The following is a 72,089-nucleotide window of genomic DNA, read 5'->3' on the forward strand; positions in this document are numbered from 1 at the left end:
CCATCATTTCAGCACACCCCAAAAGGTGGCATTACCCACAATGGGAATCACTGCAAGCAGGGGAATTTGAGGCTTGGCAGTCTGTTTGAAATGGTAGTTTAGTGCTCTAGTCCAAGGATGACAGATAGCTCAGGCCCATCATTGTCCACGGTTACTCAAGCAATGCTTGGGACTTTAGGATTGGACCCAGTGATGCTCAGTTTGGATCATGTGATGCCAGTATTGAATCAAATTTAATTTATGTATCTCTCTAGCCCTAAAGTTGGGTCTCTGGGGTCACTCCTGACTGCTCAGAAATAGCTCCTGGCTTGGGGGACCATATGGGATGCCGGGGGATGGAACTATGGTTCATCCTAGGTTAGTGCGTACAAGGCCAATGCCCTATCACTTGCACCACTGCTCAGGCCCCTCACCTGAGAAAACTTTATACAACCTGGGTACTAAGGAATCTAAAATAGCTTTTAAAAATCAAAAATTTACCAATAATAAATAATATAGTTGTTTTACAACAAACTTTGAAAAACATTTTGTGAGTTCTAACTTTCTTTAATTGAATTTTTTTTGGTCATTGCATTTAACGGTCTGGCCTTCCCTACATCATGTCTGTTGGTCCAATTCTAAGAAATCCTTATCAAACAACATATCATATTCCTGACTTAATATGCTCCCAAGATTTAATCATCACAGACTCTAAATTCTACCCCAGCCCCACTGAAATTCTGAAGATGACTTTTAAATTATCCCAAGTTAGATTTAAGATGAATTTGGGTCAACTAAGTCACACTAGATGAAGAGCCAAATAATAGTTGGCATTCTGGCTATCACTTACAGTTGAGCTTGTTGAGGCCCTCGTTTTTTTTCTACCTCAAGCACAGAATCCATTGTTGTGTGAATTAAGTAAATATTTGAGTACGTTAGGGCAGTGCTTGGGAAAGAGTAATTGAAAAAAAATAGCTGACTATCAGCATGCTCGTCAGAAAATAATCAGCCTGTGGCTCAGATGAATGTTCAAAAAAATATTTATTTATAAAAAATACAATGGGATAAGTTTATGCTGAGAAATGCAGCAATAAATACAGTTGAAGGAAAACAGCGACTCTACATCGATAACATTGGCACAAACAGAAGAGCAAATGGACCACCCCGACCCAAATGTCAGCAGGCATTCTGTATATGCTCTCGGAGATATACCACTCCACATAGGTCTTGTCTTGTCAATTTACTAAGAGAATGAGTACACGTATAATCACAAATGCACACCGATCATGACTTTATTTAAAAATTAGCAAACAATACTGTAAGAAACATCGATATGTCAATTTCTAAAATGCTGCATTTGAAAATTTAGTTGGCAAAGACCCCTATTTTATCTCTAAGCATGAGTTTTAGTCTTCCAGGTAGAAACCAGATCATAAAACTGTAAAAAAACAAAAAATAGGTTCCTATGGTTGGAAAATAGCAGTTTAAGTAGAAGAGTGTAAAAAAATGCATAGATCTGGAATAAAAAAGAACCAGCTGTACAAGAGATCTCCCCATTCACAGTATCCCTTTTGACTTCTGATGCAAGTTCTCCATGTTGCTGTAAGATTTCATGGTTACAGCCCTAAAAGGCAACTATTTAGGGAAGAGGCTGAAAAATAGGCTAAAGGAATGTATGTAAGGCCATATTTTTTTTAAGTACAATAAGCATAATAGTGTTTTAGGAAGACGAGATAGAAATTACTCAAGGCTAGCTTGGCTCTCACTGAATAAAATCAATGGGCTAATAAAATACTGAGCTCCTCTGCCTGCCTAGTAATCAATGCCTTGGTCGCCATATGGGTAATCTCTGGGGTAGTCTTCTTGGTACTCGCCATGATATTCGTCAGGGTACTCTGCCTGGTAGTCGCTATCACTGATTTCCGACCCATTTGTTCCCGTTCCTTGGCTTCCATTGTGAATGACGGGTTCAGTGGGAGCGGCACAGTATTTGGGGTCATATACCTGCCGCCCAAGCCCATACACGCTCATTCCTTTCTGGGAAGCCACTTTGTTAGTACCCATCTGTAAAGAAATTGTCGAGTTGTCCACTGGTTGTAATGTCAACTTCTGGTCATAGATGTCTCTTCGGGTGCCCGGCGCTAACATTCCCGCCTAGGATGAACACATCACATAAAAGTCAAGATGGCAATGGGAATAGGTTCTGGTGGTTACTTTACAAATCATAAATTAATCATGGATTAATAGTTTATTATTATTATTTGCATAATAGAAAAACATTATTAACTTTCCATCAAAAGTAAAGCTAATAACTTGCCATTCAGGCATTGAATCTCCCCTAATTTCTCCAAAATTTCTTTCTTTCTTTCTTTCTTTTTTTTTTTTTTTTGGTTTTGGGTTTTTGGGCCACACCCCGTGACACTCAGGGGTTACTCCTGGCTTGGGGAACCATATGGGATGCTGGGGATCGAACTGTGGTCCATCCTAGTCAACTGCATGAAAGGCAAACGCCCTACCGCTGCAACATCGCTCCAGCCCCTTCTTTCTTGTTTTTTTTGTTTTTTCGTGGCATTCAGGGGTTATTTCCAGCTCAGAGCTCAGAAGTCACTCCTGGCTATTTTCAATGCCAACGACTGAACACAGACATCCTAGCCTATATACAACATGTCTGCACTCCAATCTTCTGAGCTAGTTCTCTACCATGACAAGTTATTGTTTCTTTTGAAGCAGATATTCACTGATTTTCAAAGGAATCCAGCCCTCCTCAAGTCTTTGTGTGCCATACAGTGATTATTTCGTCACAAACAAGTTAACTTACTTTATTTTTAGGTTTCTTATCTGCCAAATGGAGATGCTACCTACTTGAGAGCTAGGAGAGGTTTAGATGTACAAAATAAAAAATAAAACATAAGACTGGCACTCTTGGCATGTACCTGACCCCATATGCACTCACATAACCAGTTGAAAATGTCTCTAATACAATTCAACAAAAAGTATGCTGAGAAGCTGAGAAATTGTTAAGGACTTAACTACATAACTCTTACAAAAGTCCTTGAGATATCAAAGAACCAGCTGGCCTGGGACTATTTCCTGCTCTTTGTAGCACAGTTCCCTGTCTATGCCAACCATAAACATGTACCTTAGAAATTGGGTTTTTTTGTTTGTTTGTTTTTGGGCCACACCTATTTGACGCTCAGGGGTTACTCCTGGCTATGCGCTCAGAAATCGCGCCTGGGTTGGGGTGACCATATGGGACGCTGGGGGATCAAACCGCAGTCCGTCCTATGCTAGCTCTTGCAAGGCAGACACCTTACCTCTAGCACCACCTTCCCGGCCCTGGAAATTGGTTTAAAAAAAAAATAACAGGGGGGACCGGAGAGATAGCATGGAGGTAAGGCGTTACCTTTCATGCAGGAGGTCATCGGTTCGAATCCCGGCGTCCCATATGGTCCCCCGTGCCTGCCAGGAGCAATTTCTGAGCACAGAGCCAGGAAAAACCCCTGAGCACTGCTGGGTGTGACCCAAAAATCACACACACACACAAAACAGGGGCCAGAGTAGTGGTGCAAGTGGTAGGGCATTCGCTTTGCGGTTTGATCCCCCATAGTCCCATATGGTCCTAAGCCAGGAGCAATTTCTGAGCACATAGCCAGGAGTAGCCCCTGAGCGTCACTGGGTGGGACCCAAAAGGAAAAAAAAAAAAATGAATGACAGCCAGGACAGACAATGCTGGATATGTTCCATGAAGAGAAAACCACTACAAAAATCTCAGTAAGAACAAAAATGGACCTGTTACAACAGCAGTCCAGAGGGCTAAGGATGGAGGTATGGGAGGCATGCTGGGAACATGAATTTGGAAATGGCCCTAATTCACGGTCACAATGTACCTGAAATACAACTGTGAAAGACTTGTAATTCATATTAGTCTCAATAAAGAATTAAAAAAAAAATCTCAGTAAAAAAAAGCTTTTGAAACTTCAGTGTTAATATTGTCTTGGCGTTTTGTTTGTTTTCTCCTCTTTTAAGTAAAGAATAAATCATTTTCATCTGACAATCAATCTCTTCTTTTTTTCCTATTTTTTGCAAGAGTGCTTTTGGAGCTATAAAGATAGGACAGATAGGGCAAATGCCTTACATGCAGCCAAATCAGATTTGATCTCTGGCTTCCCATATGGTTCCCCTGAACCGTCCAGGAGTAATTTCTGAATGTACAGTTAGCAAAAATCCCTAAGTATTGCTGGGCGTGGCTTCTAAACAAAAATAAGAAAAGGATAATTATGCTTTTTAAATCATTGGTGGGATTGAGTAAAAAGTGAAGGTTCAGGGCTGGAGCAGTGGCACAGCAGTAGCGTGTTTGCCTTGTACGAGGATGACCCAGAATGGACCTTGGTTGGATCCCCTGACATCTCATATGGTCCCCAAGCCAGGAGCATTTTCTGAGCACATAGGCAGGAGTAACCCCTCAGCATCACCAGGTGTGGCCCAAAAACAAAAACAAAACAAAAAAAAAAGGTGGAGGTTAAAATAAAAATTATTGACAGAGGTGGAGGCTTTTTTCAAATCTCTCCCATTTTGGCTAAGAGACCCCTCTACATGCAGATGGTTAGAAAAACCTCTATGTGGGGCCGGAGAGATAGCATGGAGGTAAGGCATTTGCCTTTCATACAGAAGGTCATTGGTTCGAATCCCAGCATCCCATATGGTCCCCCAAGTCTGCCACGAGCGATTTTGAGTGTAGAGCCAGGAGTAATCCCTGAGCGCTGCTGGGTGTGACCCAAAAACAAAAACCAAAAACCAAAAAAAAAAAAAAAAACCAAAAAAACTCAAAAAACCTTCCATGTAGCTGCCAGTGGTCTCTCCCCATGAAGAAATAATCTCAGCTGAGGATGATGTCAGAGTGTGAGAATGCTCAGTCTCACATTTAAACAGCAATGTGTGTGGAACAGATCTCACAACAGGCTACCTTATCTACCAAATAAATTACAGGCTCCTTGAGGAGTAAAGAAAAAGCATTATTAGAATGAGCTATTTACTAGGAACTGAAACAGTCAGAAACAGCATTTTACTTTTGACTGGGTAGAAAGGCCAGCTACTCTTATACCTGTGTTATGACATAAAACATACTTTGATTCTCAACCTACATCTTTTTTGAAGGAGCATACGGTTTTAATAGCATACCAAAATTATATGCTTTGAACTTAGCTACTAAACATAAGTTGAACAGTAACTAACTGCTCTTGAGCTCTGTTGCAGGGGGAAGAACATTTTGCTTACCTGGCTAGCGCCTTTGTTGGTGCCCATCTGCAGACTAATCGTAGTCTGGTCAAAAGGCTTGTCAGTTTGCATTTTGGGATCATAAAGATGCCTTCGAGTCCCGTAGGCGGTCATACCTGCCTGGCTGGCACATTTGTTGGTGCCCATCTTTTAAATCGAAAACAAAATAAGCAGTGATTAGCAACAATACATACAACATACTCAAAACATACAATCAGCACTTCTCTTCTAATGTTGATGCTGCATTTAGTGAGAAAAACCCTTTTGTATGGCTGGAGCAATAACATAACCAAAAGAAGGTATTTGCTTTGCAAAACCCATGACCTGGTCCCCAAGCCCTGCCTGGAGTGTAATTTCCCTCAGAGAAACATAAAGCCAGGAAGGAGTAAGCGCTGAATACCTCCAGGTATGGTTCAATCACGCCCCCCCCCCCCAAATTAATCCTTTTCCTGGACCCAGAGCACTAGCACAATGGGTAGGGCATTTTCCTTGCATGCAGCCAACCTGGATTCGATTCCAGGCATCCCATATGGTCCCCCAAGCCTGCCAGAAATGATTTCTAAGTGCAGAGCCAGGAGTAACCCCTGAGTGTAACCCCCCCCAAAAAAAAAACCTAAAAAATTATTTTCCATGTTTTGACAAATCTCAAAATGCTCACTTTAAAAGGATTCCTCCACCCCAATTTACTGGATATAAACATCCACAACAAAATTCCCTGTATATAAATGTGCACAGAGAGGGTTGGAGCAACAGCACAGTGGTAAGGCGTTTGCCTTGCATGTAGCTGACCTAGGACGAGCCTGGGTTCGGTTCCTGGCATCTTATATGGTTTCCTGAGCCTGCCAGGGGAAATTTCTGAATGTAGAGCCAGGAGTAAACCCTGAGTGCTGCTGGGTGTGGTCCCAAAACAAAACAAAAAAAAAAAACAAAAAATGTGCATAGAGGTGCCAGAGAGGTAGGTGACAGAGCATTTGCGAGAGAGAGAGAGAGAGAGAGAGAGAGAGAGAGAGAGAGAGAGAGAGGAGAGAGAGGAGAGAGAGGAGAGAGAGGAGAGAGAGGAGAGAGAGGAGAGAGAGGAGAGAGAGAAGAGAGAGAGAGAGAGAGAGAGAGAGAGAGAGAGAGAGAGAGAGAGAGAGAGAGAGAGAGAGATGTGGAGATCTTGGTTAGACTCCTGGAATAAGAAACAAAAATAATCCTCAAAAGGATATGACAATAAGAGTAATGGAAAATGAATTTCCTCTAGTCATCTTTCTTCCTCTCCAGAGTCCAGATAATTAGAGGAAATAGTAACTGTGGCAATCATTTAAAGGGACAGAAATGGTCTTTGTGCTGACAATGTACTTGTCTCCTCCAGGTGAATTCTGCATAAAATGTGATAGTAAATGCCAGGTGTCTCCTCTGGCTGCTCAACAGGGACTTTTTTTTATTCCATCAACATCATAGACATTTCCATGGGAAAAGAGCCACATTTTATTTTTCATTCTCTCGTGTCACCACCGAGTTGGAGTAGCAGAATGATGAACGGAAACTCAACCAAGTTTAGAGGAATAATAATTTACTCCCCCCCACTGAGAAGAATATAGCTGTAACAACCATCAGTACACTCTGTTCTAGTTAGAAAGACAATTATGTGATCTTAAAAACAAGATTCAAGCACAATTTGTTTATATGAGAAGATACAGAAAGTCTGTTTATACAAAAATAGGGGAGACAGGAGGAAAATTACTATAATTCTGCAACCCAAACACTGAGTATATAATTCACCTAACTTTTTAACCTATATGTTTTTATATATATACTTATTCATACAAACATAAATACACATACAGTACAAAATAGGCATGTGAATTTTTTGTATTGTTGTGGGAGGTATTGAGTGCTACTCAAGGGGTCCTGCAGTTTTAGGGATCAAATCCAGGGCCTCACACAACCAAAGCATTTGTCTACCACTTGAGTCATATCTCCCAGCATATGGAGAGAAAACTGTGATCACACTATTGTTGTTCATAATCTAATTTGTTTTCCTTAGTTTTTTGTTGTGTTGTTGTTGTTGTTGTCACACCCAACAGCACTCAGGGGTTACTCCTGGCTCTATGTTCAGAAATAGCTGCTGGCAATGGGATGTCAGGATTTGAACCACTGTCTTTCTGCATACAAGGCAAATACCCTACCTCCATGCTATCTCTCCGGCCCAGTCTTTGAACTCTTATGTATTGATTTTAGTTCCTTTCATGACTTTATAATTTAACCAGCTGATTGCCATATAGAATTTAGGTTTCTAACTTCTTGCCACTGATATAATTTTGTACTATACAAAAATAATTTAGGGGCTGGAGTGAAAGTACAGCAAGTAGGGTGTTTGCTTTGCACGTGGCTGACCTGAACTTGATCTGCAGATTTTTATATGGTTCCCTGAGCCTGCCAGGAGTAATTTCTGAGAGCAAAGCCAGGAATAACCCCTGAATGTCACTAGGTGTGGCCCACCCCACCCCCAAAATTATCTCACAAAGACTCAGCCAAGAGTGGGGCACTATGGGCCTGGAGAGATAGCACAGTGGCGTTTGCCTTGCAAGCAGCCGATCCAGGACCAAAGGTGGTTGGTTTGAATCCCAGTGTCCCATATGATCCCCCGTGCCTGCCAGGAGCTATTTCTGAGCAAACAGCCAGGAGTAACCCCTGAGCACCGCTGGGTGTGGCCCCCCCCCCAAAAAAAAAAAAAAAAAAAGAGTGGGGCACTAGATTAGACAAATTTCAGGGGTTATGGTACATGCCTTGTCTGCTGTCAACCCTTCATTGATTCCCAGCATCACATGGTCCCTGAGAATTCCTGATAAAGCACTTGAGGTCCCTGAAAGCCTACAGTATGGCCCAAGAAAATCCTTTGTACTGTGGAGCCCAAGCAACACATAATTGGGCCTTTACATTCTACTATTAGTCTGGTTGGCCAAGAATTGCTTGGATTGGTTCGTAGGCCCTCAGAAAACTTGAGAAGCTCCCCAGAAAAAAACAAACCAAGCAAAACAGGTATCTCATTGGAAAGCCTAAAGTATTAAGAACATTAAGTAATGAAGTACTTGAGCCAGAGCAATTCTTTGCATCAATCTATTTCCAAAGCATCTCTAGGAATGACTCAAAAAAAAACAAAAAATAAGGGGCTGGAGAGATAGCATGGAGGGAAGGCATTTGCCTTTCATGCAGAAGGTCAGTGATTCGAATCCTGGCATCCCATATGGCCCCCCGAGACTGCCAGGAGCGATTTCTGAGCATAGAGCCAGGAGTAACCCCTGAGCGCTGCCAGGTGTGACCCCAAAAACAAAAACAAACAAACAAACAAACAACAAAAAATAAAAATGTAAAATTAAATAAATAAATAAACATTTCCTGGAGAAAAACAATCAAATCATATAACATTCTTTCTTCTAATATCATCATCATCATCTCATGGGCCTTAAATGGACATAAATTCATAAGAGACACTTGGCAAGGTGAGAATTAATGATAGGGAAGGAGTGACTGATGAAGTAATATTCCATCACTTACCTGCAAACCAATAACACTTTGTCCAGCTTTTAATTTTCCTTCATCAAAACGTCTCGTTTGTTTTTCTGCATACTTCACGCCAATGTCAATGGTTGTATGGAATCCTTTTGTTTTTGCCTAGACAGAAACATGGATACTAACTGAAAAGAACACTTTATTATTTTTTAGATGTCAAGGTTTATTAAAATGAATTAGCAAACATATGCAAAAACAAACGTTCTTAAGAGTTATTATGGCTTTGACAAGCATAACAGTAAAACCTAACACATTTTATAGGTTAAAAAAAATGGTAAACACTGAGGCATGTGGCTAGAATTTCATTTTCTAAAACACTAACAGAAGAAGCAGCACTACTACAAATAAGGAGGCCTACAGTGCAGCCTTCGGTTTGGTCTGTCTCATCTTGCATTTGAAGTATGTTTTAACAGGTAAATAAAAACATCAAGTTTTCATAATTGTATTGCTCTCCAATTTGAAAGTAAGTGATTTTTCCCAAAAAACAAAAAAAAAAAAAAAAAACAAAAAAAAAAGAAAGTAAGTGATTTTTCAAAAAAGAGACTCACCAGTTACTAACCAGGTACATCAAAATGAAAATCAGTTGCCAGACTATCATCTTTAAGAAGTGCTCAAGTTTAAATCCCTCCATAAATAATTCAAAGCAACATCATCTCTAGCAGCTTTAGAAAAGAAAAATTGAATTCTAAAAAAATTTTCTCCTTTCACAAAGAACTTGATGGCCTCACTGGAGTATTGTTACAATACAAGCCAGTTTTATACAACATACAATAAAAAAAATGATATTAATAGAGGATGGCTTCATCGGATAAAACCCAAACTAAGGATGCAAATGAGAGCTGAAGCCATTCCTAGCAAGGAAAGTGGGCAGAGTTCTAACAAAACTATAAGGTACCACGCAGCTGATGACCACCACCATCCCACAAAGCTACTGACTATATAAGATTCCTTGACACATCTCACCTCCCATGGGGGAAGCAAAGATGCAATTCTTCTCTAATTCAGTGGAGATTGACCTTTCAAGACATACGTACCAGACCTGCGAGAGCTACCAGCGTAGTCTGTACTTGGGTCATGTTTCCATTCTCAAAAAGATCATTTGCTTCAAATATGTCATGCGGCTTCATGCCATAAGCTTGGATAGCCTTAATGAAGTTGCCAATATTCTCCAACTATGAAGAGAAAGTTGTGTGATTGTGGGAGCTAAATATTTTTTTTCAAACATTATTGATTGATTGGTTGTTGGGGCCACACCCAGTGGTGCTCAAAGGTTACTCCTGGCTCTGCAGTCAGAAATTGTCCCTGGCAGGCTGCAGGAACATATGAGATGCTGGGAATCGAACCAGGTCCCTTCTCAGTCAGCGGCATGCAAGGCAAATGCCCTACCACTGTGCTAGCTCTCCGATTCCAGGAGCTACATATTGACATTTATATATTACATAAAAATTCTAAGTCAGATTTTTAAGCAAAGTCTGAACTTAAATTCCTAAGCAAAGTTCTCTGTGGATGTTGTGTATGTAAATATTTTAGGGGATTATTATGTTACTGACCCTACCCTGATTGGTGATTGTGGCCTAACCTAGGGTGTGACCTGGCATTCTGCCCCCACCCTAGGGTGGTACCTGATTCTGCTTCCACCATTGGGTAGTATCTGATCCCACCATTGGGTGGTACCTGATTCTGGGGGATAAAAACAAGGGTCTGTGGAAGGCGGGGGTGCTTTTTGGCAGGAACTGATGCTGAGGCTTTGGACTTCAGTCTTGTCCACCGAATAAAGCTAATATTTCCACAAGCCTGACTGTCTGCGAGCTGTTTACCCGCTGTTTCACCTCAGAACCGTCGGCTGGACAGGGTGGCAGACGCGTGCTCGATCCGAGCTGGAGGGGAAAGACCTCATCTTCCATCCCTCCATCAGTCAACCTCTTCAGGGGCTGACTTGCAACAGTGGAAAAGTGATCCACTGTTACTATCTTTTTTCATGTTTTTAAGCAATCAATTTTTTTTTTTCAGTTCTTTACAGGCAAACTTTTGCTCACATGTTTGTAAGAATTCTGTGTCAGCAATTTGAAGCTCACGACAAAGAGTGGTGAAGTCTGTTAGGGAAATAAGTACACTAACAACTAACATGACAATGTTAAAGAATGAGAGAAATAGAATGCCTGTCGTGAATACAGGCAGGAGTGGCGGAGGAGGGGGCACTGGTGTGGGAATGTTGCACTGGTGATGGGGGTGTTCTGTTTATGACTGAAACCCAACTCCAAGCATGCTTGTAATCATGGTGCTTAAATAAAGATTTATATTAAAACAATTTAAAAAAAAAAGAATTCTCTCAGGGCAGGAAAAACAAAAAGAAAAGAATTTTGAGGTGAGCTCAAGCTCACCACAAAGAGTGATGAGTTTAGTTAGAGAAATAACTACATTTTGAACTGTCCTAATAATGAGAATGTATGAGGGAAATGGAGAGCCTGTTTAGAGTACAGGCGGGGGTCGGGTGGGGAGGAGGGAGACTTGGGACATTGGTGATGGGAATGTTGCACTGGTGATGGGTGGTGTTCTTTACATGACTGAAACCCAAACACAATCATGTATGTAATCAAGGTGTTTAAATAGAATTAAAAAAAAAAAAAAAAAAAGAAAAGAAAAGAAAAGAATTTTGTATCAAAGCTACCCAGACCTGATATTTTCTTTGGGAAAAAAAAATATCATAGTTGGGATGCCAAAGGGATAGTACAGCAGACAGGGCATTTATCTTGAATACAGCAGAGATGGGTTCGATCCCCAGCATCCCATATGCTTCCTTGAGCCTGTCAGAGTGATTCCTGGGCCCAGAGTCAGGAATAACCCCTGAGTACTGACTGCCACATGAGTCACAAAAACCAAAACCAAAAAAAAAAAAAAAAAAAATCAGGGTTACTTGCAAATTAAGAACATTTTAATTTAAATATGGGGTGAAGGGCAGAAAGATAGTATAGTTGGTAAGTGGCTTGTCTTATATAAAACTGTCGTAGGTTTTATTCCCAGACACTTTGACTATGATTCCCAAGTCCCACTAGACACGATCTCTGAACACAGAGCCAAAAGTCAATCCCGAAAACAACTGGGCATAGTTCAAATACAAACAAACAAAAATCTGTGGTTACTAAATACTTAATTTTCTCGTACCTCTAAACTTATACTCAAGATCGGATAACCAATTTTACTTAATCACACATTCGTGATTAAAACTGTTCAGCACACTTTTTATTTTATATTGCTGATTCCTGGCTTTTCTCTATGTTTATTTTCATGGTCCAGATTGTAATTCTTGTCTAAATTGGGTAAAATCCTCTTTGAGAGTAGAAAGATTAAATATAAGAACACTTGAGCCAGGTGTGACCACCCCCCCGAAAAAAAGAAAAAAAAACTTGAAATAAAATACCTAATAACCATAGAATTAATTCTAATTATAAAATTATTTAAAAATTACATGAATAGGGGCCGGAGAGATAGCATGGAGGTAAGGCGTTTGCCTCTTATGCAGAAGGTCATCGGTTCGAATCCCGGCGTCCCATATGGTCCCCCATGCTTGCCAGGAGCGACTTCTGAGCGTGGAGCCAGGAGTAACCCCTGAGCACTGCCGGGTGAGACCCAAAAACCAAAAAAAAAAAAAAAAAAAAAAAAAAAAAATTACATGAATAACAGATGCTCAAATTTTTGCTTGTTGTGTGTGTGTGTGTGTGTGTGTGTGTGTGTGTGTGTGTGTGTGTGTGTGCGTGCGTGCATGCTTAGGGGACCATATGGGACACCAGGATTCGAACCACCCTGTCCTGGATCGGCTGCATGCAAGGCAAATGCCCTACCCACCCCTGTTCTATCTCTCCAGCTCCAGATGTTCAAATTTTTCCACTCTGCTTTTCCATTCCCTTGTTCTCTGTTGAACATTTATGTGTCTTTCTCTCCCTTTATATTTCTCTAAGTAAAATTCTTTCAATAAAAACTATTTTGCCTTTAGGCCAGAGAAAGAACAGAGTGGGTAGGTAGGGTGCTTGTCTGGTACTCAGGAAAAACCCCAAAACCTAGGTTTGATCACTGATACCTCATATGGTTCTCCTCCAGGAGTAATCTCTGAGCACAAGAGCCAGGAGTAAGCCCTGAGCACTGCTAAATGTAGCCCCCCCCACCCCAAATTTAACAACTCCCCCCACCCCAAGCACATATGTTGGCTAATATGCTGGTTGTAGCAGTTTTAAAACCTCAAGCACATTTCCACAGCATAAAAAAGCACCAAGGAGGGGCCGGGCGGTGGCGCTGGAGGTAAGGTGCCTGCCTTACCTGCGCTAGCCTAGGAGACGGACCGCGGTTCGATCCCCCGGCGTCCCATATGGTCCCCCAAGCCAGGAGCGACTTCTGAGCGCATAGCCAGGAGTAACCCCTGAGCGTTACCGGGTGTGGCCCAAAAACCAAAAAAAAAAAAAAAAAAAAAAAAAAAAAAAAAAAAAAGCACCAAGGAAAACAAGAGAAGCTGCTGGTTGAGCTGTTACCTGGGGCCAGTTTAAGGAAGATTCGTTGACCTTCTTCACTGAACCTGGCTGTAACTTGTTTATGAGCCTGCAAAGAAACACGTTAAGCGACACCTTATTTATTGCTCCTACAAAAACAAGAGCTGGAATGTAAAGTTGTTACTTTAACATCAATAAAAGTCAAACATTTACAGAAATGAAGGTTTGATGCCCCGGCCAGGCTGGGAGGGCAAGCCAGGGGCCTATGGGGAAAGGTTGGCAGAACAAGAATGGCCACACACAAGGAATCAAACTTACTCGCAGAGGATGATCCCATCTTTCAAACCCAGCTGAAAGTTGGTGCCAATGCTCATGCCTGTCACCTCTTCTATCCAGTTGCGCAGATCTTCTTCTGCTTGATGATCATATTTGGAAGCAATCTGAAAGACAAATTCACTGACATTAGAGGCATTTTTCACTAAAGCAGCAGAAACTGCTTACGTTGTGCTCTGCTTTGATCAGCCATTGAGACCACAGCTGTGATGTGCAATAAATCTCCCTCATCAGGGCCCATTGGCAAACCTACCCAACCATCACAGTTTTAGCAAATAAGAAAAACAGGGAACAGTAGGTCAGCAAAACTAGTTCAGGCTAAGTGCAAGATGTGCATGGAAGAGACCTGGGGTTTGACAGTTGGTACTGAAAGGCCCTTGAGCATTCAGGAGAGATCCCTGAGCACTAACAGGTATGCTTTAAATTTAAAAAAAAAAATTATTTTTTTAATTTGAACAACACTGAAAAAAGCTGATATAGAAAAGGAGAAAATATTAGCCAAGGTAACATTTTTTTAACAGCCTACAGGAAATGACATGTTTGGTACTTCTGTATCTTCTACTTGCAAATAGACATAATTTCCTCAGAACTATTGTAGTTAGAGTAAATTACTCTGTGTAACCTGCATCTCTGTATTCTCTTTACAGGAAAAAAAAGCATTCAATTTACTTTAAACCCAGCACTATACCTTATACCCAAACATTTTATAAAACTAAAAAAATACTGTTAATTCTTTACTTTCTGAAATCTACAAAAAAAAAAGCTGAAGTGTTCATTGTATATGCTAAAAATTCTTGCTAAGAAACAGACTTTGAATGATCTCTTCAGAATAATAAATTTCAATTTAAAAACATAGAAAAATCTAAAATGGCTGGAGCGACAGCACAGTGGCAGGGCATTTGCCTTGCATGCGGCTGACCTACGACAGACCTGGGTTTGGCTCCCGGTATCCCATATAGACCCCTGAGCCAACCAGAAGCAATTTCTGAGCACAAAGCCAAGAGTAACTCCTGAACACCACCAGGTGTGACCAGAAAATAAACAAACAAACAAAAGGAATAAAAGTCAACCCCATACATTTAAAAAATAAGTAAATAAAATAACATAAAATACTGTTAAAAGGCATATGTTCAAAGGCTAGAGCAATAGTATAGCAAGTAATATGCTTGCCTTGCATGTCACTGACCCAGTTCAATCCCCAATATCACATATAGTCCCCCAATTCAGAGTCAGACATCAACCCTGATTACTGCCAGTGTGCCCAAAGAACAAAACAAAAAACACATGTTCAGAATCCAGAAATGTGGCTCAGTGATAGAACTTTCATTCTGCATGTGTGATTCCTAGCAAAGCCCCCTCTCAAAACAAAACAAAACAAAAATCTTATGTTCAAATTCTTAAACTATTCCTTTTCCTTTGAGTTCCTAATGAGTTATTCAATCAGAAGCATTGAGCAGAAAAACACAGGTGAGAAGAAGACAGATTAGGTATCATATTTTTTTAATCAGCACAGGAAAGATAAAGTGATATATTATCAACAAGGTAGACGTGGTCATAGGAGGAACTCATGAGAATCAAGGGTCATTGTTGGAAACGGAAATGAAGGGCAGAAATATTTCCTTTCTGGGGCTGGAGCAATAGTACAGAGGGTAGGGAAGGATATATTCATTGCACATGGCTGACCTATGTCCCATCCCAGGCAACCCATATTGTTCCAAGAGATCCACCAAACGTAATTCCTGAGTACAGAGCCAAGAATAAGTCCTGAGCACAGCCAGGTGTGCCCTTAAAAAAAACAAAGATAAAAAATGCCTGTCAAAAAGAAAAAGAAATGCCTTCCTTTATAAAACATAATTAGATCAGTTGTCAAAAGAACCAAATTAGGTCTAAGGCCATACACCCTAAACATGCCTGATCTTGTCAAAAGGATCACAATAGGCAGCAAGACACTGCAGTTACACAGAATTGTGGATCATGACCTTACATGGGTACTGTCATTTTTATAAAAAAATGTTTTTAAAACTTTTTAAATGTATCTATCAGTAACTGATTTGCATAACTACTTTACATACCTAAATACCTGAGGTCACATAAAAGTTTCTCAAGTGAAAAGCAGTCCTTATTTGTAAAAGTGTTGAAAGCCCTGCTCTAGGTCAGAGGTTTTCGGCTGCTGGGGCATACCAGTTCACAGGCACAAACAGGTTGAAAGTCACCACTCCAGGTCCCTAGCCTGTAGTGTAGATTCTCCTTCTTTCCAAGAAAGAAATAATACACCAGGGACTGGAGTGGTGGTGCAAGCAGTAGGGTGTTTGCCTTGCACGGGCTAACCTAGGACGAACCTCAGTGCGATCCCCCAGTGACCCTTATGGTCCCCTAAGCCAGGAGTGATTTCTGAGCACATAGCCAGAAGTAACCTCTGAGCGTCACTGGGTGTGGCCCAAAAATCAAAAATAAAAAGAAAGAATATAGCAGGTCATAGGGTCAGGATGGACAGGCTATCTGGACTGGACAGCTGACTTTAACATCACCCAGCAGTGGCCAAAGACAATGTATAGAAGAAAGACACTGGTCTGGCAACAGCATCACAAATGGTCCCTTAAACACTTCCAGGAGTCATCCCTGAGCTCAGAACCAAGAGAAAGCCCTGATCTCAGATCCAGGACTAAGGCCTGAGCAAGAAGCTAGGCGGGGCCTCAAAACATTAAACTAAAATCACCCAACTGTGAAAACCAGCGATAAATATTAAAACAGACTTGTGTAAGATCTTGTTTTTTTTTTCCATGTCCATGAACAACCATGACAAACTTTTCTACTTGTTAAAGTGGAAACAAGTTTCTATTGTCCAGGAAGTTGGTATAAAACTCTATATTCCAGGGGCCAGAGAGATAGCATAGTGGTGGGGTGTTTGCCAGGACAGATGGTGATTCAAATTCAGGCATCCCATATGGTCCCCGTGCCTGCCAGGAGCGATTTCTGAGCACAGAGTCAGGAGTAACCCCTCAGCACCGCCGGGTGTGACCCCCCACAAGAAAAAACACAACTCTATATTCCAATTCATCCAATTGGAGCTAAACCAGAGGGTCCCAGGCCTAGTTCCCTAGGTACTCCCTAAAAATTTTCCCTTTTAAAAGCAAACACATCAAAAGCTGCCTTTGCAATGGCCTCCAACTGCACAATGCTAACTAAGTACCCGCCTGGACTGCCCAGGGCCCCCTCCCCAAGAGGAATTAATCACTCACTTATAGAATAGAAGCTTGACCATGGGGTAGGATCGCATTCATACTATTTAGAGAAAAAACAGCAGTCTGATTTTTTTTTCCTTCTCAGTAAGTAAAAAGGGCTCAAATTTTGGCAAGATAAGTCATGTACGAAAGCAGCAGATTTACTCAGCTACAATTACAAACACATTTTTAATGCAGCTATCTTTTTGTATTAAGATAATGAACAGCAGGGACCAGAGATAGCATGGAGGTAGAGCATTTGCCTTGCATGCAGAAGGACGGTGGTCCGAATCCCGGCATCCCATATGGTCTCCTGAGCCTGCCAGGAGCAATTTCTGAGCGTAGAGCCAGGAATAACCCCCGAGTGCTGCTGGATGTGACCCAAAAAAAAATAAATAAATAAATAAAATAAAATAGCTTCGGCAACACATATACTCAAAACCTGGAGATCTGTTTGTTTATAAAGGCAGTTAGTTACAAGCATAACAGACAGCTAGTGCCTGACGTCAGATAATTTCCTGTCCCTTGGCATTTCCACTCCGTAAAAAGCATCTTCTGATTTTCTGCCAGGCTAGCTCACACAGACAGCTGACTGTGGGAATATGGAAGCAAAGAGTAGAGCTGGAAATTGTCTCTCGGGAGCACGAAGACGCTGCCACTCCTGTCATTTCTTGGTTAAATATTCCTAAGTAACTTTCCTCTCCTATCTCCCCCAGCACATGGAATATCTCCACTTACACGGTGACTTTTGAAAATAGAGCAAATAATAAAATAAAATAAAGCAAAAATAAACTGGTAGAAAACCATTGAAGCAGACTATATTTCACACCAGAGTCTTCTGGTGGACAGAAAGTTTACTTTACATAAAATTTTGAGGGGTTCAGTTACAGATTAAATAGACTGGGCAATGAGAAAGTAATAATCTTTTTCTGTTTTGGTTTAGTTTGGGGGCTGCACCCAGCAGTGCTCAGAGGTTATTCCTGGCTCTGCACTCAAAAATTGCTCCTGGCAGGCTTGGGGAACCATAGGGGATGCTGGGAATTGAACCCAGGTACTTCCTGGGTCAGCTGCCTGCAAGGCAAATATTCTACCACTGTGCTATTGCTCTGGCCCCAAAAGTAGTATTCTTAAAAGCACTGACTATGGAAAGCAACCCCTAATGGCTGAGCTGAATTCATTTCAATTAGGAGATGCATTTCAATAAATCTAAAGATCATATTCCACTGCATAAGTGTTGTAGATTTTAAGCAAACTTTTTGCCAAAACGTTTTTAAAACATGTTTTTTAAAAAAACATGGCTCTATGTAAAGCTTTAAAAAAATTGTGCCAGTATTACTTCTAAAATGGGGTCTAAAGATTATACAATGAGGTACAGTAAACATGATAGGAAGGGTCTGAACTCTACAAGGAACCTCGCTTCACCCATCCGTGCATGGGTTACCTCATCTGTCTGACAGTTTCCCATCCTGACAGCAGAGAGACTAAAGTCCAGGATTGCACTAGGTAGGCCCAAAGTTGCTCAAATGATTTAATCAGTGGAAATTGTTCCCCCAACATTCTTTTCCTTCATTTTCCATTAAGTAGAGATAGAAATTTATGTTGGGGGGAGTTATAAAAGCATATCTGATTCCCTTGTCCAAAATTGTGTCTGACAGATTCAGTACCATGTCTCAAGCTACAGAGACAAGATCTAACTAGAAATACCCTCTTTGGAAAGCAGAGGGAAATGGACTTCTCTGCCAACTGTTCCCATCAAGGCAGTGATGAAAAGAACAACAACAAAAATATCAAGTACTAGAGTCAGATGATCCAAAAACTGGGTCCGACCCTGACTCTACCCTTCATACCAGGGAGCTAAAAGCTCTAACCAGCTCAAAGATAAAACAGCACAAGAGACAATAAGCAAACATGAATAAAACTCAGGACCATTCATCCCAACAATAAAAACAAAAATACACCCTATAAACTATGTGTGCATTCATATCATGACACTGTTAGTTTGTTAACTGAGGGTTTCCAATGAGTAGAGAAACAACAAGCATTTTTCTATATAAAAATACTAAAGTTTTTCAAATAAGTAAACTTTCTACACTCAATCAGCTATACAGAACTTCAGATTTAGGAATGTGTATTTGTTTAAGAAATATTTTAGTAAAAAATAAAATCTTGGGCCGAAGAGATAGCATAAAGGTAGTGAGTTTGCCTTGCATGCAAAAGGATGGTGGTTCAAATCCTGGCATCCCATATGGTCCCCTGAGCCTGCCAGGAGCAATTTCTGAGCATAGAGCCAGGAGTAATCCCTAAACGTTCCTGGGTGTGATCCAAAAACCAAAAATAAATAAATAAATAAATAAATAAATACATACATACATACATACATACATACTTACATACATACATACATAAAATCTTAGGGGCCAAAGAGATAGCACAGCAGTAGGGCATTTGCCTTACATGCAGTAGATCCAGAATGGATGGTGGTTCAAATCCCGGCATCCCATATGGTCCCCCATGCCTGCCAGGAGCAATTTCTGAGTGCAGAACCAGGAGTAACCCCTGAATGCTACTGGGTGTGATCAAAACAACAACAACAACAAAATTTTCTTATAAAATCTAAAAGAAAAAAAACTATTCTGATTGTTTCTTAGTTGTGGACTCTAGCACTATTTACCCCAGGGCATAGAAATCTTGTGCTTTCTTTAAAAAGCTATTAAAAACAAGGATAAAACTTAGTGGTCCAGTGGTCGAGCACTTGCCTTGCACGTGGAGGCCCTGGGGTTGATCTGCTTCGACTATTAATAGGTTCATCCCTTTTGGAAAACAATTTGAATATGTCTCCAAAAAACTAAGAATTGACCTTCCATTTGACCCAGTAATCACATTTTTGGACACCCATCCCAAGGGACCTCAACTCTATTCAGAAAAGACATCTGCACTCATTAAACGCATGCATTCATGGAAGCATTGTTTCCAATAGACAAGATTTGGAAACCACACAATAGATGACTAGATAAAGAAACTGATATAAATACACACAATGGAATAACTATTTGGCTATAAAAAAATATCTGAAAGCATGCAATCTGCCACTATGTGGATAGTACAGGAAGGGATCATGTCAGGGGAAGCTACTCAGGAAGAGAGGGGTCACACAAAGAATGATCTTTCCCTTATGTGGGATATAAAGAAGCATAGTAGGGAAAGGCCTATGGAATGGAGCTCACACTGGTGAAGAGATTTGGGGGAGAGGACTGGGGTTAGAGAAAGGAGTTGAGGTAGGGATGGGGTTCAGGGGAGAAGGATTTGGGGACAAGTGGAGGAGAAATGTTGAATCGTTGTATGCAAGAACACCTATCATTGACAGTAGATTACAATGGTAAAGGAGAGTAACTAAAATAAACAATTAAAGTCAATCAAAGGTTGTCAGAAAACACCTCAACTTAGCAATATTACATTCCTTTTTCCCCTCTTACCCTGCTTTTCTGCTGAGATTTTCACTCTCCTTGTGTTCCTAGCTGCTCCTCGCCTAGACCCTGGCCCACTGAGTTTGCCACAGTCCAGGATTCTATTATTTACTTCTGATAATCTAGAAGGGGATTTTTTGAACTGGCTGGTAGGCACAATTTTAAATCAACTGAAATAAATTGCTGAGTGCAGTTAAAATATGCTCTGACCAAGGGTCAAAGCAGTGGCACAAGCAGTAAGGCATCTGCATTGTGCGTGCTAACCTAGGACAGACAGAGGTTAGAACCCCCAGCGTCCCATATGGTCCCCCTAGCCAGGAGCAATTTCTTTCTTTCTTTTTTTTTTTTTGGTTTTTGGGCCACACCCAGCGTTGCTCAGGGGTTACTCCTGGCTGTCTGCTCAGAAATAGCTCCTGGCAGGCACAGGGGACCATATGGGACACCGGGATTCGAACCAACCACCTTTGGTCCTGGATCGGCTGTTTGCAAGGCAAACACTGCTGTGCTATCTCTCCGCCCCCCCCCTTTTTTTTTTTGCCGGGAGCAATTTCTGAGTGCATAGCCAGGAGTAACCCCTGAGCGTCACCGGGTGTGGCCCAAAAGCAAACAAACAAATTATGCTTTGACCAATAAAATGTGTCCGTTACTTTCATCTGAAATTTTAGTTACTGAATACCAAACAAACAATAACCTGTCTTCCTTGCAACAACAATAAAATACACAAATACTACTTGATTTTACACTCCTTTGATGAACACTTCCTGAATATTTCACCCACTCTAATTAATGTTCGAAATCCACTCTCCCAGTTTGTCAGCAAACAATTTCTTTTCCTTACTCTTCGGTTTTGTTTTGGAGGCCACTGGAAAACTCAGCAGTGCTCAGGGCTTATTTCTAGCTCTGTGCTCAGGGATCTCTCCTGGCAGGTGTCTTGGGGGACCATATGTGGTGCCAGAGATCAAACCTGGGTTGGCCACATGCAAGTAAGTGCCTTATCTGTTGTACTATTTCTCCAGTCCCAACATCACTTTCTTTACTGCTCTACTCCAACATCTTTTGGGGGTTTGTTTGTTTGTTTTTGTTTTGTTTTGTTATTTTTTTTAAATTTTTCCCTTTATTTAAACATCTTGGTTACATATATGATTGTGATTAGGTTTCAGTCATGTAAAGAACACCCCCCTTCACCAGTGGTTTTGAGGCCACACCAGTGATGCTCGGGGTTACTCCTGGCTATGTGCTCAGAACTCGCTCCTGGCTTGGGAACCATATGAGATGCCAGGGATCAAACCGCGGTCAGTCCTAGGTCAGCCGCGTGCAAGGCAAACACCCTACCGTCGCGCCACAGCTTCATCTCCTTCAACATCTATTTTATTTGACATCTCCGAGCAACTTTCCTAGACTTTCTGTCCGATTCTCACCCATTTCTCATATGCCCATGCCTCTTTCCTAAGCACCTAAAATCCCTCACACTGGTGCTGTGTAATCATTTCTGTGCATATTGTTTTGTGCAACCACTAAGAATACCTACTGGAATCTTCTCACCAAGTGCCACAACACCCAACCCTTACCAAATACAATCAAAGTAAGAAGAAAATGCTAGAAAAAGTAACTTCTGGGCATCTGATCTGAGTAATCACCTCCCTGACTGCTTTTCAATATTCTGTCCTTCCTGCCCCCTAAGAATTCTTCCACTCCCACTTCACCCCTCCCTGCCGAGCTGGATGGTGCCCTGCCATACTTCACATCAGTTCATCTCCCTCCCTCTCACAATAGGCCAAAGTACGTATCCAAAATCACCTCTAGGTCATAGGCAGCACTTTCTTTAAGATTTCTACAATAATAAGTGCTTGTTCCAATAAATAACATCTAAATAAATAAAACAATATAGACGTATGTATGAACACACATTCTCAAAGAGGATGTGACTTGTTACCTCGCTGGAGTGAAAACTGGCCCTTGTCATGGATGGGAAAAAGAATCTCAGACATGACAAATTCTGTGATTTCTCTCTTAAATTTGTTGTGACTGTGGGGGAATGTCTAAAAAGACTATTCCGAAAACAATATATGTGCACTTTGGCAAATAATATGGTCTTTACAGACAATGGACATTGCTCAGCTATTTAAAAACAAATAGAATCAGAGCCACAGAGATAGCATGGTGAGTGGAATACAACAGCTTGTACTCAGCTGAACCCTAGATCAATTCCTAGCACCACATATGGTGCCCAAGCAATGCAAGATGTAATCCCTGAGCACAGAGCCAGGAGTAAGCCTTGAGTACTGATAGCTGTGTTTCCACCTGCCCTCCAAAAAGGATGAAATTTTGCCAACTCAAACAACCTGAGCAGAAACTTGAAGGTATGCCTGTATGATCTAACTCACAGATGGAAGATAAACAAGATATGCACAAATATAACCAACATAAGCTCCTTGATAGAGAAGAAGAGCTAATAGTGGTGGATGGAAAGGGGGCGTGCGGTGCTATTTTCAGCTGTCCAGGAATAAAACTGATGGCCAGGGACACAGTGAACAATAATATTAATAATGAATCCTTGGGAAAGCAATCATGAAAACAATAATGGAAAAAGACAGTAAAAATTACAGGGGTCTCTTTAACTTTTCTTTCTTTCCCCCAAACTGCATTCCCTTTCTAGAAGTTCCTGTTTGAATGCCAATTTTTCTTCCAAACCATAAACACAGGTATTATTGTGAATTACATACAAAACAACTCCAGAATATTATCCCTTTCAAAACCTCAAACCCTGAAGGTCTAAACATCTTAAGAGGAAGAGCAGACCTGAATCAGATTTTTCTTTACACAAAAGTCAATTCAAAGTGAATCAAAGATCTTGAGATTAGACCCAAAGCCATAAAGTTTATTGAGGAAAATATAGGCAGAACACACCAAGATTTAGACCTCAAAGAAGTCTTCAATGATAAGATGCCAATGGCAAGGACTACAGAATCAAATCAGAATAAATGGGACTATATCCAACTATGAAATTTTTTTTATGTCAAAAGAAATACAGGCTAAAATTAAAAGACAGCTGAGTGAGAAAAAATAGTTGCACTTAACACATCAGATAAAGGTTTAATATCTACTAGGGTATACAAAATATTCACAAATATTCACCCCACAAAACCTAAAATCCCCATCAAAAAATGAAAAAAGAAGGCCGGAGCAGTGGCACAGCGGTAGGGTGTTTGCTTTGCATGTGGCTGACCCAGACGAACATGGGTTTGATCCCCAGCATCCCATATGGTCCCCCAAGCCAGGAGCAATTTCTGAGTTCAGAGCCAGAAGTAACCCCTGAGCATCACTGGGTGTGACCCATAAACAAAACAAAACAAAAACAAAACTCATAGTAAATGATTTTGTGAGGGATACATTTATGTATTTAAAATTGATGTATTATGTATTTACATAATTATGTAAATATATTATTCGATTCCACTTGCAGCAGAAAATCACTACTGGTCCACGATCACTACATATTGTCTTACGGGATCTAGGGTTATTTAGAATCTATAAGGGTGCCAAGGCTTGCTACCTGTGAGACATTCCTTTCTCTGCCATCTACTTCCCCTGTTATGCTCAAAGGAAGGTTTCCTTTATGCATGAAGATGGTCACATTAGCCCTAGAAGCCTGTGGAATCCTTAGTGACCTCTAAGACTCGATTACAGGTGGCTGTCAGGCCTGACCAGACTACTTCCAATGGCATGACACACTGCTTTAGAAAAATTCTGCAGGAAGAAGGTCCAAAGGTTTTGTGGCAAGAAGCTGCAGCTCCTATGTTTATATCCTCTCCCCAATATGGTGTAACTTTGCTGACCTATGAATATTCCAGCAATGATTCTACATTGATTTTAGAGGAGTGAAACACCTGGGATCAGAATCAGGTTTAAATTTTGAACTCACATTGCTTCCTCCCAACCCTGATATTGTCGGAGGCTATAAACTGACAGTCACGACATTTGCAAACATTGAAAATAAATTTGAAAATAAATAAATATGAAAATAAATGAGTTTGACTGAATGAAAATTAGAGTCATTTTCCTTAGACTAGGATTTTAGTCCCAAAGAAGTTACTGAAAAGCAATCTTAGTACTCAGAGTAAAGTGTTTCATGTATGTTTGACTCATTGGGAAACTGGGTGCATATTTACAGCAAAAAATACTGAAAGAATGATAGATTATCATAAATAGTCCATCTGACTTTAGGTTTTAAGGATGCTCTTGTTTTGTCTCTGGATTATATTATACAACTTTTATGTGTACACATTTTTGTAATGAAAAAAATTTTAAAGATATCTAATAACATACCGTTACTGATACCAAGATTATTAGGAAGAACCCCTTGTATTTTATAGCATTTTATATTTTGAACAAAGAAAAGTGAATCTAATTTTTCTGAGCCTCACCTCACCCATAATTGGCACACATTTGCTTTTAAATTCCACTTCATCTTGAATCATATATAAAAGTACTCTAATATTAAAATATTGAATTTTTATTTAATTTGTAATACTGTGCATAATGGTCAGAAGGCTATGTGTTTGGAAAGGAGCAAATACACTATTTTTAAAGCTTTTATTCAAAAAAAAAAAAAAAGACAGAACTGAATACCCAAGCCAAAGTCAAGACAAAAAATCATGAGACTCAAACTTTAATAATCAAGGCTTAAAATGGGCCCATTTGCTGGCAGGCTGGGGTACAGGGGGTGGTGGCCTGGGATGTACTCTGGAAATGTTGCTGGAGGGAGGTCAACACTGCTGGTAGATTAGGCTTGAGATATTGTATGTCTGAAACCCAACTAAGAAGAACTTTGTAAATCACAATGGTTTCAATAAAATATTTTTTAAATAAAATAAAATAAATAAAAAACCAGAGTGATAGTACAGCGGGTAGGGCATTTGCCATGCATGCAATTCACCAGGGTTCAATCCCTAATACCCCCATATAATCTTCTGAATGCAGAGTAGGAGTAACCCTGGAATACTGCTGGGTATGGCCCCAAAAAATAAACAAAAAAGGCCTGCTGGTTCTTATGAAGCAGCCAAACCCTTGCTGACACTGAGATTTGAGAAGTTTCTTTTTCAAAATCCTTAAAAGGGGACACACTAAGGGGTGTTCTTTTTTATAACTGAACCCCAACTACAAACATGTTTGAATCATGGGACTTAAATATAGTATTTAAAAAAAATTAAAAAATAAAAGGGACACAAGATAAAGACAGAAACAGAGCTTAAAAAAAAAAATCTCAACAACAGACCTGAACATAAGGTTCCGCTCACTGCTTAATGGGGCCATTCCTCAGCAGAAGGGCAATCTGGTAAAATGACAGATGTGCTCCGCATTGGAGGAGAATTCATACTTCTGTACCAGAACTGTTGATGTGTTCTGCTGGCATTCAGGGCTATTCAAATCTACTCACAAACAAAATGCGTCTTTTACATCTAGTCTCTGCTCAAACTCTAAAATTAGTATATCAAAGCAGGAAGCAAATGGTTCCAGAATGTTATCATAACAGTGTCCCCCAGCTTCCCATTGTATCTGGACCAGTCTTAGGTTGCTGTCTCTAACTGCTAAAAATAAAACGACTCCAGACCCTCTGAGTAAAATCAGTGTCAGTAACTGCAAGTGTCCCTTCTTGTGTCTAGGATGCTTTCTTTAACTCTTCTCTTCATCTTCTGACCCTCACTCAAATGACTCACAGGCAAGAGCCCGAAAAGTTTATATTCCAGTAGAAAGACAAATGTTAAAAAGTGTGAGAGGAGGCCGGAGCAGTGGCGCAAGCAGTAGGGCGTTTGTCTTCCACACGCTAACCTAGGATGGACCATGGTGCAATCCCCCAGCGTCCCATATGGTCCCCCAAGCCAGGAGCGATTTCTGAGCGCATAGCCTGGAGTAACCCCTAAGCATCACTGGGTGTGGCCCAAAAGCAAACAAACAAAAAAAGTGTGAGGTGTGTGTGGGGAGAGAGAAGGAGAATATTTCAAATGATGGAAGAACAGAACTACATAGGGACTACCATCATCTCCAATAGGAAACAAGAAGATTTTCATCTGAAACCTTAAGATATTTCTTCCCTTCCTTTTCCTCATCATCAACTGCCACTCCTGACATCTCAGTGCAAGCCAATGAACGGACTATAACATACCTTCTCCCACACCCTTCTCCCCAATATGCTTTGAAGTCAAGCTTCAAAAAGTGGAGGGTTCCCAGTTCTACTGTTAAGTAACATCACCCCAGGGATCCCATTTCTGGAAGAAAGGAAGGCACCTGCAGGTCCGTCCGTCCTTCCTTCCTTCCTTCCTTCCTTCCTTCCTTCCTTCCTTCCTTCCTTCCTTCCTTCCCTCCCTCCTTCCCTCCTTCCTTCCTTCCTTCCTTCCTTCCTTCCTTCATCCCTCCCTCTCTCCTTCCCTCCCTCCCTTACTCCCTTCTCCCTCCCTCCCTCCCTCCCTCCTTCCTTCCTGTCTTTGACCTCAAGGACGTTGCTAGGCAGTAGTGTCATAGGTAAAGATGCTCCATGCCAATGCTTGGTACAAAGCAAATGGACATTCTCCATTTAGACCAACTTGAGCACAAAGGTTCAGTGTTTGCTCTGAACTGAACGCCCAGGACATTCACTGCACATGAGCTCCTCTGGGACACTGCCCTTTACCTCAGCCTATTCCCAGCACACTCAGCCCATGCTTCCCTGCCTGTCAATGCTCTTCTCTTAGTTTGGAGCATCCTTGGATCCAATTTTCATTACTTTTCTAATAGTTTCACATTTAAAAGAGCAATTATTTAAAATGGAAAAAGAAAAAGTTCAGGGCCGGAGAGATAGCATGGAGGTAGGGCATTTGCCTTGCATGCAGAAGGACGGTGGTTCGAATCCCAGCAACCCATATGATCCCCCGAGCCTGTCGGGAGGAATTTCTGAGTGTAGAGACAGGAGTAACCCCTGAGCGCTGCCAGGTGTGACACACCCCCCCTCCCAAAAAAAAAAGGAAAGAAAAAAATCAAGAAAAAGTTCAGTGGGACAGTTGGGTTGGATACTCAAAAATGTCAGAACTGTAAAGAAACAGCTATGGCTCATGTGAATAGAGTCAGTATCTTAGGTCATAGCACAGCAATGTCAGCTCTTCTTTGAGGTTCACATGGTAAGGTCAAGATTTTAGCAGTCGGTACCGGAGCTCAGTGGTAGAATGTATAGTCAAAGACACAAAGAAACGTTCACTCTGGGGCCGGAGCAGTGGCGCAAGCAGTAGGGCGTTTGTCTTGCACAAGCTAACCTAGGACAAACTGTGGTTCGATCCCCCAGTGTCCCATGTGGTCCCCCAAGCCAGAAGCTATTTTTGAGCACATAGCCAGGAGTAACCTCTGAACTGAGCGTCACCGAGTATGGTCCAAAAACCAAAAAAAAAAAAAAGGAAAGAAAAGGAACTTTCACTCAATATATCGATACACCAATAAGAAATTCAAGCTCTTAAAATTAGCTGGTCCAGGACCCAAAACAAATGGCTCCACCAATGAAGGGAAAATTGAAGGATAGATAACTGTCCATTTTATCTTCTATATCTAGAAGATGATGCTCATTCAGTTGACCCGAGTTTAGAAAAGGCCAAATGAAACATAGATTCTCAAAGTTCAACTCTAGTCAAGGAGGGAGAGCTGGATCCCAAAAGAATCCAGACTCAGAAATAACCATGGAAGATGCTTGTACTGAACATTGAGGCATGGAAAACCTCAACACATGACACCAACAGAAATTAGAAATGGGGTCATTCTTTTTCCCATGCCCGTCCCCAAAGACAGTGGGCATACTATAAGCTCTGGAACCCAGCTGTTGCACAGAAATGGCTCCTGGATAGAGGTTATGGGGCACTATGGGGCATTATGGGGCACTACTCTCTTGGAGAGAGGGTATGGGGGACTGCCCTCATCTAAAACTAACAGAACAGTGCCAGGGCTATGCCCAATAATACCTGCCCACATGCTCTGACCTCACCCATCCTTATTCCCCTAGACTCCATGCGCGGTATATGGTAATACCGCATCCACTGACAGTATTAAGAGAATTTGGGGAAGGCCCCAAGTTGTAGATCTATCCTATTACGGGACAGCATCTGCATTTGAATGCCTCCAGATTTTATGAACGTCACTTCGCCTTCATCTACCAATCTAGTAATCTTAGATGCATCACACGGGACATATTTGTTTTACTTTGATAGAGGACCTTTTCATGTTTATGGCCCTCCTAGAGTCCATTTGGGTAACCCTAGAAGTTGGCAGGTCAAAAGGAACAGCCATGCCCGCTGTGTGACCCACGTCAGAAGAAGAGGAGCTTCCAGGACTAAGAGGTGGATCCCTCATCACTGAATAATCTGCCAGTGAGTGGACACAGGAAACTGAACAAAAATCTAGGGCTGGGATAGAGCTCATTAGGTTAATGCTTTACATAATCTCCAACTCATCCTAAGCTAGACGCCTAAGCACCACTCTGAATGAATCTCTAGATGTGGTCCTAAGACTACAGGAGTGTTTCTTGAATATCACCAAGTATGCCCCACCAAAAAAAAACATCTAATTGGAATAGATAAGAAGAAACAAATCAGGGGCTGAAGCAGTGGTGCAAGCGGTAGGGCATCTTCCTTGCACACACTAACCTTGGACAGACCTCAGTTCGATCCCCCGGTGTCACATATGGTCCCCCAAGCCAGGAGGAATTTCTGAACGCAGAGCTAGGAGTAACCCCTGAGTGTCACCGGGTGTGGCCCGAAAAGCAAGGGAAAAAGCATGAAAGAAAGCAAGGAAGAAAGCAAGAAAGAAAGCAAGAAAGATGGGCCCTGAGAGATAGCACAGCGGCGTTTGCCTTGCAAGCAGCCGATCCAGGACCAAAGGTGGTTGGTTCGAATCCCGGTGTCCCATATGGTCCCCCGTGCCTGCCAAGAGCTATTTCTGAGCAGATAGCCAGGAGTAGCCCCTGAGCACCGCCGGGTGTGGCCCAAAAACCGAAAGAAAGCAAGAAAGCAAGAAAGCAGGAAAGCAGGAAAGAAGGAAAGAAGGAAGGAAGGAAGGAAGGAAGGAAGGAGGGAGGGAGGGAGGGAGGGAGGGAGGGAGGGAGGGAGGGAGGGAGGAAGGAAGGAAGGAAGGAAGGAAGGAAGGAAGGAAGGAAGGAAGGAAGGAAGGAAGGAAGGAAGGAAGGAAGAAAGAAAGAAAGAAAGAAAGAAAGAAAGAAAGAAAGAAAGAAAGAAAGAAAGAAAGAAAGAAGAAAGAAAGAAAGAAAGAAAGAAAGAAAGAAAGAAAGAAAGAAAGAGAGAGAAACTCTGAGCCAGAGTTAAAATGAGAATCCTCCCTCCCTCCCTCAACATGGAGGTGGCCTTGTCTGCCTGTCCAGGTGACTATGCTGGTCAAATAGAAAGAGTGAGTGCTTTGTCACCAAACAAGGAAGCCAGCTCACAGTCCCACTCTGCCTGGGAGGTTAAACCTTATCCCTGGCATGACTGTGACCAATTCTGAGAGCCACGGTCTGAAAGGGGATACAAACAAACTGACATCAGCTTCGAGAAGGCGCAAAGATCACAATAATTAGACACAGTCCGTCATGAGAGACTGGCTAGCCAGGAGAAAGGGCAGGAGGGAGTAGGGTGTCAGGCTAGTTACCCACGAAATATGCAGAAAAACATTCATTCTGAAGGCCACATGGAAAGAAGTTTAGGCTACATATGTAGATGGTCCAGGGAGAGGAGCTGAAAAGCACAGTGGAACCCAGGCAGTGGAGGGCCATAGTGCCTCCATCTTGCTTGAGAAAAGTTCTGGAAGGAGGTGAGTTGTGAAGGATACTATGCTATAGAGACTTTAATGAAAGCTGGCTGGAACTGAAGGTGCTACTTTCGACAGTCCATATCACATGTATCATATTTGCAGGTACATAAATTATTTTATAGCTGCCCAAATTTTAAAGCATTTTTTTTCACTCAGTAAAACTCCCTGTGCCTCCTAAGTAACCTATGTTTCAAAGGCAGGAATGTGGTTCAGTGACAGAATAGAACATATGTCCTGCATGGGTAAGGCCTAGGATTGGATTACCCACCCCTAGGCTTCTATTGCACCCCTTTTTCCTAGGACCAATGGATGTAGTCCCTAATTTAAATAAAGGGCAAGGGGAGATAGTTCAAGCAATAGAAAAATCTATGTACTGGGGCCGGAGAGATATCATGGAGGTAAGGCATTTGCCTTGCATGCAGAAGGTAGGTGGTTTGAATTCCGACATCCCATATGGTCCCCTGAGCCTGCCAGGAGAGATTTCTGAGCATAGGGCCAGGAGTAGCCCCTGAGCACTGCCGGTTGTGACCCCCCCCCCCCACAAAAAAAAAAGAAAAAAATCTTTGTACTGAGCATGTAAAGGCCAATATTCTGATCCCCCAGAACCACTTTGTGCACCCCTTCACATACTACCCTAGGATTCCTATTAAATGAGTAAAACTCTCAAAGTGCTAGACCATCATAAAAGGTGCCTGACACATAAATGTGAATACATGGAGAGGAAGAAGCACCAGAGCTGTTTTCCTGGGTGTTTTTTTGTTTTTTTTTTTTTTTTTTTGAGTGTTTTTGTTGTTTTGTTTTTCCTGGTAAAGGATATATTTTGAGCAGTAATTCTTCATCAGTTTCAGAATGTATATCCACTCGTCACCCCACTCCTAACCAAGTTGGCTTCCTAAAATGACTCACAGTATCATCTTTAGGGTAGAGAAAGGAACCTCTGTTCCCCAAGTGTAAGCACTTGTCTCGACTGACAAGGGAAATGCTTGCCACCCCTACAGCCCATCTCCTGGATGCTAACCCCAAACCCTGTCTAAGAGCCCCAGTTCTGCACTTATGGGGGAGGCCACGCAGAAAGGGACTGCTTCCAGGAGCCATGAGTCTAGAGCTCCCCGTGGAAACCAAGGCCCAACTCTTGGAGGACAAGTAGAATGAATGTTTCACCGGCCTCTAGCACCAACGGAGACACTAGACTTTGAACAAACAGGCTTACCAGCGAGACCCCCATCCTGTAACTGGGGAGCACTCTGATCCCTTCCTTTCCCCAAGGATAATTAGAGAGGATAAGACCCCATATATAAAACAGAGGATAAATTTCCATTTCCTCTTTCTTTATTTATTTTGGTTTCTTTGGGTCACAGCCAGTGGCACTTAGGGGTTACTCCTGGCTCTGAGCTCAGAAATCATTCCTGGCAGGCTTGGGGGACCATATGGGATGCCGGGATTCAAATCTACTGCTGTGCCATCTTTCCAGCCCCCTCCATTTCCTCTTTAAAAAAATCATTATTTACCTCATGAAGGAGCAAATATTACAATTTGACCTTCTTGAGACTGATCAGCCAGGAGAAATGTACCCTAAGAGGCAGGGGACTAACTGTTAATATACATGCTCAGGAACTAGTGTACAATGATCCCTCTTTTTGAGACCTTAGTTTTTAAAATAATAATAAAAATAAAAATAAAATAATAATGGGCCAGAGCAATGGCACAAATGCCAAGGCAAATCACGCTAGCCTAGGATGGATCGCAGTTTAATCCCCCAAAGTCCTATTAGGTCCCCCAAGCCAGGAGTGATTTCTGAGTGCATAGCCAGGAGTAACCCCTGAGTGTTACTGGGTGTGGCCCAAAAACCAAAATAAAATGAAATGAAATAAAATAATAATGTTTACACTTATTTGGCTTAAAAAAGCATGCAGAGAAATGGAGCCAGGAATGAGGCCCACAACTGGACACAGCCTAAGCTTTTCGGAAATGATATTCAGAAGCCACCCTGCTGACTCCCAGGCAGAAAGAACACAATGAACCCTCCTTCTTCGGGATAAAGGGCCAAGGGATTGAGAAGGGGGAACAATGTGGAGCTGCTCAGCAGGACTCCATGGCAGTGACAAGTGCCCAAATCCAGTGTGTCCAGCCCCCCCACAGGCTTCCCTCTGCCTGGCCCAGCTCTTCATGGCTCAGGCAACTGACATCCATGGCTACTGGAAAACAAGATGAAAGTAACACAAGGGGCTGGAAACATAGTATGGAGGTAGGGTGTTTGCCTTGCATGCAGAAGGATAGTGGTTAGAATCCCGGCATCCCATATGGTTCCCCTGTGCCTACCAGGAGCGATTTCTGAGCCCAGAGCCAGGAGTAACCCCTGAGTGCTGCTGGGTGTGACCCCAAAACCAAAATAAATAAATAAAACGTGAGGAGCAGAGGTTTTGGAAATGGGGTATTCATACCTCCTACATTTAGGTTTCCTCATTGAAAATCAAAGAGCCTCAACAGTAAAGACATTAGAGAGTTGCTGGGAAGATCAGTGATTTAATTCATGCAAATCATAAGACTTTAATAAAAACCTGCCCTTCCCTGCATTAAAGGCCTAATCTAGGCACTAGATTCTCTACCTTGACTTCCCCCTCTGTCATCAAAACCAACTGTAATTTGAGAGCCATGTTGCTAAGCGATCATTCTGATGTGGTCTGTTTTCCTGGTTTTTTTTTTTAGGCCACACCCGGCGGTGCTCAGGGGTTACTCCTGGCTCTCTGCTCAGAAATAGCTCCTGGCAGGCACGGGGGACCACATGGGACACCGGGATTCGAACCAACCACCTTTGGTCCTGGATCGGCTGCTTGCAAGGCAAACGCCGCTGTGCTCTCTCTCCGGGCCCTGTTTTCCTGGTTTTAAAAAAGATTATCCAATAATTTTTTTTGCAACTCAAATAATGTGTTTATTGAATATTGTCACTTTTAAAATCTTATTTCTCTCTTTACTACCTTATTATAAATTGAACAACTTGAGACATTTTTTTTTACCAGTATATGTACTTTGAACTATATTTACCTCATTAACTTTGGGAACATCATTATGGCTTCTCTATTATGAAGAAAATATAATGCATACGTCAGAGGGGAAATATGTTCAGCTGAGCCTTAAAAGAAGAAACATAAGAGCCTGATTGAATAACTAAAGTAAAGAGGGGGCTCAATTATCGAATGGGGTATCCAATAATCAATACAGATAGCCTCACCCCCTTTCCAAATCTAACGCCACTACAAGCTTCCATCTGAGTGGTGGGGAGTGGTATATGAAGAAGGATCACAAATATCAGTAACTTGTGACCTGATAATAAAGAACTAAAGCAAGTGCCTTGAAATCTGACACCAGCACTTTAATATAGGCTTGCTCTGTTTTATAACATTAAGGATTAGCTCCAACTTCTATTTCATGCTACATGAAAGCACAAAGCATGAACTGAATTTTTTTGAGAGAGCAATTTGGTACTTCTTATAAGACCACTTAAATGTCTGGTGAGAAGATTTTTCAACTTTTAAAAAAAGACATGCCAGTTGGAAAATAATAAAATAATAAAAAGAATCCAGTTTTTAAATGTTGGATCAAGGGACCAGGCACAAGCTGGTTTGATCCCTAGCACTGTCCATTATTATCTCCTGAGCACTGCCAGCTGTGTTTTTTTTTTTAAATAAGCTAAAAAAAAAAAAAAACCCTAAAAATAGGGGCTGGAGCAATAGCACAGTGGTAGGGCACTTGCCTTGCATGCAGCTGACTTAGAACAGACCTGAGTTCGATAGCTGGCATCCTACATGGTCCCCCAATTCAGGTGCGATTTCTGAGTGCATAGCCAGGAGTAACACCTGAGCATCACGAGGTATGACCCAAAAACCAAAAAATAAATAAATAAATAAATAAATAAATAAATAAATAAATAAATAAATAAAAATAAAATGAACAATACTAAAAGCTGTATAAGTAATGGGGAGAGAGAATACAAGATACTGCACTTCTGTTATAATTTTTGCTGCTTGCATTCTGCACAACAAATATTTTATACGAGGATAAGCATATAAAATAGAGGGGCTCAGTTCTCATAAGGTGAAAAAATGACTACCCAAGGAAGGTAGATGCAGGCATAACATCTTGAGGTCACTGTATAGATTAAGATTTGGTCTGAAAGTCAAATTATTAAAAAGAAAACAAAGTGAATATTCTTCCATCCCCACTTCTAACCAATGGGAGAGATAGGAACTCGATCATCTAACCAATCAGATATATCAGAACTTGATCATAGGGTGGGAGAGATAGCTCAGTGGTAGGGTTGCCTTGCATGCAGCCAACCTGGGATAGACCTGGGTTTGATTCCCAGCACCCCATATGGCCCCCTGAGCCTGTCAGGAACAATTTCTGAGAGCAGAGCCACCAGGTGTGACCCCCCTCCCCAAAACAAAACAAAAGAACTTGATCATCTAACCAGAGAGATCTGAATTCTATACTTCACAAAGTCGAACTACAGGGCAACATATGAGGCCCACTGACAAACGGTTAAGAACAAAGATTGGTGGTGGAGACTCTATGGACACAAAAATCCTTTTGACAGATGTAGAGGCATGTGGGCATTCAGCAGCCAATCCCACCAGCCCTGCAGAGGGCTGAGGCCCAAGTGAATAGGGGAGTCAGAAAAGCTGATTCAAACCAGCCCTGGGGAATCTGCCATCTAACAGGGCACAGCCAACATGGTTCAAAAGTTCATAATAAGGGATTTGGCAGAAATGTCTCAGAGGAAAATCATTTTATTTCTCTCCCTGGCCTCAATAAAAAGTAGCCTGTTGCCACATATGCATGTGCTGTCTGGTAGACGGCATTGAAGTGTGTCAACAGAATCATAACTGTGAAAGATAAAATGGAGAAAACAGAAAAAGCAAGGGCTGAACAGGAAGAAAATGAGAAATGAAAGGTTGACAGGCCAAACCCATGCCTAGATGCGTGTAGCTGAGATGAAGAGGAGGTGCAGGACATTATGAACATATTTAAGTCTCTGAAGAAAGGTAAGGAAAAGTCAAGACAAATGCCTCTAGACTGAACAGAAACCAGGTTTAAGAACAGCTGCAAAAAGGTCAAAGGCCCCTGAACATCTGAGTAGAATATCTATACTCGAAAGGAGGAGCTCAGACTGCTGTTGCTATTTCTGCATTCAAAGTAGAATCACATGTTTGAATCAGGAGAGATTTATTACACATGGTATTGATTATTTTCTCTCCTAGTTTCTCCCATGTGAAACAAAAAAAGGGGAGGAAACCCTGCAGTCATAAAGCACACATTCTCCATGCTGGAACCCTGGGCTGAGAGGCTCAGGAAAATAAAGGTTGGTGTCCAAACATTTTGAGAAAGAGAGAAAAGACACAGCAATGAGATCAGATCTAGTGAGCGCTGCCTGGCTCCTGTACGGTCAGAAGCCCTTGGAAAATAGAGGTGGGGAGAAAATAGCTAAGAAAGCTCAGCTTTTGATTTTCCCAGGAGTGTCTCAGACACAAAGGGCCTCCTTTTTTTATTCCTCCCTCATATCCCCAATTCCCTTAAATTTCCCCTGCAGATGGCCAACCCAATAAAGTCCCACTCACACCCTGAAACTTCAACCTGATCCTGGGCATGGCAGAAGATACTGAAGAAATTTTCTGATTATTCCTAAGGAAATCAGATATTAGTCTCTTCTTACCAGTGGCTTTCTAGATTCAAGTGTCCAGGGACTTGCTTCATATAAAACTAAGCCAAGCCTTCCTAAGACCATCTAGAGGCAAGAGATGATACAGGTGTAGGCCACTTGCCTCGCATGTGACCAATCCAATGTCATCATACAGCATGTAGGTCACTTGCCTCACATGTGACCAACCCAATGCAGTACCCAAGCATCCCATATGATCCCCAAAGCACTGTCAGGTATGATTCCTGAGCACAGCCCCAGAAGTAATACCTGCACTGCTAGATATGGGGAAGGAAGGAAGGAAGGAAGGAAGGAAGGAAGGAAGGAAGGAAGGGAGGGAGGGAGGGAGGGAGGGAGGGAGGGAGGGAGGAAGGAAGGAAGGAAGGAAGGAAGGAAGGAAGGAAGGAAGGAAGGAAGGAAGGAAGGAAGGAAGGAAGGAAGGAAGGAAGGAAGGAAGGAAGGAAGGAAGGAAGGAAGGAAGGGACATGAAGTATATAAATACTGGAAGACAAATAAGTATATCAACCCACTGAAGAAGTCTGCGCACTGTCTGAAACCAAGACTTGAGAAACAAGCCTGAAGTCCTGGGGGCACCATGAACCCATGACCCAGAGACACAGAATTTCCCTGAGGGAAGGTAGTGAGGAAAGTCTTAAGGTTCTGGAGGACTGGTGTACACATAGATCATACTAACACAAAAGGGAATTAGAGAGATCTTACGGTCTTTTTGTGGTACTCTATCAGAATAAAATTTCTTTCAAATATAAATAGATCTGTGAATGAATGTTCAAGACTTGAAATAGTATCTGAATTAAAAAAATGTAAGGAGAATATATAGTACAGTTTAACCCAGAAGATGAATAAAGTCAGCAAAATCAAAGACCAACATTTACCCATGGTTTCAGGAATTATTCAAAATGTTTACAGGGGCTTTCTACTTTACTTACTTCTCCCAACAACACTATACACCTCAATATTCTCCTATTCTCATTTTACAGAAGAGATCGGGTAATTTGTCCAAAGATACAGATCATGGTGTATGACCTTCTTGATGAGGCAATGGATCCTATTTGCCAGAATTTTGTTGAGGATCTTTGCCTCTGTGTTCATCAGGAATATTGGTCTGTAGTTTTCTTTCTTTTTTTTTTTTTTTTTTTGCAGCATCTCTGTCTGGTTTTGGTATCGTAAAAACTATTTGGGAATGTTCCTGATTCATCAGTTCCATAAAAGAGCCTGAAGAGGATTGGTAGAAAGAAGTTCCTCTTGAAAGGTTTGAAAGAATTCGTTAGTGATTGCTGAGACACAGAATAAGAGACAGAAACAAGACAGTCTCCACAATAATGCCTGAGTCTATAGTCTATAGATTCTACTTTCTCACTGACAACTGGAGCAACATCTTCAAGTCCACAAGAATTCCTATATCACTTTTGCAGGATATTTTTGTATTTTTTTGTAATGATGACACCCTGTCCCCCATTACCTATAAGGAAACCAACCTGTATATAAGTTTCATGCCCTACAAGCAATTCATGTTCTGAATCTCCCTAGATTTAAAAAATTCTTTACACGGCTTCCTTGAGATGGCTCAAAATTAGAGAACTTGCTTAGAGAAGGGAATTCTGGGTTTGAAACCCAGTAACATATGGTCCCCAGAGCCTTACTAGAAGTAAACCTTGAGCACCAAGTGGAGGGTTGGTGGGCTAGAGTAACTTCTCATCACTATCAGGTATGAACCATAAAAGCAAAAGACAAAAAGAAATCCTTAAGTCATATCAGTAACAGTTACCATATTTTACCTCATTATTATCACAGATTTCATGCCTATAAAAAGACAAGGTAGATTTCAACCATTATATCATTTTTTTAGATGTTACAAATTCATTTTTAGAATTAAAAAAATAGTGCAAATATTATGTGGTAAAATACAGCAAGAGTCTATTATGGTTAAATTTAGACTTAAGAAGCAGTAATACATATCATAAACTGTAGGATTCTAATGGCTACAATAATAAGACACTTGTCCCAAAATGTTGTGGACAAGCTCTGTCTCACCACCATTGAGAAGGGAAATGTCACTTCTGGATAAAATGGCAATGACTGCAAAAAATACAACAACACCCAATTGTTCTTTTAAAAATGTCTTAAACAATAATCTTCATTCATGATATATTGTTAAAACACCAACCCCAATGATCCCAACCTGAAAAGGAAAAAGATATTTAAAAATAAATAAATTCTGTTTGATGAGCGTAGTGACATTCATATTCATATTCAAGCCTATTTGTAATATCTTGGCTCTATTTCATCATTACTATAGGATTGTGTAACTCATCAATGATTTACAATTTTAGTTCTCCCCAAATGCTTTACTTATAGGATATACCACTTTGTAACCAAAAAGAGTCTTTAAGAAACTACTTTAGTCATATCTGACATGCCATTGGAGCAGGAAACAGAATGGCCAACCCAATTCCATTCTTATTTCTTACTATTATTATTATTATTATTATTATTATTATTACCCTACATTCCCAAAGGAAAAAGAAATCAAACTTGATAATATTAGTTCTGCCCACTCCCCACACCCACCTCCATTGAGTGACTTCCTCCACTTTTCCTAAACCTTTAAGAAAACTCCCTGCAGACCACAGAGAATGACTCAGGGATTGGACAACCTAGTATGCCTGGAGCCCAGAGCTGGTCTTATGCCAGAAAACTTGAGGTAAGGTCTCCTCATATTTAGACCAAGGCTTTTCCTTTCCATTTCCCCCATATTTTGCTGGGCCTACGCAAACGACAACAACTGCCACTCTAACACCACATTTTAACTGTATTTCTTTAACTCTTATCCTTAATAACAAAAAAAAAACAAAAACAACTAAATTAGAGCTTACTAAACCTTCAGCTAGGGCTTTAATGAGTTCATTGGTGATTCGATTCAATATTTTTCAAAAATACACTTGCTACTGAACTTTTTCTTCTTTCCTTTCTCTTCCATCTCTTTAGTTTTTCTTTCTATTTTTTAATAACTTTGCCTTTGTTCTTCCTGAAACAGATGTATTATGATCAATTGTGTCAACTATGTGATGTATTTTCTTTAAATAAATTAAAAAAAAAAAAAAAGCTTCCTGCAATATTTACTCTAAGACCTTTAAAGGTAAGCATTATCTCCATTTTACCAGTTAGTGTCCTCAGAAAATGCTGGACTTCCCCAGAGGACCTGTCACCATGTCTCATGGCTTTCTGCCTTTTTATTTTGGTGACCAAGATGTAGTGATGGTCCTAGCTCAATCTGCCTAATACATGTAGGGCCCTATTATATTACTTTATTCTTTTGGTTTGGGACCCATATTACAGAGCCCAGGGGACTATGAAGTGTTGGTGTCTAATCTGCTGACATGTGTTTAGGCCCACTGAGCCATTTCTCCAGCCCATTACTTTTCCAATTGAATTATTCAGACCAGTTCCTACCATATTGGACCAGTTCACAGTGAGGAACTTAGTATTTTACAAATCATGGATCTTTTAGTTGTTATTAAAGAGAGTCACAATCTAGGCTGAGTCTATTTTTTTTTTAAATGACTTCCAAACATCCCTTGATGTTTTGGAAGGAAATAAAGCCCAAATCTGCCAGATCTTGTCATCATGTCAAATAAGCACCTTAAGTTTACAGAGATGTCTCTAAATGCCTACTATGTATTTAAGATCAAGGATTTCTTTAATTCGTTGAGGAACTTCTCAGTTGGAATATAAAAAGACCAAAGACTTACTTAATAGAAATAGAATACTTAACGAGCTTGTGATAAATAATAACAATACAACTTTTCTATTACTTAGAACTAAGACCTGTAACAGTCTTTCATTCTGACCAAAACCAGAAACATCTCAACAATGTAGTATTATGGTATAGTAACTATATTTCCTTCATTCTCTGAACTAGCAAATGCAATCAGAGGTATTAAACTTTACCTAGCATCATACTGAACACTGGCAGAGCAGAGACTAGATCTGTAAAATCATCCTATAGGCTGTATCTCCAACCCCAGGTGAACAAATCTAAAGCAGTCACTGCACAAAATAATCCAGACCAGGCTGAGATTGAAACACGGGTATTCTGTCAATCTTCTACCTCATATCAAGATGGAGTTGCCTGCCAGAATGGTCGTTTTTTCTTGAATACAAAGACCACCCCCAAGTGGGGGTGGGGGGGAGTAAGGACAGATAGCTCAGGCTCTCATGAGCCAGTCCCACCCAGATTTATATGTAAGACAATCACTGTTTGAGGGTAAAACCAAGTTGTAAACAAATAGATGCAAAGGAACCAGGGAAGATCTTTGTTTTGGGTAAAATAAGGCATGACCTAACATAGATTCATATCTGTCTTTCACTCAAGCCCATCTTAGCTGGGACCCCCAGATCATAAATCTTCAAAAAACGACAACAATTTACACTTAAGCCATATAACAATTATGCAAGATGTAAAGAAAAAGCAGGAAGAAATCAAAAGTTGTCCAAACCAAGCCCTGTAAAATTTCCTCCTCCACACACCATTCATCAGGCAATTCTGAGCCCTTGGATGAAAGACAGCATCTCATTCAAAGGCCTAGCAAACATGGATATCTGATCTGCAAACCCAAAACAGATCAAAGTCACATGACATGAATAAATACTATGTCAGGAAGTAACAGGTGTGGAGCAGAGAGAGAGGAAAAGATGAAAAGACAAGAGTGACTAGCTCTATACCCCCAAAGTATCCCTTTAAAAGATCACTTTGCTCTTAGCATTCATTCCAAAGCCTTAGGATACTCCAACTTTCTTTTAATATTTAGAGCCAATCACATCCTCGCTAAGATTTAGCAATCTGATCCATAACTGATGTGGGAAAACCCCAAACAATCCTTCCCAGCTTAGAGGACTGCTTTGCTTAAAAGCTTGGTAGATCCAAACTGACATAAAACTCAGTTATAATTAACTTTCTAAAGGTTCTGATAACTGAGAGCTTTGGGAGTTTTTGAATTCTTATCATTTAAGTAACCTTGGTCTATTTACATTTCCTTCTGTCTGCTTGGTGAGTAGAAGAGGAGCAGGAAGCTGCTTAGTCAGCACAAAAGAAATTACCATGATTAAAATTAACCAGGTAATGGCCAGAGCGGTGGCACAAGCAGTAGGGAATTTGCCTTGCACACGGCTAACCTAGGAGGGACATCAGTTCAATCCCCTGGCATCCCATATGGTTCTCGAAGCCAGGAGAGATTTCTGAGTGCAGAGCCAGGAGTAACACCTGAATGTCACCGGGTGTGCCCCCCCCCCCCAATTAACCACTTGAGGACCTTCAGAAGTTATCAGTCCACTTACAACCCAGATAGACTTGACTGCAGTGGCCTGAAAATCACCTTGGCAAATTATAATAAAAAGAGCACAGGCCCGGGTACCATTACACAACAGATTGTACAGGGTAAAGGATTCCTAACACTCCATTTGTAGACAATGGAAATAAGAGGAACAACACTTTGCAAAGTGTTCATCAATCAATCTGTGTTTAACAAACCATTCACCTATCCGGTCTTTAAAAAATATAAATAGTGGGCCGCTGGAAAGATAGCACAGCTGTAGGGTGGTTTGCCTTGCAAGTAGCTGACCCAGAACAGATGGTGGTTCAAATCCCGGCATCCCATATGGTCCCCAGAGCCTGCCAGGGGTGATTTCTGAGTACAGAGCCAGGAGTGACCCCTGAGTGTTGCTAGATGTGGCCCCAAAACCAATCAATCAATAAAGTTTAAAAAATAATTTAAAAATCAAGCAACTTTTCCATGTGGGCAACCTCTTAGCTAGATGAGGGGTGTCAGTATTTCACTTGAAGATACAGAAGAAGGGAAATCCACTCTTTGCTTTGATCTTAGCAATATAATTAATTAAATTACGTGCTGGTAGATGAAGGGAGGGAGAAGAGAGCCAAAAGTGTCCCTTGGGGAGTGGACAATGGAACGCGCTTCCTTGGCTCCATCGCCCCAATCCTGAGATGCTGTTACATCTCAGACAAAGCCCCAATACCCGACCAAGGGGGTCTGGGTTGGACGGTGGTGGAGGGTCTCCCAGCTGCAATGGCAGGCCTGCTGACATGTTGGGGGGCTCCCCAGGGGTTAATGGGAAAGGAACCCCCAGACAGCAGCGCTCCTTTGTGGCTCTCGCTTGGGCCAGAACAGCAGAAAGGAGACAATGAGAGTCTGTGCGCAGTTGCGCGCCGATTGGCTGGGCCTGTCGCTCTTTCCACCACCACCACCCCCAAACCCCTTGATGTCACGGGCTTGGAATGCAGCAGGGAGGAAGGAAGGAGGGAATCTGAGGAGGGGGGACGCCTCTCTCATGTCTCTCCCAGACCAGAAGTCCCCAAAGATTAAAAAAAAAAAAAAAAAAAAAAAAACCAAAGCACTCACAGCCTTGGAAAGGAAGAATTTGCTAAGTAACCAAAATACCCAAAGAAAGCTCCAACCTGTTTGGGCCAAAAGGACCTCAATCAAACCCAAGCTGAACCCCAAAAAGACATCCATCCTTGCAGAAGCCAGACTTTGCTAGGGCCCTTGCCGACTTCTCGGGGTTTTCTTGCAAAAAAAAAAAAAAAATCTAAACCCAAGGGGCCCGGAGCGGTGGCGCAAGCCTTGCCTGCGCTAATCTAGGTTTGATTCCCAGGGGGGTCCCATAGGGTCCCCCCAAAACGAGGAGCGATTTCTGAGCATATAGCCAGGTCTAAACCCCTTGAGCATCACCGGGTATGACCCCCCTAAAAAAACAAAAATAATAAAAATAATAATAAACTGAACCCCAACTTAGAACACTCCGAAAAAAAGGGGTGCGCTCTGGCTTTTGTCTGGGTTCATTGGGGAGGATCAGAAGAGACGGTTAAAGAGCCCCGAGGCCTGGAAGGGTCCCCTAGCAGCTCGACTCTTCCTCCTCCAGTGATCCCCAAGATTAGGGAGACTCCCAGGTGGCCCCCCAAGAGGGGAAGAAGCAGGGAACAATGGAGTGGGGCAGGAAAGGAGGCTGGAGCCGGGTCTGGCCAACTTTTGCACGCAGCTGGATCTGCATCAGGGAGCGGATGGAAAAAGTGGGGGGCCCTGAGGGGGTCCCCCAGACCAGCTGCAGGGTGCACCCTAAAAGTAGGGGGTCAGCAAGAGCACCCCCTTTTCTTAGGGGTGAATTCTACACCAGTCCCACACTTGGAGGGGAAGCTTGAGGGACCCCCAAAACCAAAGATTTCCACCCCCCATCCCTGGGGATTGGGTTTGAGTTTGGGGGGGTCGCGCATCACCTCGCACTCCGCACCCCTTCCCCTGATTGCATGCGGCCCACCTTGTTCTTGACCTCGGCCGAGAGCCCGTAGGAAGGGCCCTTGTTGAAGTGGGTCATGGTGGCGGCGGAGAGGCTTCTGATGCTGCTGCTGCTGCTCGGCTCTGGAGCTTCCCGCAGCCCGGACGGACGGACGGACAGGCGGACGGACAGACAGACAGACGCGCGCTTGCACGGGGCGGTGCCCAGGCGACTCCGTCCGTCCGGTCCAGCTGCAGCCTCCCGGGCAGCATCCCAGCGCTAGACACGCCCCTTTTCCCGGGCTCGCAGAGATTGGCCCGCGAGCCGACCAATAAGAGAGTGCCGTCTCCCTCTAGCCACGCCCCCGCCTTCTTTCTGTGACCAATGGAAGAGCGCCGCTAGATCTCTCGCCCCGCCCTCTCCCGCTAGAGGCGGGCAGACCTCTGTCTCCGTCTCGCACCACAACCAATAGAAAGCCGCCGTCCACCTTTTGCCCCGCCCTCTTCCGCCCTACGGCCAATGAGGGAACGCCTCCTGTTTTCTAGCCCCGCCCCTGCCCACTAAGGGGCGGGGCGCCGCCTCTCTTTTTCCTTCTCGCCCCCTGCAACCAATGGGGAGCCGCCGCTTCTCTTTCGCCCCGCCTTCTTCAGCGAGGAGGCGGGGCGAGGCCGCCCCTCCTGCGACCAATGGGAGAGAGCCACCTCCCCTCGCCCCGCCCTCTCCCTGAGCGACCAATAGGGAAGCGCCGCCTGCCTTCTCGCCCCGCCCTCTCCCGCTAGGAGGCGGGGCGTCGCGCTTCTAGCCGCAGTGGCCGGTCGACGGGGCAGGATGGAGGGTCTGGCCAGTCCGCAGGAGCACCCCAGGCTGGGCGCCTGAGTCAGCGGGACTCGGTCTGAATGTCTCCCAGTGCTAGCTCCTGGAGTCTGGGGGCGTGCAGGGTTTGGTGGGTGGTTCCCTGGGTCGACGCCAGTTCCTCCCTCCTTCCCCTGCGCCCCAGCATCCTTGCCCTGATTCTGCTAGGCCCACAATCTAGGTCTCTCTGTCTCTCTGTCTCTGTTTCTCTGTCTCTGTCTGTCTCCCTCTCCTCTCCCCCTCTCTGTCTCCTCTGTCTCTTTTCTCTCCTTTTTCCTCTCCTCTGTCTGTCTTTCTGTTTGTCTCTCCTCTTCCCTCTCATCTCTCCTCTCCTTTCTTCTCTCTCATCTCTTTCTGTCTCTCTCCTCTTCTCTGTCTCTTTTTCTTCTCTCTCCTCTGTCTCTGCCTCTTCTCTGTCTCTATCTCTGTCTCTCTTTTCTCCTCTCTCTGTCTTTCTCCTCTGTCTCTGTCTCTCTCCTTTACTCTGTCTCCTCTCTCTCCTCTGTCTCTTCTCTCTCTTCTCTTTCCTCTCTCTCCTATCTCTCCTCAGTCTCTCCTCTGTTTCTGTTTCTCTGTCTCTGTCCTTCCCTCTCATCTCTTCTCTTTCCTCTCTCTCCTCTCTTCTCTCTCTCCTCTGTCTGTCTCCTCTGTCTCTGTCTCTCTCCTATTCCCTCTCATCTCTCTCCTCTTTTTCTCTCTGTCTCGCTCCTCTTCTCTGTCTCTCTGTCTCCTCTCCTCTCTCTCCTCTTTCCCCTCTCACCTCTCTTCTTCACTCTTTCATCTTTCCTCTCCTCTCTCTGTCTCTCTCCTCTTCTCTCTCCTCTTTTCTCTGTCTCTGTGTGTCTCTCTCTTTCTCTTTCCGCTACCCTCTCTCTTTAATCTTGAGTCCTCATCCAGAGACCTTGAGAGAGAGAGAGAGAGAGAGAGAGAGAGAGAGAGAGAGAGATGTATACAATTGAGGCCTGAAGCAGCCTCCACCATTTCCTGCTACTGATTCTTTTCTTTCCTGATCTCTCATTTGATAGAGAGGGAGGAGTGAAATTGGACTTTCACCACTCAGCCCCAAGTGCTTTAAATACCTTTTGGCAGATTTGTTTTTTCTCCCGCAGACCATAACTAGGTAACATGTCTCTGGGAGGAGTGAGAAGGTCCAGATATCTGAAGCTCCTCACCCGAAGCTGCAGCCTTTTGCCAGGCCTGTCCCTGTGCACACCTAAGACCATTTCCATCAGAGAAGCTCTTATGTGCGTTTTGCTTATCAGAACTCAGAGGCTACCAGAAGACATGGTGGAACTTACAGAGAAGGATTGAGCCACTTTGGGTCAGAAACCAATATGGCAACTTGTAAAGAAACTAGACAGATGGGCCAGAGTGGTAGCACAGCGGTTGGGCATTTGCCTTGCATGCAGGACACAGGACAGACCCAGGTTTGATATCCCCAAGCCTGCTAGGAGTGACTTCTGAGCACAGAGCCAGGAGTAGCCCCTGAACACCGCCAAGTTTGACCCAAAATTGGACGGATGGAAGGAAGGAAGGAAGGAAGGAAGGAAGGAAGGAAGGAAGGAAGGAAGGAAGGAAGGAAGGAAGGAAGGAAGGAAGGAGAGAGAAAAAAGAAAGAAAGAAAAACAGACGAAAGAAAGAAAGAAAGAAAGAAAGAAGAAAGAGAAAGAAAGAAAGCAAGAAAAGAAGGAAGGAAGGAAGAAAGAAAGAAAGAAAGAAAGAAAGAAAGAAAGAAAGAAAGAAAGAAAGAAAGAAAGAAAAGAAAGAAAGAAAGAAAGAAAGAAAGAAGAAAGAAAGAGAAAGAAAGAAAGAAAGAAAGAAAGAAAAGAAAGAAAGAAAGAAAGAGAAAAGAAAGAAAGAAGAAAGAAAGAGAAAGAAAGAAAGAAAGAGAAAGAAAGAAAGAAAGAAAGAAAGAAAGAAAGAAAGAAAGAAAGAAAGAGAGAGAGAGAGAGAGAGAGAGAGGAAGGAAGGAAGGAAGGAAGGAAGAAAGAAAGAAAGAAAGAAAGAAAGAAAGAAAGAAAGAAAGAAAGAAAGAAAGAAAGAAAGAAAGAAAGAAAGAAAGAAAGAGAAAGGAAGAAGAAGAGAGAAAAGAAAAATTTAGACAGAATCACTACTAACTATACTAACTATGCAAGGACTTTCCAGGGCAAAGGGGGACCATGGTGCTTGAAGGAGAGAAAATGAGGTGAATTGGGAGAAAAGGGAATGATTTGTATGTGATTTGGTAATTTAGTCTGGAGGTACTTTAATGATAATTGGGGCATTCTTCCCACACAAAGATGACACAATGGACCCAGGATTAGTGAGACAAGTGGTTTGAGCTGTTTTTCCAATACTGTGATAATGGCTCTTTGCTATGTCATCCATTATACCTCACCCTTTTTTCTTTGTCTCCAAGATGTGTGGCCAATGCTACACTGAATTATAAATCCTAATTTAATCATATCCCAGGTAATGAACTCTTCTTCCATGCATTAAGACAGGGGTCTCAAACTCAATTTACATGGGGGCCACAGGAGGCAAAATCAGGGTGATCCTTGAGTGCAAAGTCGGTAGTAAGCCTTGAATATTGGAGGGTGTGACCCAAACAACTAAAACAAAACAAAACAAAAAAAGATTCCTCTAGGGCAGGGCCACAAAATGTTGTACGGAGGGCCTCAAACTCCTGGCATAGTAGCCAGGAGTAACCTGAGCACTGCCGTATGTGACCCAAAAACAAAAAAAGAAAACTTACATTGAAGTGCAATAATATTGGTGCATCTGTCAATTCCTTTTTGGTATTGCATAGTAATAAAGTGTAGTATTCTACTGCTCTGTGTGTGTTTATATTCACTTATTTATATCAGAGTGCACATATCTGTTCTGTTAAAAAAAAAAAAAAAAAAAAGCAATGGCTGGAGCCAGAGAGATAGCACAGCAGTAGGTCAGTTGACTTGCACACAGATGATCTGGGACAGACCCGGGTTTAATTCCCAGCAATTATATGGTCCCCCAACCTGCCAGGAGCAATGTCTGAGCACAGAGCCAGGAGTAACTCCTGCATGCCTCCAGGTGTGGTCCAAAAAAGTAAAAAAAAAAAAAAATTCAAAAAGACAATGGTAGGACCCAAAGCCCCTATGGCCCTATGGGTCCAACCTATAGCAGGAATCTAGTCTGACATGTCACTGTAATGTCATCTGGTCAACACCAATGAGGCCTTTTTTTCCATTCTCCAAAAACACGTTTTTCTCTTACCTCACCCTTTCTCTGAATTGCTTCTCTGAAAAGCTTCTCTTTTTTTTTTTTTTTTTTTTTTTTTTTTTTGGTTTTTTGGGCCACACCCGGTGACGCTCAGGGGTTACTCCTGGCTATGCACTCAGAAGTCGCTCCTGGCTTGGGGGACCATATGGGATGCCGGGGGATCGAACCGCGGTCCGTCCTAGGCCAGCGCAGGCAAGGCAGGCACCTTACCTCCAGCGCCACCGCCCGGCCCCTGAAAAGCTTCTCTGAAATTGCTCAAACCTTTCTACCTGCTAGACAGGCTGCTTTCTGCTTCATGACTCACATAATAAAATGAACTAGATCTTTAAATTTTACTTGAATGGATTTTCATGACTCAACAAAACCCTTGCTGAATATATTTGGGTTACTAGTGGCTCTATGCTCAGAAATCGCTCCTGGCAGGCTCGGGGGACCATATGGGATTCTGGGATTTGAACCCCTGTCCTGCATGCAAGGCAAATGCCCTACCTCTATGCTATCTCTCTGGTCCCTGTGTACAGTTTTTAATGTCATGCAATCGTGACTATGATCTTCCCTTTCCCTGCCTTCCCTCTTCTTCCACTCTAGGGTCACTCACAGCAGTGCTCAAGGGCTATTTTGGCTCTGTACCTTTGGCAGTTCTCAGTGGATTTTATGTAGTATTAACCTGGTGGTAGGATACAAGGCAAATCCTTTAATCCATGCCCTATCTCTATGGCTCCCAAATACTTTTCAGGTGTTTATCATCTCTCCTTTTTGCAAGGTAATTTGTTCAAAAACTTTCCCTCACTTTTTGAGTGTATTCTAATAAGATTGTACTTTTTTTTTTTTTTTTTTTTTTTTTAGTTTTTGGGTTACACCCAGCAGCGCTCAGGAGTTACACCTGGCTCTGTGCTAAGTAATCACTTCTGGCAGGCATGGGGGGACCATATGGGATGCCAGCATTCGAACCACCATCCATCCTGGATTAGCTGCATGCAAGGCAAACATCTTACCGCTGTGTTATCTCTCTGGCCCAAGATTGTACTTTTTTAACGTTACTGTCAGGAGATATATTTTTTTTAAATCCTATTCAAGTTCTAACAATAGAATGTTATTAAATGCTCAACTGTAAGTAAAAAAAAGTAGTTTAAATCGTAAGAAAATATTCTTTCAGAGAAACAATCTGTGAATCATACTACCATGTACCTTATGACCTAGACAAGAATAATAAATGTTCTAGAGACACTGTTTAAGTCCCCAATGCCTGAAAATCACAAAGAATACAAAGGAATCAGTCAGTTATTAATAAGGATAGGAAGACCCTCGTGGGTTCAAAGAGACTGATATACTTTCAGTACTGATAAATACGATTAATACTGTATTAAGGGCAACATAAAACATAAATTTCACCCAAATAGAGATACTTGTGGGCAAGAGAAGGACAACAACTATCTTTTCGGTCTTGGAAGTTCTAACATAACTTCCTAATTGTATCCCTTTTTATTTAGAATGTATCCTTGTTTAGAGGCCAGATAGCACAGTAGTAGCGTGTTTGCCTTACATGCGGCTAACCCAGGACAGACTTCTGTTTGATCCCTTGGCATCCAATATGATCCCCCAAGCCAGGAGCGATTTATGAGTGCAGAGCAAGGAGTGACCCCTGAGCATCACCGGGTGTGGCCCAAAAAAAAACAAAACAAAACAAAAGTATCATTGTTTAGATTAAGCAATTATATGGTTACCTGAATATAGGCCTTACTTCACCAAAACAGACCTTTTCATGATAAATACTACTGGGGCCAGAGAAGTAGCACAGCAGGCAGGACATTTGCCTTGCATGTGGCCAATCAGAGTTCCATCCCCAGCATCCCATATGGTCCCCAGGAGTGATTTCTGAGTGTTGTCAGTGTGGCCCCAAAATTTAAAATAAATAAACAAATATTAACTATTCCTATTCTACTCAGAAATTAAGAGTCAGTAAAAATTGATACACAACTTGGTCAAATCAAAAAATTATAGAACAGGAGCTGGAGAGATAGCACAATGCCAGGACGTTTGTCTTGCACGAAGTGAACGCAGGACAGATGGTGGTTCAAATCCCTGCATCCCATATGGTCCCCTGAGCCTGCCAGGAGCAGTTTCTGATCGCATAGCCAGGAGTAAGCCCTGAGCGCCTCCGCCTCTGGGTGTGACTCCCCCCCACCCCCGCAAAATGTTATAGAACAGAATTGGATTTAAAACCAGGTGGGGTTTGGGATTTAGTCACACCTGCAGTACTTAAGCTATTCCTGTCTCTGTGTTTGGGTAGGGACCTATTCCTGGCAGTTCTTGGGGGATCATTCAGTGCTTAGGGATTGAAGCCAAGACTCATATACAAAGTACATGTTCTAGCTATGTTCTTTGAGCTATTTCCCAGCCCCTCAAAATCCATGCCTTTTGAGAGATGATTTCTCAAAATTAGCTCCCAAGAATCCTGGAGAAATTGAAAGCACTTTTACCAGGATTATCTTTCCCTTTTCCCCCTCCCACCATTTTATTGGGTGTACCCATTCCTTCATTCCCTCATTCCATGTGATACAGTCTCCATTCACTTAGACTTGTTCTCCTCTCCTGGAGTCAGTCATGTGACGGGCTTACAAGGATTTTTCTTATCTCCACAGGCTCAGTGACTGGGTCCAAGAAGGCCTGCCAGAGTTGGCTTTGAGGATAGATTCTGAAACGTAAATATTTTAGGTATAACCAGAGACAAAACTTAAATAAATTAGTGGACCTAAATAGTTCCCATGAAGGAACAGGCAAAAGTAAGTCTAGGGGGCGGAGTGGTGGCACAAGCGGGAGGGCATCTGCCTTGCCCATGTTACCCTAGGATGGACCGCGGTTCTATCCCCCAGCGTCCCATATGTTCCCCAAGCCAGGAGCAATTTTTGGGCACATGGCCAAGAGTAACCCCTGAGCATCACCGGGTGTGGCCCCCCAAAAAAAAATGTAAGTCTAGTTGTAGGTATGACTGTATGGAGTTCCAGACAAAGATCTTCTAAGCCTGGACTTCCACAGATCTCTTCTTTTCTGTTGACTTTTCTCTCTGGGTGTTAGATTCACCTCTAGAATGCCTAAATCACCATTTTAATCTCTTAGAAATGTGGGGAACCTCTCCCCTAATACCCTACCTTAATTTTACCTGGATGGTCAGACCCATCTCACACCTGGGAGAAGTCTGCAGTTTGGAATAAAAAATATAAAAGGAGGGGGCCGGGCGGTGGCGCTAAAGGTAAGGTGCCTGCCTTGCCTGCGCTAGCCTCGGACGGACCGCGGTTCGATCCCCCGGCGTCCCATATGGTCCCCCAAGCCAGGAGCGACTTCTGAGCGCATAGCCAGGAGTAACCCCTGAGCATTACCGGGTGTGGCCCAAAAACCAAGAAAAAAAAAATATAAAAGGAGGCCAGAGTGATAGCAGAGTGGTAGGGCATTTGTCTTGTATGTAGCTGACCCAGGACGAATGGTGGTTCGAATCCCAGCATACCATATGGTGCCCCGAGCCTGCCAGGAGCAAAAATATATAAAAGGTATTAGCTGGGGGGAGGATGCAGGAAAAAAGCATGGGGAGTAGCTGAAAGGGAGAGAGAGGTAAAGAGCCAGAGGAAGAGCAGGCATGAAGCTGCTTGGAAAAGGCTTAGCAAAGAAGCCATCTGAGAAAAATGCACATGGCAGTTAGGACTGTGAAATAAAGCTGGCTGATACTTATGAAACTTTGCCTGTAAAATTATTTCACCATTACTACCCTTCTACAGATCCGCCAGTGGGAGGGGTAAAGGTGCCATCCCAAGAAAGGCCTCACCCCAACACTAGGACTTTAGGCTTTATATTTTATATTTAAACAACATATTGAGGCTGGAGAGATAGTACAGTGGTAGGGCATTTGCCTTGCAAGTGGCCAACCCAGGACCAACCGTGGTTGGAATCCCAGCATCCTATATGGTCCCCCGAGTCAGCCAGGGGCTTTTTCTGAGTGCAGAGCCAAGAGTAACTCCTGAGCACTGCCAAGTGTAGCCCAAAAACCTAAATAAATAAATAAATAATTTTAGCAGCCAAAACAAGGGGAAAAAGACAGAAGTAAACTCTTCCCATCACTTTCAAAAAAAGTCCTAGATGAAGTTCCATGCTTTGATTACTATCCTTTATTATGTCCTACAGCAGTTGATTAGATGCCAAGAGGAAAATTGCCAACTCATGCCCAATGTTTTCTAATTCATCCAATAAATAAAACAAAAATAATCTGACACCTTAATAACTTATTTTTGTTTTGTTTTGTTTTTTTTGGGGGGGGGTCACATCTGGCAGCGCTCAGAGGTTACTTCTGGCTCTATGCTCAGAAATCGCTCCCGGCAGGCTTGGGGACCATATGGGATGCCGGGATTTTAACCACCGACCTTCTGCATGCAAGGCAAACACCTTACCTTCATGCTATTTCTCCGGTCTCATAACTTATTAACTTCTAATTCCATCAGTGATCATGGTCTCCACCCTGCTGAAGTAGTCTGTGGCTCTTTTGACCATAGGGTCAAGCCCCTGCTCTCTAGCTCAGAAGGATTTCAAGAAATCATGTATGCAATGGGGCTAGAGCGATAGCACAGAGGTAGGGCATTTGCCTTGCATGTGGCCAAGCCTGGACGAATCCTGGCATCCCATATTGTCCCCTGAGCCTACCAGAAGCGATTTCTGAACATAGAGCTAGGAGTAACCCGTGAGCGTCGCCAGGTGTGACCCAAAAACAAAACAAAACAAATCATGTATGCAAGGTGCTTAATTATATGGCTGTGCAGACAGAAAGTCATTGCATAAAAGTTGAATGTAATTACAACTGTCACCACCACACCTGGCCTTCTCTCCTCTCATAGCAAGAGGCACATTCAGATAATTTTGCACAAGCTGTTCCTCTCCACTTTTATTGGTTAATATTTATCCATCAAAATTCAACTCAAGGGACCAGAGCAGTAGCACAAGCAGTAGGGCATCTGCCTTGCACACGTTGATCTAGGACGGACCATGGTGAATCCCCTGGCGTCCCATATGGTCCCCCAAGCCAGGAGCCATTTCTGAGCGCATAGCCAGGAGTAACCCCTGAGCATCACCAGGTGTGGCACAAAACCAAAACAAAACAAAATTCAACTCAAATATCATCTTTCCCAAGAAGCCTTCTTTGTTTCACATAGCTCCAGTAGACTAGCTTATCCTCTCTTCCATGTGCTTTGTCTATTATATAAATGTTCTCTCACTGCATCTGACAGTGCATTTATGTATTTGTAATTCTTTCTCCTATACTATATCTAGGGCAGAAAGTAACACTGTTGATTGCATCATTCCTGTGCAGCATATATTGAATGTATCACTTTATAAAAGGCCATAGTGATGGGGGCCAGAGACATAGCACAGTGATATGGTGTTTCCCTTGCACGCAGTCCATTCACAGCATCCCATATGGTCCCCTGAGCCTGCCAGGAGTGATTTCTGAGCACAGAGCCAGGAGTAACCTCTGAGGGTCACTGGGTGTGACCTAAAAAAGAAATAAACAAATTAATTAATTAATTTAAAAAAGCCCATGGTGCTTGTTCAGTAGAAAACTATGACAAGCATATTTTAAAAAAATAAATAAATTGGGGCCAGAGAGATAGCATAGTGATAGGGCATTTGCCTTGCACACAGAAGTACGAGGGTTCGAATCCCGGCATCTCATATGTTCCCCGAGCCCCCCCCCTCTTTTTGGTCACACCCACTCGTGCTCAGGGGTTACTCCTGGCAGGCTCAGGGGACCATATGGGATGCCAGGACTCGTTCCACCGTCCTTCCGCATGAAAGGCAAACGCCTTGCCTCCATTTTATCTCTCCGGCCCCTCACTCCTTCTCTCTTTTTGTGTCTCTACAAATCTTTTTTCTTTCCTTCTACTGTTATCATGATGTATTCTTGCTTAAAGCATTTGGTAACATCCCTGTAAATTTACTCTTTTGTTAGTTTGCTTGTTTGATTTTTGGGGATTTTGGGGTGTGACCCAAAACCAAAAAGAAAAAAGAAAGAAATCTCTCCTGGCAGACTCAGGGGAACATATAGGATGCTGAGATTTGAACCTCCGTCCTTCTGCATGCAAGGCAAACACCCTACCTCCATGCTATCTCTCTGGCCCCTGTAATTTTACTCTTATAATTCAGGATCAATAAAATGGCTGCCTGTTGAGGTTTGGGGCTCATAATAAAAAGTAGCCCTTTTCAGCTGCCTGAGAACTTTAGGCAAATAGAAGGCCAGAGCAATGGCGCAGCAGAAAGGCATTTTACCTTGCATGCATCTGACCTAGGATGGACCGCGGTTCAATCCTCTGGCATTCATATGGTCTCCCAAGCCAGGAGGGACTTTAGGCAAATAGAAGAGGCACCAGGCAGAATTGTCTTGCCTGGATTTGTGATCTTTGGAAGACTTAAGGAACCATTTTTGATATGCATGCTTGTTTACATATATACATTTACATGGGTACTTGGGAGGATGCTATCTAGCCATTGATTTCAGGGATTCTCAAAGGGAAATTTACAAAAGTTTTAGGATATCCCTGACTGTCCCCTCTATTAAATGAACTAGCTTAATTCTTCTTTTTTTATAATAGTTGAGTTCTCAGGGTATAATTTAAATCTTCTGTTTGTCAGGGTTAGGGTTAAAATCAAGAATCTCAGTTAAGCAAGCCTTTTAAAGTCAACTTGACTCACTTTACAAGTTCACATTCCAATCTTCTTTGTAGTTTATCAAAAACACTTGATGATCATTTAAGATGGTCTCAAAATACTAATGCAGTTTAATTCCTTGATAAACATGTTTACTCTGAAATGTAAAGGCAAAGAGTTTACTATTGAAATGCAATTCCTTTCACTCTACAAGGCAGTAGGAATCTTTTCCTCAGTGGGTCTAAGTTTCAGCACCTACTTGTATTCTAACAAAGGAGACTATTTCCTGATTATGTTGTAAACTGTTTATGTTTAACACCTGTTTCTTGAAGAAAATGAGTTTACCTTTTGAAGATATTTGGGAATGTCATTAGCGCCTGTTTCTCAAAAAAAAAAAAAAAAAGTTCACCTTTTTTTTTTTTTTTTTTTGGTTTTTGGGCCACACCAGGCAGTGCTCAGGGGTTACTCCTGGCTGTCTGCTCAGAAATAGCTCCTGGCAGGCATGGGGGACCATATGAGACACCGGGACCACCTTTGGTCCTGGATTGGCTGCTTGCAAGGCAAACGCCGCTGTGCTATCTCTCCGGGCCCCAAGAGTTTACCTTTTGAAGACAATTTGCAATGATGACATTTGGAAACCAGCCATTTAGTTCAATAGCATTGAGAGCCATATTATGGATCAGAGATGAATAAGATGAGTGCATGCTTTGTATGTGGAAGACCTGGGTTTGACCTCTGCTACTACATGGTAGAGCACTGCTGGGAATGACCCTGAAGCACAGAACTGAGAGTAACCCCTAAGTACTGCTGAATGTAACAACAACAAACCCACTAAAGGGGGCCAGAGTGATAGCACATCGGGAGGGCCTTTGCCTTGCATGCAACTGACATGGAACGAACCCGGGTTTGATCCCCAGCATCCCACATGGTCCCTGAGCCTACCAGGGGTGATTTCTGAGCACAGAGCCAGGAGTGACACCTGAGCGCCACTAGGTGTGGCCCCAAACCCTAAATAAATGAATAAATAAAAGTACTTTTAAAAAACCCACTAAAATTTAGAAAAGAAAAATTAAAAACAAACAAACAACAACAACAGTGACAACAAAGGCTGAAAAGATAGCATAGCAGCCAGGAAACTTGCCTTACATGTAGCCTACCTAACATGTAAGCATAACACATGGTACTCTGAGACCCACCCAGAGTAATATTTGAGAGCAGAACCTGAAGTAAGCCCTAAGCAGCCCTGGTGTGGCCCCCCAATCCAAAAAATTAAATTTAATAAAGCAATAATATAGTAAATAAAACTAAACTAAGTGAAATTTTCCTTGCCTACCTATTAGATTATAAATTCCAGGAACCATTCTACTCAACTTGTATCTGCCATATTTTATACCTAATAGCCATTCAATATATAATATATGAATAAAAATTATAACCTATAACTTAATAAATTTTATAGAAAGTATTTTAAAAAACATGTCATTTGATCAACATTCTTTTTTATTTGGGGCCCCTATTCAGCTGTACTCAGAGCTTACTCCTGGCTCTGCACAGAAATCACCTCTGGCAGGCTGGAGGACAATATGGGATGCCGAAATACAACTGCATGCAAGGCAAACGTCCTACTGCTGTGCTATCACTTCATCCCCAGGACCTGGAAATTTAAAGAAATAATGAAGAAGCTTTTTAAGATCTTTCAGTCTAGCAGGGGGATGGGGCAGAGGCAACACCACAGACCATAATCAAGGAGTGAAATAAGGAAGATAATTTCCTGGAGTCACTAATGCCTTTAAGTCAGTTAATCAATATTGTGTGGAAGGGGGGTCTGTCTGGGAGGGGTTGATGTTTAAGTAAAGTGCTGAATGTGAAAAAGACAGGGATGGGGGTAGTAGAGGCAGGGGTGGGAGAGGCAAAGTAGGGGGCTGTGCTACTGGCACAGGAAGTTGTCAAAGCAAATAGATTGCAAAGGGCTTGGATTTGCAGGATTCCAGAAACAGGAGTGGTATGAGAGAGGAAGAAGGATGAAGGAGGGAGCAATCAAAGATTCTAAGATTGAGAAGAAAAGTCTTTTTTATTTTATAAAATCTTTATTTAAACACCATGATTACAATCATGATTGTAGTTGGGTTTCAGTCATAAACAGAACACCCCCCCTTCCACCAGTGCAACCTTCCCACCACCAATGCCCCCCACCCTTGCTTGTATTTACAACAGGCATTCTACTTCTCTCACTCATTAAGATGGTCATGATAGTTGTTAGTGTAGTTAATTCCCTAAATGCAAGATTACTCTTTGTGGTGAGCTTCATATTGTGAGATGGCTCATCTGGCCCTCATCTCTATGGTCTCTGGGCATTATTACAATAATGCCTTTAATTTTTCTTAAAACCATAGATGAGTGAGACTATTCTGTGTCTATCTCTCCCTCTTACTTATACTTATTTTACTCAGCATAATAGATTCTATGTACATCATGTATAGGAAAATTTCATGACTTCATCTCTCCTGACGGCTGCATAATATTCCATTGTGTATATGTACCTCAGTTCTTTAGCAATTCATCTCTTGAAGGGCATTTTGGTTGTTTCCAGAATCTGACTATTGTAAATAGCGTTGCAAGAGGGATGTAACCACAATGATCTGAGGTCCTGAAAAAAATCCTCTGTGCTTGTTTTCTGATCTAAAGAAAGATTAAACTAAACCCAGATAAGAATTTACATGATTTCAAAATAGAAATTGTTTAAATGGTGCATTTGATAATTAATCCAAAAGTGAATTAAATAGATAGACCTTTATATTTCCAGTCATTCTAAATAACAAGTGTATGTTATGTTATAAAGTATGTTCTATTGAAATTCTTTTTTGTTGTTGTTGGGTTTTTTGGGAGGTGTCACATCCAGCAGTGCTCAGGGGTTACTCCTGGCTCTATGCTCAGAAATTGCTCCTGGCAGGCTTGGGGGACCACATGGGGATTCAAATTATCATCCTTCTGCATGCAAGGCAAACACCCTACCTCCATGCTATCTCTCCGGCCCCTGAAATTCTTATTACTTAATGGAGGAATGTAGTTAAAGTAATAGGAAACTTTTTCCACTCTTTTCTTGTGTGTTTGGAATTGACCACTATAATAGTTTCCATTTCTTTCTCCAACTTCGCGTTTTAAAATGCTTGGATCATAATCACAAATTTAAAAAATATTTTGGCCTGATCTAGTCTTTCTTTTCTTTTTTCAAAAATAATTTCAACGAAACTGCTTTGTTGAGTGAGGTAAACGCTTTTTACTTGCAACTTGAAAAGACTGGAAAGGAGATGATTTATAGACATTATTTCCAATCAAAAAATTAATTCCAGCTTTTAAAATTTGCTTTTAATTACTTAGCTTTACTCTTGTCATGCCAGAAGTGAAATAGTAAAAATAAATAAGGGTTCTTACCTTATATAGTTATGTGAGATTTATATGATAATATAGATGTTGAGCCTCTATTCCTAAGATAAAATTGCCTAATATAATGTGATATATATCATAGTATTTATCTTTCACTTAATTCATTCTCATATCCTTATCTTTATAGGTATGAGTTAATTCCCAATAAATTATTACCACAATAAGCCTAGATAATACTCACCCTTCTTTCCTGCATGTGTAGAAAAAATACAACTTTTACATTCTTAGTTCATTTGAATGCTATCTGTAAATTCAACTGACCAAAGCTAAAATAACAAAAGAAAATATTTATTATATATGCACAGGATATGTTCACAAAAATGAAGTGAAAATCCACAGAATTGATTAAGCTCAAGAGTATATAAACCATTTAGGGGCCAGAGAGATAGCACAGTGGTAGGGCATTTGCCTTGCAAGCAGCCAACCCAGGACCAACAGTGGTTTGAATCCCAGCATCCCATACAGTCCCCCAAGCCTGCTAGGAGCAATTTCTGAGCGCAGAACCAGGAGTAACCCCTGAGCACTGCGGGGTGTGGCCCCAAAACAAAACAAAACAAAAAAGAGTATATAAACCATTTAAACAAGGGACAAGAAAGTTATAATAACAAATAGATTTGGGGATATGAGAGTAGTTCAGTAAAAAAGAACTTATTTGCGCTGCAAGCTTGAAGCTGCAAAAAGTTTATATACCCAAAGCCACTGTCCAAATGTACCAAATGCTGTCCCAAGAACTCTGCTACTGAAGTCCCCATCCCACCCCTGAACCTTCCCTCTGATCCCCATTCGTTGTCCCCTCACTGGTGCCACAACACCTGGGTTGCACAGCAGCTCCACAGCTAGCCTCCCCCCCCACCCAAAAAAAAAAGTGTTCACCAGATCATTGTCAGGTATGGTTCCAAAGCTAAACAAAGAAGTGTTCAAACCCTGGTGACTTCTGTAACTATCTATAGGCAAGTATGACTATCAGTCAGAATTAAAGGCCATCTGTCTCCATGAGCCCAAGTGAAAGGCCTATAATTAAAAAAAATATTCCATTCTTTTTTTTTTTTTTTTTTTTTTTTGGTGGTTTTTGGGTCACACCCGGCAGTGCTCAGGGATTATTCCTGGCTCCAGGCTCAGAAATTGTTCCTGGCAGGCACGGGGGACCATATGGGACGCTGGGATTCGAACCGATGACCTCCTGCATGAAAGGCAAACGCCTTACCTCCCATGCTATCTCTCCGGCCCCATATTCCATTCTTGAGGCCAAGTTATAGTACAGTGGGTAGGACATTTGCCTTGTATGTGGCTGACCTTGGTTTGATCCCTGGCATCCATATCCTGCCAGGAGTAATTTCTGAGTGCAGAGCCAGAAGTAACCCCTGAGAGTGCCACCAGATGTGCCACTCCCCTCCCCAACAAAGGTCTACCATTCCCCAGGAAGTACAGTACTTACTACTGTACTTATACTTCTGCAAGTACAAGGCCAAGTGTGTGTGGTGTTTGGTCATTGCAGTAAAAACAGCAAGAAAAAAACGAAGAGAAGAAAAACCATACAAATATGGACTGCATAAATTGTTTTCATTCATAATATGAAGAGAATGGACATGAGCTTCTAGTTCTAGTCTTATGTGGTTGTGGGAAGGTAAATATAAAAAAGAAACTAATAAAGATAAGGTTTCATACCAAAAGCTAGGTTTGATATGCAAATTCCAATGATAAGAGTCTAAGGCCATTAAGAGTTGTTTTCTTCCTGGTACAAAGGAGAGAAGGGGTGGGGGTGGGGAGATATCTCCAGGATGGGAATTTTACACCCTGACTTGAGGTAGATAGAGGACAGAAAAATAAATAAAAGTGCTTCTGGAAATAAAGCACTTTGAGCTCTCTCTCTCTGGTCTGTCTTTTGTTCCTTATTTTCAGTTCAAAACAATCCTTGTGCCAAAATGATGTCGGTTGAGTGGCATATTCTGATCATCTTTACATGTTATTCTTGACTCACCACTATATCTAAAATCTAGGGGTTAGAATCGTGTCTTTTGCTTTTTGATACAGTGGGCACGCCTAAAAGTACCCAGAAGACCATGGATTACAGAGATTACACTTAGAGTTTCCATCTTTGAATTTATCATTCCAGTTCCTGAAGTCCTATTTTAGGTGTTTGTTACTCATTTCTAGCCGAGTTCTAGCTAAAAAGGCACCCTCTCCCCCATTTAGTTTTTTGTTTTGTTTTGGTTACACCTGGTTATGCACTCAGAAATCGCTCCTGGCTTGGGGGACCATATGGGATGCTGGGGATTGAACCCAGGTCCGTCCTGGGTCAGTCCTGTGCAAGGCTAATGCCCTACTGCTGCGTTGTCCCTCTAGCCCCCCCCCCCCATTTAGTTTTTATGAATTAAAATTGCAGTGTTTTTCTGAGGACTGCTCAGTCATTTCTTTAACCAAGTGGATTACTATAGAAAGTTTAATAATTTTTTTTTCTTTTTTGGGGGGGACTTTTGAGTCACACCCTGCAGAGCTGAGGGGTTATTCCTGGCTCTATGCTCAGAAATTGCTCCTGGCAGGTTCAGGGGACCATATGGGATGCTGGGATTCGAACCACCATCCTACATGCAAAGCAAATGCCTTACCTCCATGCTATCTCTTCGGCCCCCTGAAAGTGTAATAATTTTTTTATTTTGGTTTTTGGGTCACACCCGGCAGCGCTCAGGGGTTACTCCTGGCTCTGCACTCAGAAATTGTGCCTGGAAGGCATGAGGGACCATAGGGGATGCCTGGGTTCTAACCACTGTCCATCCTGGATCAGCTGTGTGTACAGCAAATACTCTACCGCTGTGCTCTCTCCAGCCTCTAAAAAGTTTAATAATTTGGGCCGGAGAGATAGCTCCCATACAATCCAGCTATACCACTCCTAGGGATATACCCTAGGATCATAAAAATACAATACAAAAATCCCTTCCTCACACCTATATTTGTTGCAGCACTATTTACGGTAGCCAGACTCTGGAAATAGCCAAGATGCCCTTCAATAGATGAATGGCCAGAGAGATAGCATGGAGTAGGGCATTTGCCTTGCATGCAGAAGGACGGTGGTTCGATTCCCAGCATCCCATATGGTCCCCCATGCCTGCCAGGAGCAATTTCCTTTTATTTTATTTTAATTATCTTTATTTAAATACCATGATTACAAATATGATTGTAGTTGTATGATTTCAGTCATGTAAAGAACACCCCTTTTTTATTTTAATTATCTTTATTTAAATACCATGATTACAAATATGATTGTAGTTGTATGATTTCAGTCATGTAAAGAACACCAGTGCAACATTTCCACCACCAATGTACCAAATCTCCCCCCTCCCCACCCCACCCACACCTGTATTCTAGACAGGTTTCTACTTCCCTTGATCATTCACATTGCAATGATAGTTCTCAATGCAGTTATTTCTCTAACTGCACTCATCACTCTTTATGGTGAGCTTCATGCCATGAGCTGGACCTTCCAGCCCTCCTTTCTTTTGTCTCTGAGGATTATTTTTCTTAAAACTCATAGATGAGTGAGACTATTCTACATCTATCTCTCTCCCTCTGACTTATTTCACTCAGCATAATAGATTCCATGCACATCCATGTATAGGAAAACTTAATCTCTCCTGATGGCTGCATAATATTCCATTGTGTATGTGTACCACAGCTTCTATAGCCATTCATCTATTGAAGGGCATCTTGGCTATATCCAGAGTCTGGCTACTGTAAATAGTGCTGCAACAAATATAGGTGTGAGAAAGGGATTTTTGTATTGTATTTTTATGATCCTAGGGTATATCCCTAGGAGTGGTATAGCTGGATTGTATGGGAGCTCAATTTCCAGTTTTTGGAGGGATCTCCATGTCGCTTTTCAGAAAGGTTGGACTAGATGGCATTTACACCAGTAGTGAATAAGAGTTCCTTTCTCTCCACATCCCCGCCAACACTGCTTTTTCTCATTCTTTGTAATGTGCGCCAGTCTCTGTGGTGTGAGATGGTACCTCATATTTGTTTTGATTTGCATCTCCCTGATGATTAGTGATGTGGAGCATTTTTTCATGTGCCTTTTGGCCATTTGTATTTCTTCTTTGACAAAGTGTCTGTTCATTTCTTCTCCCCATTTTTTGATAGGATTAGATGTTTTTTTTTTCTTGTAAAGTTCTGTCAGTACCTTGTATATTTTGGATATTAGTCCCTTATCTTATGGATATTGGGTGAATAGTTTCTCCCACTCAGAGGGTGGTTCTTGAATGCTGGGAACTATTTCCTTTGAAGTGCAAAAGCTTCTCAGTTTAATATAGTCCCATCTGTTTACCTCTGCTTCCACTTGTTTGGAGAGTGCTGTTTCCTCCTTAAAGATGCCTTTAGACTCAATGTTATGGAGTTTTTACCTACGTGTTATTCTGTATACCTTATGGTTTCAGGTCTTATATCAAGGTCTTCAATCATTTGGATTTTTACCTTCGTACATGGTTTTAGCTGGGGGGGGGGTCTAAGTTCAAATTTTTGCAAGGCTAGCCAGTTGTGCCAACACCATTTGATGAAGAGGCTTTCCTTGCTGCCAGGAGTAATTTCTGAGCATAGAGCCAGGAATAACCCCTGAGCGCTGCCGGATGTGACCCGAAAACCAAAAAAAAAAAAAAAAGTTTAATAATTTGACTTCTTTATATGATAGCCAACAATAGCATGGTAGTCAGCATCAAGTCCAAAAGATAAAAGCTGTCAAATAAACTCTTGAAATATTACATCCACATCATTCATCCAATTTCTGTGTTCATTCATCATAACTCGATTGTTTTCTGGGTGCCAGATTCTATTCTAGACTCTATAGAGACTACAAAGAATGAGCTAAAGTTCAGGTGCTTCCAAGTCTTAGCTTTCTCTGCTTGGAACCGACTTAGAAAATGTCAAGACACTTGTTCATATATCTTTGACTTAATGAAAAACACATGTTCCAAGGATCAGGGCTCATCCAGGCTTTTCCTTCTCTTATGGAGCACACCTGTTCTTCCAGAATGAAGTCCAAACATCTTGAGTCTACAAATTCTTCTTCTTTTTTTTTTTTTTTTTTGGTTTTTGGGTCACACCGGGCCGTGCTCAGGGGTTACTCCTGGCTCTGTGCTCAGAAATCACCCCTGGAAGGCATAGGGGACCATATGGGAAGTCAGGATTCGAACCACCGTCCCTCCTGGATCGCCTGTTTGCAAGGCAAATGCCCTACTACTGTGCTATCTCTCCAGCCCCTACAAATTCTTCTTTACAAGGATTGTCTCAATGGCAAATACACTGGGGCCTTCTGCATACCAACATCTCTCTATTTTTAATGTAAGGACCTGCTTTTAGTAATTGAGTGAATTCTCTTGGTCCAGAATGCCTTTCCCTACAGTTTCTTCTATGTTATCTGGCTCTCTCTTTCTCACTAGGCTTTTAGTATGATCTCCTCCTCCAGGAAGTTATTTAGTTTCCTATAGTCCTATAGTCAGGGCAGCCAGTATTTTGATTACTTGACCTACCCTGGAAATTAGTGTGGTATAATCTAATTACTTAGCCTCCCTTTTCATTAGAATATGTTGATCTTAAGTTCAGAGTTGCATTTTTATATCGATGATGAGTTTAGGGAAAGATAAAATTGTGTGTAATGAAATTGATTTTTTTAAAGTCGGACCTACTTTTTATTGGCCCAATGCCAGTAATTCTTTTTTATTTTATTTTTATTTTGGGGGGGCATTATACCCAACAGTGCTCAGGAGTTACTCCTGCTCTACGCTTAGATATCGCTCCTGGCAGGCTCAGGGGACCATATGGGATGCTGGGATTTGAACCACCATCCTTCTGCATGGATTTGAACCACCATCCTTCTGCATGCAAGGCAAATGCCTTACCTCCATGCTATATTTCCAGCCCCAATGCCAGTAATTCTTAAATATTAGCTTTTAGGCAAGATACCTAACTCAGCAGGGGCTCTTCCTCTCAACAGAAAATAGGGGGTTACTCAAGGAAGGAATAATAATGATTTTTAGAGGCTTAACTAATTCTGACAACTGACCTCTATCATTTTGTCAGGCATTTTCTTGTACATTATCCATATGTTACACCTGTTAATCCTTACATAACCCTGTGAGTCTGTAAATAGATGAGATGTTCTATAGATGAGAATGAGAATGGCCTAGTCAGGGCTGTGCTAAGAAGGGAAGCCTTATTCACCTTTGGAGGAAATGTTGTCAGAATTAACCTCTATGAAAAACAGTTTGAAGACTTCTCAAAAAAAAAAAAAAAAAAAGCAAAAACAGAGCTTTTTTTTTTTTTTTTTTTGGGTTTTGGGTTTTGGGCCACATCCTGCGATGCTCAGGGGTTACTCCTGGCTGTCTGCTCAGAAATAGCTCCTGATAGGCACGGGGGACCATATGGGACACCGGGATTCGAACCAACCACCTTTGGTCCTGGATCGGCTGCTTGCAAGGCAAACACCACTGTGCTATCTCTCTGGGCCCCAGAGTTTTCTTAATAGCCTCACAGTTCCACTTCTTGGCATCTACTACCCAACCCAAAAACAATTTGAAGGGGACGGAGTGATATCACAGCGGTAGGGCATTTGCCTTGCACATGGCCAACCCTGGACGGACCTGGATTCTATCTCCAGCATCCCATATGGTCCCCCGAGCCTGCCAGAAGTGATTTCTGAGCACAGAGCCAGGAGTAAATCCTTAGTGCCACAAGTGTGGCCCAAAAACAAACAAACAAACAAAAAATAATTTGAAAAATTTATGTACACCTTTGTTTACTGCATAATTTGGAAACAATCTTGCCACCCAAGGAGACAAAGGATGACAACTTTGTGATATGTATTCCTTATAGATTACTATGTGGTGATAAAAAAAATCTTACAGTTACCTGCAACTTGAATAGAATTGAAGGTTATTGTGTTAAGTCAAATTAATCCAAGAAAAACAAACCAACCAAATTATCTTGGGGCCGGCAAGGTGGCACTAGATGTAAGGTGTCTGCCTTGCAAGCGCTAGCCAAGGAAGGGCCGTGGTTCGATTCCCCCGGCATCCCATAGGGTCCCGCCAAGCCAGGGGCAATTTCTGAGCACTTAGCCAGGAGTAACCCCTGAGCATCAAACGGGTTTGGCCCAAGAAACCAAATTATCTCAAGAATTTGTAATGTACAGAGAAACAAACTAACTAAAAAAAAAAAGGAATTAGATAATATGAAATAACAGACTCAGACTTTGATTAGAAAGGAGATTACAAGCAATGGGGAGGGGTTGTGAAAGGATAAATGAGTTAAAAGTAATGTAAAGACAATAGTAGGGGAGAGAATGGTGGAGTGATAGTACAACAGATTAGAAACCTTGCCTTGCAAGCAATCAACCTAAATTCAAACCTCAGCATACCATATGATCCTCCAAGCATCACCCGAAGTAATTCCTGAAATCAGAACCAGGGTATAACCCCGGTGCATCACTGGGTATGGGCCCTAAATAAAAACAAACAAAACACATATACATTCACAGTAGTGTAACCAAGTTACTAAGACTACAATTTTTTTTAAATTCTTAATTTTTTATTTTTAATTATGAGAACAATGATGCAAAGAGGACAATTTATCTTTTTTTGGTTTTTGGGTCGCACCCAGAGGCCAGGTTTCTCCTGGCTCTGCACTCAGAAATCACTCCTGGTTGGCTTGGGAAACCATCTGGGATGCTGGGATTCGAATCACCATTGGTCCTGGGTCAGCTACGTGCAAGGCAAACATCCTACCGCTGTGCTATCTCTCCAGCCCCTAAAACTACATTATTTATTTATTTATTTATTTATTTATTTATTTTTGGTGTTTGGATCACACCCGGCAGCACTCAGGGGCTACTCCTGGCTCTAGACTCAAATCACTCCTCGCAGGCTCAGGGGACCATATGGGATGCCGGGATTCGAACCACCGTCCTTCTGCATGCAAGGCAAATACCTTATCTCCATGCTATCTCTCCAGCCCCTAAAACTACAATTTTTTTAAAGACTCAAAGAGGGTAATTACGTCATAGGTGAGTGAGGAGCAGTTTACAGTGTCCATTCTCCAAATTTTGCTATTAGTTTGCTGGCTTCAAAGAGAAGAAAGAAAGAGAGAAGATGATCAGCACAAAGAATTTCTGCCCTCCTTGAGAGGAGCATTATTTTTCATTATTGTTGCTTTATTTCCTGGAGACGACTCACCAATACCTCCAAAATGTTTGATCTAAACTCTAGAGCCTGACATTTTTTTCTTTCATCAAACACTCCCCTCTGCTACCCCCATCACCTGCCCCAAACATCTCCTATCAATTAAGTCTGAGTTGAGGGTTAGCAAAAAAATGAAGACCTTTGAATATTCAACTGAAGAGTCTTCTCTATTTGGAACTGTCATTCTATTTGGCAAAACAACTAACTTTAGAGGTGGGGGGACAGAGTTATCCCCTAGCTAACTGGTCTCTCCCATATCTGCAGATCTCATTAATTGGAGGACAGGTGTTGGTTTCATTCCGAATTTCTCAGATTTCCTCACTAAATTTCACTCACTAAATGCACATGTTTTGCTTTCAGGTGCTATAAATTTGTTTATTTCTAAATTAATATCACTATCTCAATGTTTTGTTTCCATAGAAGCCTCACTGGATAGTATACATGATCCTCTTCTGGTAATTGCATTTTTTTTGGGGGGTGCACACCCTGTGACACTCAGGGGTTAACTTTTGGCTATGTGTCCAGAAATCGCTCCTGGCTTGGGGGACCATATGGGATGCCGGGGATCGAACCGCAGTCTGTCCTAGGTTAGCGAGTGCAAGGCAAATGCCCTACCGCTTTTGCCACCACTCCGACCCTGCGCAAAGTGCCATCTTTGGTGATCTCAAGTTCACACAATGGTTCACTCAGCTGTGGACTGAGTACCACAGAGAGACCCTAAGTTAGGGCAGTAGGGGGAAGACTCAGTTTCCAATTCAGAAGGGAGCAAAATTGGTTCCTTTTAGACCCTACATCTTGCTTTCAGTCTTTTCACTGAAATCTCGCAGATTTTCTCTTGCTTAATCCTTGCCTTTGCATAAACCAGCCCAAGCCTAAGTGGTCTTCGGTGCCTGGACACGAAAGCCATTGTTTAAGACAGTCAACCTGATGAAATGCTCCTTTGAAGGCCAGGGTTTGATCTTATTGTCCAAGATTTGGAGAGGGCTGAGCTTAGGAGATAAGTATTGACTTGACGTCATGTACTTGCTACCTTGGCAGCTGGAGGCATTTACCAGATGGCTCCATCATTTATGGTCAGTGACAGGTTTCAAAGACACAAAGACTGAAAAAGGGGCTCAGAGAATGTCTCAATTAGAGACTCGAAGAGGATGATTCTAACGGGTTTAGCAGATGATCAGCACACAAAAAATCAATCATCATTCAGGGGGCAAGGCCTTCAGCAGCAGCAATAATGCAAAAGCAATCGTCACTGCTGGGTTATGCAAACCCGGAGGCCTCCAAAGGCTGGCCTCCCTCTTGTTTGAGGACAAATGATTATAATTCGACTTATAATTTCGTGGATGTGAGTTAAATACCAATGTATCCACTGAACTCTCAGATGAAACGCTCTAAACCAGACTGGAAGAAGAGATTTGCATGAAACTCTCTCTCTTTTTTTTTTTTTTTTTTTAGGATTCTAAATTTAGCCATCTGGCAATAGTTGGGGCAGAAGAGGGGGAAAGTACTATTCTATGAGATGCTTGTTTTAAAATGAAAGATTTGTGTGGGTTCTCGAATGGAAAAATCTGCATTTCATCAAAGGGTTTGCAAAACGGTGTTCTTCACTACTTTATTTGATACAGAGCCCAGTACCAGCCACCCAAAGCCATGCCCGAGTTAGTGGATCAGGTTCAGCAGAAAATAAAGCAAGGATTTTTACGAGGCTTGCTTTACAAGGGCCTTTAAGCTACATTCTGCGGTATCATAATGAAAAGGCAGAATTCAAATCCAACCAAAGAATTTTTCTGTCTGCCTGGTATGTAGAAAGTATTCAAATGATTCTAGTTGAATGAATACGTTTCAAACCAACACCAGAGTGATTAGCCTCAAAATATCTGCAAGGCAAAAAAAAAAAATATATATATATATATGTATAACTATATATATCTGCAAGGCAATTTATTTACATTGAAGTTTTGAAATACAGGGTTTGTGAGTAAAAAATCAAAATCAGCTTGATTGGAACTGGAAAGATGTGGGACAGGGTGCTTTCCTTCTGTGCAACCAATCCTCAGCATCAAATATGGTCTCCTGCAGCAGCTGAAAATGTTCCTAAGCATATAACCAGAATTAAAACCTGAGCTCAGCCAAATATGGCCCCAAAGCATCCCTCCCACCAATAATTAAAAACTGAAAACAAAGTTTTTTCTTTCAGTTAAGCAACTATTTTATTATCTATTTATTTATTTGTTTTTTGGGTCACATCCGGTGGCATTCAGAAGTTACTCCTGGCTCTGCACTCAGAAATCTCTCCTGGCTTGGGGAACTGTATGGGATGCTGGAATCGAATCAGGGTCTGTCCTGTGTTGATGGCATGCAAGGCAAATGTCTTACCCCTATGCTGTCACTCTGGCCCTAGCAACAAATTTAACACCATATCAAGGGTGGTCTCTAAGACCATCCCCTAGGATATATGATCAACAAGTTCTCACAAGATCCAGCATGCAAAGGTTAGGGTGGGGTTTATGGCTCTGATCCATTCCAGAGAAAAACTAGCATACACCGTCAGCAATAGGAAGAAGCATGAAGTGAAACCTGGAGACAACCAGGTCCAAATCTTTCAGGATCCTCTCTCCAGGGGACACACTTAACTTCCCAGCAACAAGTACCAGTGAGAGCCCCTGGAGATGCTGCCAGCCTGGGACATTCCCACAGGAATTGGTACCCAAACAATTTCACTGGAGCTGATATGCTGCCAATTGTCAGCCTCTCAGGAGAAAAGGAGGGTTTAGTACAAACCACATGGTGTGTACAGTTTGACACCCTTATCTGTCAAGAGTGGAAACCCACTAAACTTAGACCAGCCAAGTTCTTTTCTTTTTTTAAAATATAATTTCTTTATTTAAACATCATGATTACAAACATAATTATAGTTGGGTTTCAGTCATAACAAGAACATTCCTCTTCACCTGTGCAACCTTCCCATCACCAATGCCCCCATCTCTTCCCTCCCCACCCCTTGCCTGTATTTGAGACAGGCTTTCTATATCCCTCATTCACTGTCATTGTTATGATAGTTCTCAGCATAGTTATTTCTCTAACTACACTTAACACTCTTTGTGGTAAGCTTCGTATCTTGAGCTGGTCCTTCCAGCCCTCATTTCTGGGAATTATTTCAATGTCTTTAATTATTCTTAAAACCCACAGATGAGTGAGACTATTCTGTGTGTCTCTCCCTCTGACTAATTTCACTCAGCATAATAGATTCCATGTCCATCCATGTATAGGAACATTTCAAGACTTCATCTCTTCTGACGGCTGCATAATATTCCACTGTGTTTATGTACCACAGTTTTTTTAGCCATTCATCTGTTGAAGAGCATCTTGATTGTTTCCAGTCTGGCTATTGTAAAAAAGTGCTGCAATGGATATCCCGGTAGGTGCGAGGAAGTCATTTTGTATTGTGTTTTTGTGTTCCTAGGGTATATCCCTAGGAGTGGTATATAGCTGGATCAAATGGGAGCTCAATTCCCAGTTTTTGAGAAATCTCTATATTGTTTTCCATAAGCAGACAAGTTATTTTCAAAGGCAGTAGTTAGGCCTGCAAGCTGACTCTTTTCTGTCTAAACCCCATCTATAAAGTATCAATAATTACAATCTGAATACATTTTATGGGCTCCTTCTTACAAGCAAATCTGTTCTTTTCTTGACACTTGATTTATTTTATTTAGTGGTAGGTATGGGGTTCAAAACCATAGTGCCCAGGAGCTACTTATGGCATTCAGGCAACCATGTAATGCCAGGGCTCCTCTATGCAAAGTAAATGCTTAGGCTCATTGAGCTCTCTCCTTTTTTTGTGGGGGAGTTGGTGGTGGTGGTTAGGGCCACACCCGGTGACACTCAGGGGTTACTCCTGGCTATGTACTCAGAAATTGCTCCTGTCTTGGGAGACCATATGGGACGCCGGGGGATCGAACCACAGTCTGTCCTAGGTTAGCATGTGCAAAGCAAATGCCCTACCACTTGCGCCACCACTCCGGCCCGTTATTTTTTCCCCCATCATTATGTGAGTAACATTTGTGGAGCCCTTATCTCAGGCAAAACATAGGGTTTAAATCATCAAATTTTACAGGCCACAAAATCAGTTTATGTTTTATACTCAGTGTACAGAGAAAAACATTTTGCTCTAGCTGAATTATGTAACTTGCCCAGTTTTTGTTTTTGTTTTTGTTTTCCTTTGGTTTTTGGGCCACACCCAGCTGTGCTCAGGGGTTACTCCTGGCTGTCTGCTCAGAAATAGCTCCTGGCAGGCATGGGGGACCATATGGGATGCTGGGATTCGAACCAACCACGTTTGGTCCTGGATCGGCTGCTTGCAAGGCAAACTCCACTGTGCTATCTCTCCGGCCCCAACTTGCCCAGTTTTAGAGCTCAGGATTGGATTAGGAAGGTCTGACTGTTGAAAATGGGCCCAGCCAGAGTTCTTAATTTTTTCTAAATTTTTCAGAATTCTTCATTTTTTTTAAACACCGTTTGTTTCTTTTCTTCCTTATAATTATCTTCATAAAGACTTTGTTAGACACACATCTCTGCATCGCTCATGTTACACTAATGGAACACAAGTACTATAGTAAAGAGCCAGGTATTAGGCTTCAAGTATGTGTTGTGAAATGGACAATTAAGCACAATCTGGGAGTAGCTTACATTTCTTTACTGCATCCTTTTGGTGGGGGGGGGGACACACCAAGCAATGTACTTGTACCAAGCAATAACTCTATAGTTAGGGCTCGTTCTTAGTAGTTCTCTGGGGTTCAGCCTCATGCAAGGAGAGCACCTTTATTTTATCTCTATGACTTCCCATGTTTTAAATCACAGCACTTGAGACTGTGTAGGAGTTGCCTAATGTAAGTAACCTGTCAGTCACACTCATCAGTCCTTCAATTGAAGTTCCTCTGGGGCCTTTTATGAACTATTTCAATATGTTTTTTGAAGTTAGAAGATTTAGTACTGGCACAGGGATGTGATCCAGTGGCTGAGTACAGGCCTTGCATGCAAGAGACGCTGGCTCAATTCCCAGCTCTACAAAAAAGAATTATTTTAAAGGACTTGCTATGAAATTGTTCACATATTCATCATCACTTTTTGATTTTCTAAAGAGCACAGGATAACTATTTTCCTTTAAAAGTAGCAAAGTCAGGGCGAGCCCAGTGGTAAGGAGTGTTTGCTTTGCACACAGCTAATCCGGGATGGATCCGGGTTTGATTCCCAGCATCCCATACAGTCCCCTGAATCTGCCAGAGTTATTTCTGAGCACTAAGCCAGAAATAACCCCGGAGCACCACCAAGTGTCACCAAAAACAAAATAAAACAAGAAAAAAAAAAGCAGCAATCACACTCAGTTGAACATGTTTTTGAAGCCTGCCTACCCAGTCTTCTCAGATCCCTTCAGATGGAGCTCAGCTTCTACTCAGGTGAAACCAGAACTCAGTTTTTTTCTGTCATACAACAGCTTTTGATTCATCAGAAGTTATGCTAGGGAGCCCAGTAACTTGTTTTGTTTGGGGGCCATATTTGACAATATTCAGGGGTTACAACTGGCTTTGCACTCAGAAATTACTCTTGGTGGTGATTGGGGGATCCATATGCAATTCTAAGGATTGAACTTGGGTTGGCTGTGTGCCAGAAGATGTTCCACCTACTGTATTATCACTCCAGCTTCCTACAGTAATTTTTTTCTAATAATTTTTATTGTGACCAATGCGAATTATAAGTCTTTCACAGTTATATTTAAGGTACATAGTGACAGTGAAATAGGGCTATTCCCATCACCAGTATTGTTCCCCCTCCACCCCTGTTTCCAGCATGCATAAAATACCACCCCCCCTCCTTGACTCCTGGACTGCTAGTGTAATAAATCCCCTCTATATGGCAAGACCTACATTAATTTTTGAAAGAATCCATCTACCTAGATGGAAGGTATTTAAGTATTCAAGTGTATGTACAAAACCCATAACAATAAATCAACAAAACAACAAAAACAGTAAATCAACAAATAAAGGGGTGGGAGATAGAAATGAGACAAGCATTGACATAGGATAGAAGTAGAGAGTCTTGGGGCTGGAGTGATGGCACAGCGGTAGGGTGTTTGCCTTACATGTGTCCTGACCCAGGACAGACTGTAGTTCGATCCCTCAGTGCCCATATGGTCCCCCCAAGCCAGGAGTGATTTCTGAGTGCATAGCCAGGAGAAACCCTGAGTGTCACCAAATGTGGCCCAAAAATTAAAAAAAAGAAAAGAAATAGAGGGTCTTGAATACTTCCGATGGTGGTATTGTGTAGTAACTTTGGTACTTTGGTACACAATGGAATATTATGCAGCTGTCAGGAGAGATGAAGTCATGAAATTTTCCTACACATGGATGGACATGGAATCTATTATGCTGAGTGAAATAAGTCAGAGGGAGAGAGATAGACGCAGAATAGTCTCACTCATCTGTGGGTTTTAAGAAAAATAAAAGACATTCTTGCAATAATTCTCAGAGACAAAAGAG

The 72,089-nt window shown here is 42.0% G+C and overlaps 1 protein-coding gene across 1 annotated transcript; it reads right to left on the reverse strand.

Annotated features, from left to right (window-relative positions):
- Nucleotides 1–1,255: 1,255 nt before the first annotated feature.
- On the reverse strand, nucleotides 1,256–43,378 carry CNN3 (calponin 3). The gene is made up of 7 exons (XM_049765774.1): nucleotides 43,163–43,378; nucleotides 13,605–13,726; nucleotides 13,329–13,395; nucleotides 9,843–9,980; nucleotides 8,794–8,910; nucleotides 5,254–5,400; nucleotides 1,256–2,133 (listed from the first exon to the last, which is right to left on the reverse strand). Exons 1-7 carry the CDS (start codon nucleotides 43,217–43,219, stop codon nucleotides 1,792–1,794), a joined length of 990 nt encoding a protein of 329 aa, XP_049621731.1. The 5' UTR covers nucleotides 43,220–43,378; the 3' UTR covers nucleotides 1,256–1,791.
- Between the last annotated feature and the right edge of the window lie 28,711 nt (nucleotides 43,379–72,089).

The sequence above is a fragment of the Suncus etruscus genome, chromosome 19 (assembly GCF_024139225.1).
Source record: "Suncus etruscus isolate mSunEtr1 chromosome 19, mSunEtr1.pri.cur, whole genome shotgun sequence".
Classification (NCBI taxonomy): domain Eukaryota; kingdom Metazoa; phylum Chordata; class Mammalia; order Eulipotyphla; family Soricidae; genus Suncus; species Suncus etruscus.

Bases quoted from the DNA above. Each gene is read 5' to 3' on its own strand.
- CNN3 (XM_049765774.1), bottom strand. From the start codon at position 43,219: ATGACCCACTTCAACAAGGGCCCTTCCTACGGGCTCTCGGCCGAGGTC. The intron at 13,727-43,162 runs GTGGGCCGCATG...TTTGTCTTTCAG, and splicing joins CGGCCGAGGTCAAGAACAAG to ATTGCTTCCAAATATGATCA. The intron at 13,396-13,604 runs GTAAGTTTGATT...GTTTCTTTGCAG, and splicing joins GATGGGATCATCCTCTGCGA to GCTCATAAACAAGTTACAGC.